This window comes from Oncorhynchus kisutch, unplaced genomic scaffold, assembly GCF_002021735.2.
Source record: "Oncorhynchus kisutch isolate 150728-3 unplaced genomic scaffold, Okis_V2 Okis01b-Okis20b_hom, whole genome shotgun sequence".
Taxonomy (NCBI): Eukaryota; Metazoa; Chordata; class Actinopteri; order Salmoniformes; family Salmonidae; genus Oncorhynchus; species Oncorhynchus kisutch.
This window is the reverse complement of record NW_022261978.1, coordinates 11,928,962-12,001,050: the sequence shown is the minus strand read 5'-3', so window position 1 is coordinate 12,001,050 and position 72,089 is coordinate 11,928,962. Positions and strand designations below refer to the sequence as shown.

Below are 72,089 nucleotides of genomic sequence, written 5' to 3'. Positions count from 1 at the left end.
TTTTATAAAAATGCGTTATGTCGGCAGAAATGCCTTCTGGGACATGTGAACTTTAATGTGCCTTAATAACAAACTTGTATTCCATCTGTAAATACAAATACAATGGTTAAATTACGAGCTCTAGTTGGTTTAGCCACGAAAAAAAATACAAAACACCTGTCTCCGGATTACATCTTCAAACTAAGTGTAACCATGGCATTCATGACGGCGGGAGAAGCGTCCATCCATGTGTTCAGGTAAGAGTCTAGCTAAATCACAGGAGGTTGGTGGCACTTTAATTAGGGAGGATTGGCTTGTGCTAAAAGCTGTGGCAGAATTAGTGGAATGGTATGAAATACATGGTTTCCATGGTTTCCATGTGTTTGGTGCCATTCCATCTGCTCCGTCCCAGATATTATTATGAGCCGTGCTCCCCTCAGCAGCCTCCACTGAGCTACATGTTCAGATATAATATGTTTCTAATTTTGTCAGGAAGTCGTTTTCATTGCAAGTTAAAGCACATTTTTAGCTAGCTAACGTTAGGTGCATGATCTTTGTAGTTATATTATTCGTATCTCAGAAAGCCATTTGTATTGCTAGGTATAGCCTAATGTCAACTAGGTAACTAACATTGAACTTGGTTGATAAGCTTTAGCTACCTGCAGATTCAAGCATGGTGTATGGTATTGAGTTGGGATTATGGTTCATTGTTTAGCTAGCTAGCTACATGCCTAAACAAAAAGACTCCACAATGCAAGTAACCATTTCACTGTACCATTTACACCTTCTGTATCCTGTGCATGTGACACATAAACATAGATTTAATTTGATATAGTGTGTGTTTACCAGAGATGGTAACGTGAAGAACAAGATCATTTGCACCAAAATTAGATTAGGATATAGGCCTAGGACTAGATAAAGGGTATTTTTACTTCTACTTTCTGCTACTACTTTGAACACTTTCAGTCTTGAAATCTTTGGTAGTTTACTACACTACCGTATTCACTCTGTTTAGCACATGGCCTCACATGTGAATCCTTATAGAGAGATGGGTGGGGCTAAGGCTTATAAGAGGGTGTGAACGATGCTGATTGGGTGTAGACAAAGAAGAGCTCTCCAGTAGACGTAACAAAACATTCAAGGGCCATTTTCTCAAAAGTTGGGTTAGAAGTAAATCAACTTTCAAAGCAGAATTACGTTCCAATTGTTCCTCAACTGCAGTGGATGATATACCATTTTGTAGCTCTGAGTCTTTACTTTTATCCGATGTAATAAATAAATAATAATAATAATTCAAATTTTGCTACACAAGACCAAATCCAGGTGGTGGGTCACTTATATGGATGTTAGAAACTGCAGATGCCCATTTCCCCTTTAAAGCACTATTCATCTGTCCCCCGTTGTGATTAACTTCTGGTTTCATGAACACATTTCTAGGAGCTTTAATAAACTCATTTGAAAATAAAGGTCTCTATTCAATCAGATCCACTTTAGCCGACATCTGCATACCGGTGGTTTTGACGGTGCTCATTGGCTGAGCAGAATCGCATTAACAGAAATCACATGCAGCCTCATTAACAAGTTCGAACACTGGAATGTGAGATGTAATCTACACCTCGATTAGGATGACACAAATCCTAATTATTATTATTTATTTTTTCAATTTGAGCTGAATTATTTCTCAGACTGGTCTCATAGATTAGATGCAACATAGTAAACTTAAAACCTAAGGACACTCAAATTAGTATATGTTATGTTCGTATGGTTACATAAGACAGATGGTTACCTAAGGCAAGAACAAAAGGATGCGTAACGTCTAGCAATCCAAAGGTTGTCCGTTCGAATCTCATCACGTACAACTTTAGCATTGTAGCTAATTAGTAATTTTGCAATCACTTAGCATGTTAGCTAACGATTCCTCTAACCTTAACCTAACCCCCAACTCCTAGAGCTAGCTAATGTTAGCTACAACAAATTGGAATTCGTCACATATCATACGTTTTGCAAATTCATAACATATTGTATGAAATGGATGCTGGACATCAACAAATTAATCCACACCATACGTAACATATCATACTAAATGGAGTGTCTTGGATTTACGTAAAGAATAATACGACACGTAACACACGTTATCATACTAAATGGAGTGTCTTAGATTTACGTAAAGAATAATACGAAACGTAACACAGGGTATCATACTAAATGGAGTGTCTTAGATTTACGTACAGAATAATACGAAACGCTCCGAGACCATGTTGTTATTTCTATATAACCTACACTGTCTCATTCTTAAGTTCTAAAGCAAGTGGGGCGAGTTGTGGCTTTTGTGACAACGGTCGTAAGAGTAGCTGCTCACCGATTTGAGGCTCCAACGCAGTTCCACCACCACATCCGCTATGTGGGGCTCCAACGCAGTTCCACCACCACCACCACATCCGCTATGTGGGGCTCCATCGCAGTTCCACCACCACATCCGCTATGTGGGGCTCCAACGCAGTTCCACCACCACATCCGCTATGTGGGGCTCCAACGCAGTTCCACCACCACATCCCCTATGTGGGGCTCCAACGCAGTTCCACCACCACCACATCCGCTATGTGGGGCTCCAACGCAGTTCCACCACCACATCCGCTATGTGGGGCTCCAACGCAGTTCCACCACCACCACATCCGCTATGTGGGGCTCCAACGCAGTTCCACCACCACATCCACTATGTGGGGCTCCAACGCAGTTCCACCACCACCACATCCACTATGTGGGGCTCCAACGCAGTTCCACCACCACATCCACTATGTGGGGCTCCAACGCAGTTCCACCACCACATCCACTATGTGGGGCTCCAACGCAGTTCCACCACCACCACATCCACTATGTGGGGCTCCAACGCAGTTCCACCACCACCACATCCACTATGTGGGGCTCCAACGCAGTTCCACCACCACCACATCCACTATGTGGGGCTCCAACGCAGTTCCACCACCACATCCACTATGTGGGTGTCTGCTATCACCAGTTAAGACTTGATCTGATTTGAATCAAAGTAATAAATTAGAAAAGCAGATGGTGCATCAACTCTCCTAAACAGGTGTTCTACTCTGCTAGCCAGCACCTCTCCTAAACAGGTGTTCTACTCTGCTAGCCAGCACCTCTCCTAAACAGGTGTTCTACTCTGCTAGCCAGCACCTCTCCTAAGCAGGTGTTCTACTCCGCTATCTGTTCTACTGTCATAAAAAAAATTATATCAAAATAACCAGACATGTTTTCTCTTACAGATAGTGTCTTCTACCCCGATGTAGACGCTGAATAGGAATACATATTATTAATAAATACTGTTATGAACAGGTAGTGTGTTCATCTTTTTGGGGTACTCTACTCTATTGTTGCTCTTTTTCACATCCAAAGTTTTTTTTTTTAATCGAGATGAGACCATACTATTCCTTTTGAGATGAGATCATACTATTCCTTTTGAGATGAGACCATACTATTCCTTTTGAGATGAGACCATACTATTCCTTTTGAGATGAGATCATACTATTCCTTTTGAGATGAGACCATACTATTCCTTTCTAGATGAGACCATACTATTCCTTTCTAGATGAGACCATACTATTCCTTTTGAGATGAGACCATACTATTCCTTTTGAGATGAGACCATACTATTCCTTTTGAGATGAGACCATACTATTCCTTTTGCGATGAGATCATACTATTCCTTTTGAGATGAGACCATACTATTCCTTTTGAGATGAGATCATACTATTCCTTTTGAGATGAGACCATACTATTCCTTTCTAGATGAGACCATACTATTCCTTTCAAGCCACACTGGAAGAACCATCTTCCAAGTGGGGGACCGACGATGCAGATGTCGACCATGGAGCACGTGCATCACATGCAAACATAACCGGATTATCTGTAGAGGAATGACACACACACACACACACACACACACACAGAGAGAGAGCCAAGAGTTTGAAAATAACAATTTAATCACGTAAAGCATACAAATTGATTCTGATGTGCTCTATACTCAAGAATTCATGTCTTGAGATTTGTTTTAAAACATACCAATTATTTTTTAGTAGACTTTATCCAATTAGATTTCATATGGCATAACAAAAAGCACACATTTTCTGTAACAAATATGAGATAATGGAAGCACTTGTTCTCTCAAGTATGTCAAGTATGTTCTCTCAAGTATGTGTGATGAACTAGAGCTCTTTCCACACTGGGAGTAGTGGTAAGGCTTCTCCCCTGTTCTCTTCTCCCATGTGTTTGTTACTTCATGGTCCTTCAGGTTCCCTAACTGGGTAAATATCTCTCCACACTGAGAGCATTGATATTGTTTCTCTTTAGTGTGGATTCTTTCATGCTCTGTCAGTTGCCTTACCAAGGTAAATCTCATTCCACAGTAGGATCAGTGGAAAGGCTACTCTACAGAGTTTGTTAGCTCAGGTTAATTTTATTCCACAGTGGGAGTAATTCCAAAAGGCTTCACGCTTGTGTGTACTTTCTCATGCTGTTTCAGTTTGCCTAATTTCTTAAAACTCTTTCCACACTGGGAGCAGTGGTAAGGCTTCTCCTCTGTGTGTGCTCGCTCATGTATTTTCAGACTCCCTAGCTGGTTAAAACTCTTTCCACACTGGGAGCATTGATAGGGCTTCTCTCCTGAGTGTATTCTCTCATGTGTTTTTAAGTTACATGACATGGTGAAATTCTTTCCGCACTGTGAGCAATGGTAAGGCTTCTCTCCCGTGTGTGTTCTTTCATGGTATTTCAGGTATGCGGGCTGGGAAAAACTATTTTGACACTGGGAGCATTGGTAGGGCTTCTCTCCAGTGTGTATTCTCTCATGTCGTTTCAGGCCGTTTAACCGGCTAAATCTCTTCCCACAGTCTGAGCAGTGGTAAGGCTTTTCTCCAGAGTGTAAACCTATATGTCTTTTCAGGGAATCTGATGAGGTAAAACTATTTCCACACTGGGAGCATTGGAATGGTTTTTCTCCTGTGTGTACACTCTTATGCAATTTAAGATGCGATGACCGGGAGAATCTCTTTCCACACTGGGAGCATTGGAACGGCTTCTCTCCTGAGTGTATTCTCTCATGTGATTTCAGGGAACCTGATGAGGAAAATCTCTTTCCACACTGGGAGCATTGGAAAGGCTTCTCTCCTGAGTGTATTCTCTCATGTGATTTCAGGGAACCTGATGAGGAAAATCTCTTTTCACATTGAAAGCAGTGATAAGGCTTCTCTCCTGTGTGCGTTCTCTTATGTTTTTTCAGGTGTCCTAACTGGATAAATCTCTTTCCGCACTGAGAGCAGTGATGTGGTCTTGCTGATTTGGACATCACTGGGTCTGGTTCCTCGGCGGGACACGTCCCACTTTCAGAGTAAGAGTCTGGTCTCTCTCCTGCCAAAGACAGAGTATTTTTCAGTTTAACAGAGAATTTCCAGAGTGGGCTCTCTGTTACCTTTGAAGTAATGACAATTGTACACGTAGAAATTGACATTATAGGCCATTAACCTCTCTAGGGGATGTGGGATGGTAGCGTCCCACCTGGCCAACATCCAGTGAAATTGCAGAGTGCCAAATTCAAAAACAGAAATACTCTTTATAAAAATTCATGAAACATACAAGTGTTATACATCGGTTTAAAGATGGACTTCTTGTTAATCCAACCACGGTGTCAGATTTCAAAAAGGCTTTACGGGGAAAGAATACCATGTGATTATCTGAGAACAGCGCCCAGCAGAGAAATCATTACAAACAGTTACCAGCCAAGTAGAGGAGTTACTGCACTCTGTTCTGTAATGTTCTGTACTGCACTCTACTGTTCCGTTCTGAACTGTTACACAAGTCAGAAAACCGATAAAATTAATCACTTACCTTTGATGATCTTCATATGGTTGCACTCACAAGACTCCCATTTACTCAATAAATGTTTGTTTCATTCGATAAAGTCCCTCTTTATATCCAAAAACCTCCAAAAAAGCATTTTGTTCAGTAATCCACAGGCTCAAAGGCAGTCACAACAGGAAGACGAAAATAGAATCAATCCTCAAGTTGTTTTTAGTCATAATAATCAATAATATTTGAACCGGACAAAAGCTTCGTCGATATAAAAGGAAAACAAGAAAGGCATGCTCTCTCTGGGACACTGAATGGTCCACTCATTTAGAGTGGTCTTACTCACACATTGTTCAGAATACAAGCCTGAAACCATTTCTAAAGACTGTTGACATTTAGTGGAAGCCATAGGAAGTTCTGTACTAAAATCTACTGTTCTGTTCTGTAGTGCACTCTACTGTTCTGTTCTGCACTCTACTGTTCTGTTCTGTACTGCACTCTACTGTTCTGTTCTGTACTGCACTCTACTGTTCTGTTCTGTACTGCACTCTACTGTTCTGTTCTGTACTGCACTCTACTGTTCTGTTCTGTAGTGCACTCTACTGTTCTGTTCTGTAGTGCACTCTACTGTTCTGTTCTGTACTGCACTCTACTGTTATGGTCTGTACTGCACTCTACTGTTATGTTCTGTACTGCACTCTACTGTTCTGTTCTGTAGTGCACTCTACTGTTCTGCACTCTACTGTTCTGTTCTGTACTGCACTCTACTGTTCTGTTCTGTACTGCACTCTACTGTTCTGTTCTGTACTGCACTCTACTGTTCTGTTCTGTACTGCACTCTACTGTTCTGTTCTGTACTGCACTCTACTGTTATGGTCTGTACTGCACTCTACTGTTCTGTTCTGTACTGCACTCTACTGTTCTGTTCTGTACTGCACTCTACTGTTCTGTTCTGTACTGCACTCTACTGTTCTGTTCTGTACTGCACTCTACTGTTATGTACTGTACTGCACTCTACTGTTATGTACTGCACTCTACAGTTATGTACTGCACTCTACAGTTATGTACTGCACTCTACAGTTATGTACTGCACTCTACAGTTATGTTATGTACTGCACTCTACAGTTATGTTATGTACTGCACTCTACTGTTATGTACTGCACTCTGCAGTTATGTGCTGCACTCTACAGTTATGTTCTGTACTGCACTCTACAGTTATGTACTGCACTCTACAGTTATGTACTGCACTCTACAGTTATGTTATGTACTGCACTCTACAGTTATGTTCTATACTGCACTCTACAGTTATGTACTGCACTCTACTGTTCTGTTCTATACTGCACTCTACTGTTCTGTACTGCACTCTACTGTTCTGTTCTGTAGTGCACTCTACTGTTCTGTACTGCACTCTACTGTTATGTTCTGTACTGCACTCTACAGTTCTGTTCTGTAGTGCACTCTACTGTTCTGTTCTGCACTCTACAGTTATGTACTGCACTCTACTGTTATGTTATGTACTGCACTCTACAATTATGTTCTATACTGCACTCTACTGTTCTGTTCTGTAGTGCACTCTACTGTTCTGTTCTGTAGTGCACTCTACTGTTATGGTCTGTACTGCACTCTACTGTTATGTTCTGTACTGCACTCTACTGTTCTGTTCTGTAGTGCACTCTACTGTTCTGTTCTGTACTGCACTCTACTGTTATGGTCTGTACTGCACTCTACTGTTATGGTCTGTACTGCACTCTACTGTTATGGTCTGTACTGCACTCTACTGTTATGGTCTGTACTGCACTCTACTGTTATGTTCTGTACTGCACTCTACTGTTATGTTCTGTACTGCACTCTACTGTTCTGTTCTGTACTGCACTCTACTGTTATGTACTGTACTGCACTCTACAGTTATGTACTGCACTCTACAGTTATGTACTGCACTCTACAGTTATGTACTGCACTCTACAGTTATGTTATGTACTGCACTCTACTGTTATGTACTGCACTCTACAGTTATGTGCTGCACTCTACAGTTATGTTCTGTACTGCACTCTACAGTTATGTACTGCACTCTACAGTTATGTACTGCACTCTACAGTTATGTTATGTACTGCACTCTACAGTTATGTTCTATACTGCACTCTACAGTTATGTACTGCACTCTACTGTTCTGTTCTGTACTGCACTCTACTGTTCTGTACTGCACTCTACTGTTATGTTCTGTACTGCACTCTACAGTTATGTACTGCACTCTACTGTTATGTTCTGTACTGCACTCTACAGTTATGTACTGCACTCTACTGTTATGTTATGTACTGCACTTTACTGTTATGTACTGCACTCTACTGTTATGTTCTGTACTGCACTCTTCAGTTATGTACTGCACTTTACAGTTATGTACTGCACTCTACTGTTATGTTCTGTACTGCACTGTTATGTTCTGTACTGCACTCTACTGTTCTGTTCTGTAGTGCACTCTACTGTTCTGTTCTGTACTGCACTCTACTGTTCTGTTCTGTACTGCACTCTACTGTTATGTACTGTACTCTACTGTTATGTACTGTACTGCACTCTACTGTACTGTACTGCACTCTACAGTTATGTACTGCACTCTACAGGTATGTTATGTACTGCACTCTACTGTTATGTACTGCACTCTACTGTTATGTACTGCACTCTACTGTTATGTACTGCACTCTACTGTTATGTGCTGCACTCTACAGTTATGTTCTGCACTCTACTGTTATGTTATGTACTGCACTCTACAGTTATGTTCTATACTGCACTCTACAGTTATGTTCTATACTGCACTCTACAGTTATGTACTGCACTCTACTGTTCTGTTCTATACTGCACTCTACTGTTCTGTACTGCACTCTACTGTTCTGTACTCTACTGTTCTGTTCTGTACTGCACTGTTCTGTTCTATACTGCACTCTACTGTTCTGTTCTGTACTGCACTCTACTGTTCTGTAGCGAAAGCATACCATGCAATTATCTGAGAACAGCACCCAGCAGACAAATCATTACAAACAGTTACCAGCCAAGTAGAGGAGTTACTGCACTCTGTTATGTAATGTTCTGTACTGCACTCTACTGTTCCGTACTGAACTGTTCCACAAGTCAGAAAACGATACAATGAATCACTTACCTTTGATGATCTTCATATGGTTGCACTCACAAGACTCCCATTTACTCAATAAATGTTTGTTTCATTCGATATAGTCCCTCTATATATCCAAAAACCTCCAAAAAAGCATTTTGTTCAGTAATCCACAGGCTCAAAGGCAGTCACAACAGGAAGACGAAAATAGAATCAATCCTCAAGTTGTTTTTAGTCATAATAATCAATAATATTTCAACCGGACAAAAGCTTCGTCGATATAAAAGGAAAACAAGAAAGGCATGCTCTCTCTGGGACACTGAATGGTCCACTCATTCAGAGTTATGTTATGTTCTGTACTGCACTCTACTGTTCTGTACTGCACTCTACAGTTATGTACTGCACTCTACAGTTATGTACTGCACTCTACAGTTATGTACTGCACTCTACAGTTATGTTCTGTACTGCACTCTACTGTTATGTACTGCACTCTACTGTTATGTTATGTTCTGTACTGCACTTTACTGTTATGTTATGTACTGCACTCTACTGTTATGTTCTGTACTGCACTCTACAGTTATGTACTGTACTGCACTCTACTGTTATGTTCTGTACTGCACTCTACAGTTATGTACTGTACTGCACTCTACAGTTATGTACTGCACTCTACTGTTATGTTATGTACTGCACTCTACTGTTATGTTATGTTCTGTACTGCACTTTACTGTTATGTTATGTACTGCACTCTACTGTTATGTTCTGTACTGCACTCTACTGTTCTGTTCTGTACTGCACTCTACTGTTATGTTCTGTACTGCACTCTACAGTTATGTTCTGTACTGCACTCTACTGTTCTGTACTGCACTCTACAGTTATGTACTGCACTCTACAGTTATGTACTGCACTCTACAGTTATGTACTGCACTCTACAGTTATGTTCTGTACTGCACTCTACTGTTATGTACTGCACTCTACTGTTATGTTATGTTCTGTACTGCACTTTACTGTTATGTTATGTACTGCACTCTACTGTTATGTTCTGTACTGCACTCTACAGTTATGTACTGTACTGCACTCTACTGTTATGTTCTGTACTGCACTCTACAGTTATGTACTGTACTGCACTCTACAGTTATGTACTGCACTCTACTGTTATGTTATGTACTGCACTCTACTGTTATGTTATGTTCTGTACTGCACTTTACTGTTATGTTATGTACTGCACTCTACTGTTATGTTCTGTACTGCACTCTACTGTTCTGTTCTGTACTGCACTCTACTGTTATGTTCTGTACTGCACTCTACAGTTATGTTCTGTACTGCACTCTACTGTTCTTTTCTGTACTGCACTCTACTGTTCTGTTCTGTACTGCACTCTACTGTTCTGTTCTGTACTGCACTCTACTGTTCTGTTCTGTACTGCACTCTACTGTTATGTTCTGTACTGCACTCTACTGTTCTGTTCTGTACTGCACTCTACTGTTATGTTCTGTACTGCACTCTACAGTTATGTTCTGTACTGCACTCTACTGTTCTGTTCTGTACTGCACTCTACTGTTCTGTTCTGTACTGCACTCTACTGTTCTGTTCTGTACTGCACTCTACTGTTCTGTTCCGTACTGCACTCTACTGTTCTGTTCCGTACTGCACTCTACAGTTATGTTCCGTACTGCACTCTACAGTTATGTTCCGTACTGCACTCTACTGTTCTGTTCCGTACTGCACTCTACTGTTATGTTCTGTACTGCACTCTACTGTTATGTTCTGTACTGCACTCTACTGTTATGTTCTGTACTGCACTCTACAGTTATGTTCTGTACTGCACTCTACAGTTATGTTCTGTACTGCACTCTACAGTTATGTTCTGTACTGCACTCTACAGTTATGTACTGCACTCTACAGTTATGTACTGCACTCTACAGTTATGTACTGCACTCTACAGTTATGTACTGCACTCTACAGTTATGTACTGCACTCTACAGTTATGTACTGTACTGCACTCTACAGTTATGTACTGTACTGCACTCTACAGTTATGTTCTGTACTGCACTCTACAGTTATGTTCTGTACTGCACTCTACAGTTATGTTCTGTACTGCACTCTACAGTTATGTTCTGTACTGCACTCTACAGTTATGTTCTGTACTGCACTCTACAGTTATGTTCTGTACTGCACTCTACAGTTATGTTCTGTACTGCACTCTACAGTTATGTTCTGTACTGCACTCTACAGTTATGTTCTGTACTGCACTCTACTGTTATGTTCTGTACTGCACTCTACTGTTCTGTTCTGTACTGCACTCTACTGTTATGTTCTGTACTGCACTCTACAGTTATGTTCTGTACTGCACTCTACTGTTCTGTTCTGTACTGCACTCTACTGTTCTGTTCTGTACTGCACTCTACTGTTCTGTTCTGTACTGCACTCTACTGTTCTGTTCCGTACTGCACTCTACTGTTCTGTTCCGTACTGCACTCTACAGTTATGTTCCGTACTGCACTCTACAGTTATGTTCCGTACTGCACTCTACTGTTCTGTTCCGTACTGCACTCTACTGTTATGTTCTGTACTGCACTCTACTGTTATGTTCTGTACTGCACTCTACTGTTATGTTCTGTACTGCACTCTACAGTTATGTTCTGTACTGCACTCTACAGTTATGTTCTGTACTGCACTCTACATTTATGTTCTGTACTGCACTCTACAGTTATGTACTGCACTCTACAGTTATGTACTGCACTCTACAGTTATGTACTGCACTCTACAGTTATGTACTGCACTCTACAGTTATGTACTGTACTGCACTCTACAGTTATGTTCTGTACTGCACTCTACAGTTATGTTCTGTACTGCACTCTACAGTTATGTACTGCACTCTACAGTTATGTTCTGTACTGCACTCTACAGTTATGTTCTGTACTGCACTCTACAGTTATGTTCTGTACTGCACTCTACAGTTATGTTCTGTACTGCACTCTACAGTTATGTTCTGTACTGCACTCTACAGTTATGTTCTGTACTGCACTCTACAGTTATGTTCTGTACTGCACTCTACAGTTATGTTCTGTACTGCACTCTATAGTTATGTTCTGTACTGCACTCTACAGTTATGTTCTGTACTGCACTCTACAGTTATGTTCTGTACTGCACTCTACAGTTATGTTCTGTACTGCACTCTACAGTTATGTTCTGTACTGCACTCTACTGTCATGTTATGTACTGAACTCTACAGTTATGTACTGTTCTCTACTCTACTGATCTGTTCTCTACTCTACTGATCTGTTCTCTACTCTACTGATCTGTTCTCTACTCTACTGATCTGTTCTCTACTCTACTGATCTGTTCTCTACTCTACTGATCTGTTCTCTACTGTTATGTACTGAACTCTACTCATCTGTTCTCTACTCTACTGATCTGTTCTCTTCTCTACTGTTATGTACAGAACTCTACTGATCTGTTCTCTACTGTTATGTACTGAACTCTACTGTTATATACTGAACTCTACTCTACTGATCTGTTCTCTACTGATCTGTACTGAACTGTGCTGTCCTTTGATGTCCAAACTTCAGATTTGGTCCGAACCAACCAAATGTGGTCTTGTTTGGGGGCAGAAGCTCATTAAAATAATAGCCAGTGTATAGAACAATACCCGAATATGCAAAGTAGGACAGTGCATATTTCTACCTTTGTGTACCTATTCAGGATACATCACCACGAAGAGAGAACCCACTTCACTTACTGTATTTCAAGAACCAAAACAGATGTTTTTCAAAGTCAGTGTGTGATGTCATAGATGACACCTCATTCTTTCTGCAGACATCGTTGATTCTTAGTTCGGAGTGAATATTTAACAGAGTTTTTTTGGAATGTACACAAACTGAGGGAGATGGAACCAACATTCTGTAACCAAATTTTGCATCTGCACAGTTCCAGACAGAAAATGTTTTTTGTTGTTGTTGTCAAATGTTAAAAGTAGTGATTGTGCATAGAGTGGAAAGGTTTGTTCAGCTTTGAAATCAATGTTTGTTGTTGTTGGTTGGCATACATTGAAAGTAAGACATCTGAGTGTCGGCGATTCCATACCTTTAACAATTCCTACTACAGAACAAATTACTCAAAGTGTAGAACTTCAGTAGAATGCCCATTTAATAAAGGTGTAGAACTTCAGTAGAATGCCCATTTAATAAAGGTGTAGAACTTCAGTAGAATGCCCATTTAATAAAGGTGTAGAACTTCAGTAGAATGCCCATTTAATAAAGGTGTAGAACTTCAGTAGAATGCCCATTTAATAAAGGTGTAGAACTTCAGTAGAATGCCCATTTAATAAAGGTGTAGAACTTCAGTAGAATGCCCATTTAATAAAGGGGAAATCTGCAGTTGCTACGTCCACCTTTTATGGGCTTATACATTAATTATATGTACCCATTGATTCTTGAAAATATATAAGTTATTAATGCCTCATGAGCAGAGTTCAACTGTCATACTCCCATCAGAACCCACTATATACAATCAAAACAAGGTTAAAACTATCATTTTGGATGGTCAGTCTTTGCATCCATACTTCTGTCTATGAATTTGAGAGTGGTTACATTTCATCAGCCCCATCCCTCAGATATTTACAGGAACAGGGGCGGGGATCTCGCTTTGATATTGTTTCAACTGCAGATTTCCCCTTAAAAACCACTCGTTTGGATCAACAACTGCGGCGCTTGTGCCCATGTTTTTAAGATAGTACACTACTCACTGGCGTTAATCAGATCTCCAGTCTGCTCTTCTTCCTCCTCCAATGTGACAGTAATCTCCCCCTCCTCTTCTTTCACTGTGACAGTCGTCGCCTCTTCCTCCTCTTCCTCGTAGTCTTCCTTCACAGTAACATCCTCCTCTTTCACTCTGAAAGCTTCTTCTTCTTCTTTCAATGTAACAGCTTCATCTTTTTTAACTGTGACAGCCTCCTCTCCCTCCTCCTCTTTCACGAGAGCTTCTTTCTCTGTCCAGCAGACCTGCTCTTCTTTAGCAAGGGACAAGCTCATGGTCGAATATGTTAGCTAGCTAGTTAGCATTAGCGAATAGCCCACTAACGTTACTAGGCTAAGTTAATAAGTAATCTTACCGACAACATAAATATGAAATTTTATGAAGTATAGTAAATAAGCAGATGGTGTGTTTAAAACACGGAGGTTAATATACACCCAAAAAATTGTCAATGAGCTCCAATGTTTCGGTGTTATGTTGGCTAGCTAGCTGTGAAGATGGCTGAATCAGTAGCAGAGTTGTAGCTGTTGTTGAAGAAGCGTCCCGCACCGTCCATTATATTATACGTCACGCAAGGGGCACCAGCTGAAAGACTCGTATTGCCATCTGCTGACTCATGTGGGTAAACGCAATTTAACAAAAATAATATTCTTGCAATTAATTAAACACTAGGCAGGTTTTCATTTACCCAGGATAATTCGAAAAGCAATGTCGCAGAAAGAAAATCATTGCGACCTGTGTAACAGAAACGGCAGGAGAAATCTTCAAAAGATACAATTTTAGTCTCAGTTAAGCAGGGCTGGAATGGTCTTCTGTATAACTTTCTTTATTGCAACAAAAGATGATGGAAAATGTGCAGTTGGGGCTGTAACACAGGGTTATAACCTGGATGTTTCATCTAGTATAACATCCAGAGTTACATCCAGCATCCGGCTCAGAGTTACACCCAGCATTCGGCTCAGAGTTACATCCAGCATCCGGCTCAGAGTTGCATCCGGCTCAGAGTTACACCCAGCATCCGGCTCAGAGTTACACCCCGCATCCGGCTCAGAGTTACACCCAGCATTCGGCTCAGAGTTACATCCAGCATCCGGCTCAGAGTTACACCCAGCATCCGGCTCAGAGTTACACCCAGCATCCGGCTCAGAGTTACATCCAGCATTCGGCTCAGAGTTACATCCAGCATTCGGCTCAGAGTTACACCCAGCATTCGGCTCAGAGTTACATCCAGCATTCGGCTCAGAGTTACATCCAGCATTCGGCTCAGAGTTACACCCAGCATTCGGCTCAGAGTAAAACTCAGCATTCGGTTCAGAGTTACACCCAGCATCCGGCTCAGAGTTACACCCAGCATCCGGCTCAGAGTTACAGTGCCTTCAGAAAGTATTCATACCCCTTGACTTATTCCACATTTTGTTGTGTTAAAACCTGAATTCAACATGGATTAAATAAATACAAATTCTCATTGATCTAAACACAATACCCCAGAATGACAAAGTGATGTAATATGTTTGCAAATGTATTGACAATGCAAAATAGATATATCTAATTTACATAAATATTTACATAAATATTCACACCACTGATTCAATACATGCTAGAATCCCCTTTGGAAGAGATTACTTTCTGGTAAGTCTTATATTTGCACATTGTTATTCCATAAAATTCTTTAAGATCTGTCAAGTTGCTTGTTGGCTTTGTGTTTTAGCTGATACACTTTGGGTGGTGTATCCATACACCTAGTCACTACAAAGATACAGACGTCCTTCCTAATTCAGTTGCCAGAGGCAGGAAACTGCTCAGGGATTTCACCATGAAGCCAATGGTGACTTTAAAACAGTTACAGAGTTTAAATGGCTGTGATAGGAGAAAACTGGATCAACAACATTGAAGTAACTCTCCACAAGACTAACCTAAATGACAGAGTGAAAAGAAGGAAGCTTGTACAGAATACAAATATTCTGCAAAAAGTTTGGTAAAAGGCACTAAAGTAAATCTGCAAAAAATGTGGCAAAGAAATTAACTTAATGTCATGTGATTAAACTAATCACGGAATAGAAATTAACTAGGGAGTCAGGGGCACCACAGGAAAATGTTGTTTAAAGAGTTACAATTTCCCGAATTGAAATCTCTTCAGATATTTTCATATCTTATCGATTAGTCACTTATTTATGTATTATTACCTCAGTCATATTCAAAATTTCACAAAACCCTTGGATATCTGCACGAACCCTAACATAAATTATGAATCAGCGATATTCAAATTGGTGTAATTATTTATTTACTAACTAACTAAATAAATCACACAGAATTACATAAAAGACACACAGGACAGGTTATACATTGGTTACTCACATGATGCACTGAAAAGTCCCTAGTGGACTAAACCGGTATGACGGCTTGGTAGACAAAGGAAAGAGGTGGGGACCGATAAAGAGTGGGGGGAAAACAAAGTGGACCCATGTACATACGGTTGATAACCACGCTCATGGAAATGCCAAACCTTTTGCACATGAACAGCTGCTCATTCAAAAATTAAATAGCAATTTAAATATTTACGAGTGTATAGCTCTGTTGTCACTCTCTGTGATCGCCGGTCCGTCTGCTGAATCAGTCGACAGAAAGTCTCTGGTTTGTCCACCAGAGATCAAAGTCTTTTGTAGTTTGTAGTAGCTTGTTATAATAGATACTTCAGGCGTACCAATGGTTGTTCGATAGTGAAATGTTCTCCAGAATGGATCTTTCAGAGTACCATTCGTCGTTCGATCTGTCGCGTTTACCAGACTAAGGTACTCAAACAGCTGCAGACTGAATACGTAGTGTTCAGTTTTGTAGAAATGTTCTACTTAACCATTTGTAATGTATGGACTGCGTCCCTACGTCCTCTGGTCTGTATTTAAATTGCCAACCATGTCACTATCAGGCACTGCCTGATCATAAGTTATGAAAAACAATTCTCATTTAGAACACTAAAATCAAATTGTTATCTTTTCAAAAGTATTCTTATGCTTAATCATTTATTTTATACAACATTCAGATACAAACCCCATAGTTGAGAAGTGTATACAAACAAACAAACATACATTAATGTGGGTCTCCTGTCTTTCATGAGGTCACCAAATGAAACAAATTCGACATGGTTATTCCTTGATTTCCCACCGACCACCGGTTTCATCATTCAACCTTTTGATGTTAAAGTTTGGCCAAGTCTCTCTCTGTGTCCCACAGTCACATATTCCAATTCCAATTCTACAGACCCAGAAACAGAGTACTTAAGACCGTCATAGAACTGTGGAGAGAGAGAGAGCGAGGTTGGGGGCTTAACTACCTAGCCAGCTAGCTAGTTTAATTACCTAGCCAACTACCTAGCTAAACTGCCTGTGTTTATATGAAATCTCTCTTTCCACACTGGGAGCAGATGTAAGGCAACTCCCCAGTGTGGGGTCCATGGTCTTTCAGGTTCCCTAACTAGGTAAATATTTTTCCACACTGGGAGCAGTGGAATAGCTTCTCTCTTTCAAGGCTTCTCTGCAGAGTGTGTTAGCGCATGCTTTTTCAGGTATCTTGACTGGGTGAAACTCTCCACACTGGAGAGTTGAATGTGATCAAACACTTTTTCCTGAAAGCATCCTGGGGCACTTGTTAAGGTCAACGACATCATGAATTCGACCAAGTACCAGGATCATTTAGCCAAACACCCGGTTGCCGCTGCCAGTAAGCTGAAACTTAGCCACAAGTATACTGAAGAAAAATATAAACGCATCACGCAAAAATATCAGAGATCTCACTTAGTTACAGTTCATATAAGGAAATCAGTCCATTTAAATAAAGAAATGAAGCCCTAGTCTATGGATTTCACATGACTGGGAAACAGATGAGTCTCACAATGGGCCTCCGGATCTCATCACGGTATCTCTGTTCTGTGGGTGCAGAAATGGGTGGGCCTGGGAGGGCATAGGCCCCACCCACTGGGGAGCCAGGCTCAGCCAATCAGAATGAGTTTTTCCCCTCAAAAGGGCTTTATTCCAGACAAAAATACTCCTCAGCACCCGCCACCCTCAGACAATCCCACAGGTGAAGAAGCCGGATGTGGAGTACCTGGGCTGGCGTGGTTCCACGTGGTCTGTGAGGCCGGTTGGACGTACTGCCGAATGCTGTAAAACAACGTTGGAGGCGGCTTTTGGTAGAGAAATTAACATTAAATTCTGTCAACAAATCTGTTCGGCATTCCTGCAGTCAGTGTGCCATTTTCACGCTATCTGTGGTTTGTGACAAAACGGCAGATTTTAAAGTGGCCTTTTATTGTCCCCAGCACAAGGTGCACGTGTGTAATGATCATGCTGTTAAATAATCAGCTTCTTGAAATGCCACATCTGTCAGGTGGATGGATTAATAACTTGGCAAAGGAGAAATGCTCACTAACAGGGATATAACCAAATTTGTGCACAACAATTTGAGAGAAATAAGCTTTTTGTGCTTTTTAGCTACAAGGCTATTACAAGGCTTTTTAGCTACAAGGCTATTACAAGGCTTTTTAGCTACAAGGCTATTACAAGGCTTTTTTAGCTACAAGGCTATTACAAGGCTTTTTAGCTACACGGTTATTACAAGGCTTTTTAGCTACAAGGTTATTACAAGGCTTTTTAGCTACAAGGCTATTACAAGGCTTTTTAGCTACAAGGTTATTACAAGGTTTTTTAGCTACAAGGCTATTACAAGGTGGACACTTATCCGACCAAGCTCTTTCAACTTAAATGTTTTTTATTGATTTTCAACAACAACAAAAAATAATAATAGTAAAAAAATTCACTTGGAAGTTGTGGGGTAGGATGATGTGTAGATCAATGGAGAAAAAACTAATATTTGAATGCATTTTAATTCCAAATCAAAACAAATAAAATTGTATTTGTCACATGCGCCGAATACAATAGACCTTACAGTGAAATGCTTACTTACGAGCCCCTAACCGACAGTGCAGTTTCTAAAAAATACAAGTAATTAAAGAGTAACAAGTAATTAAAGAGTAACAAGTAATTAAATTCCAAGCAATAAGGCAACAAAAGGTGAATCATTTGAAAGGCGTTGCAGACTCTCCAAAGGTAATATAAGACAATGGACTCTGTGTTTTCTGTTGGACTCACAGGGCTACATTCATTCTATATGCTATTTTCTCCATTGTTTATATTTTTGTTGGTGGCTCACTCTGATATTTGTGTCTTACAGAGAGTGACCATAAGGGAATACTATGTTCACATCTTACAGAGTGTGACTTTAAGGGAATACTATGTTCACATCTTACAGAGTGTGACTTTAAGGGAATACTATGTTCACATCAAACAGAGTGTGACTTTAAGGGAATACTGTGTTCACATGTAACAGTGTGACTTTAAGGGAATACTGTGTTCACATCTAACAGAGTGTGACTTTAAGGGAATACTGTGTTCACATCTAACAGAGTGTGACTTTAAGGGAATACTGTGTTCACATCTAACAGAGTGTGTGTGACTTTAAGGGAATACTGTGTTCACATCTAACAGTGTGACTTTAAGGGAATACTGTGTTCACATCTAACAGAGTGTGACTTTAAGGGAATACTGTGTTCAGAGATGTTGGCTTTAAAAGGGGCAATCTGCCGTTGCTACATCCATTGTTGGACTGATACATTAATGATAGGTACCCCTTGATTCTTCAATAATATAACTGACTTGTTGTAAAGGTGGCATCCTATGGACTGATACATTAATATGTATCTATTGATTAGAAGCAATGCTCCAACATCTAGTGGAAAGCCTTCCCTGAAGAGTGGAGGCTGTTTTAGCAGCAATGTTCCAACATCTAGTGGAAAGCCTTCCCAGAAGACTGGAGGCTGTTATAGCAGCAATGTTCCTACATCTAGTGGAAAGCCTTCCCTGAAGAGTGGAGGCTGTTATAGCAGCAATGTTCCAACATCTAGTGGAAAGCCTTCCCTGAAGAGTGGAGGCTGTTATAGCAGCAATGTTCCAACATCTAGTGGAAAGCCTTCCCTGAAGAGTGGAGGCTGTTATAGCAGCAATGTTCCAACATCTAGTGGAAAGCCTTCCCTGAAGAGTGGATGGAGGCTGTTATAGCAGCAAAGCGGGTGCAACACCATCTGCCCCTTTAAAGCCACACCCTGTTTGACATTTGTATCTGAGTGAGCCACCATAGCAAATATCAACAATGGAGAAAATACCACAGAGCACACGATTATGTGTAGTGCTGGAGGAATGACGCAGACAGATACAAACACACACAGAAAGAAAACACAGCCAGAGTTTGAAAATTTGAATTTAATCACAGAGCATCTACATTCAAACAGACAAACTCTACTTTTAAACTGACATACGCAGCCAGCCAGAGGTTTAAAAAAGTTTAAATCAGGTCTACATTCAAACTCTACGTTCCAACTGACAGACACCATATTCAGTTCATCAGGGCGGCAGGGTAGCCTAGTGGTTAGAGCGTTGGACTAGTAACCGGAAGGTTGCGAGTTCAAACCCCCGAGCTGACAAGGTACAAATCTGTCGTTCTGCCCCTGGACAAGGCAGTTAACCCACTGTTCCTAGGCCGTCATTGAAAATAAGAATGTGTTCTTAACTGACTTGCCTGGTTAAATAAAGGTTAAATAAAATTTAAATTTAAATTTAAAAAACATACAAATGTAATTTGGAATGCGTTTTATACAATTTGATGTAGCATAAACAAAAGCACAATTTCTCAGTCAAAAATATGAGACAAGTGTGGGAGCAGTATGTGTGTTCTCTCATGAACTTTAAGTCCATTTGATGTGTTGTATTCCTTTCCACACTGTGAGCAGTGGTAAGGCTTCTCCCCCGTGTGTGTCACCTCGTGGTCTTTCAGGTGCTCTAACTGGGTAAATATCTTCCCACACTGGGAGCATTCATAACGTTTCTCTCCGCTGTGGATTTTTTCATGCTTTTTCAGTTGCTGAAACAAGGTAAATTTAATTCCACAGTGGGAGCAGTGAAACGTCTTCTCCCGCGTATGTCTTTTCTCGTGCCTTTTCAGGTACTGTAAATTCCTAAAACTCTTGTCACAATGTGAACAGCGGAAAATCTTTTCTACGGAATGTGTTTGCTCATGGTTTTTCAGGGACCCTGATGTGGAAAAACTCTTTCCACACAGGGAGCAGGGGTAAGGCTTCTCTCCTGTGTGTGTCCTCTCATGTGATTTCAGGTCCCATAACCGGGGGAAACTCTTTTCACACTGGGAGCATTGGTGGGGCTTCTCTCCTGTATGTTTTCTTACGTGATCTTTCAGGGTCCCTAAAGAGGTAAATCTATTTCCACATTGAGTGCAGTGGTAAGGCTTCTCTCCTGTGTGTATTCTTACGTGTGATTTCAGGCTTCCTAACCTAGAAAAACTCTTTCCACACTGGGAGCAGTGGTGTCGTCTTGCTGGTTTAGACGTCTCTGGGTCTGGTTCCCCTGAAGGACTCTTCCCGCTGTCAGTGTGAGAGTCTAGTCTCTCTCCTGCCAAAGACAGACAGTATTTAGTAAACAGGAGGACCTGGGCCCATATTCACAGTGCGTCTCATTGTAGGAATGCTGATCTTTCCATACGATCTAATTCATTATTATATAAAAGTCAATACGCTTTTCAGCACGCTTTGTGGATACGAGCCCTGAATAAAACCTCCACATTATCTAACTGTCTTCTCTGAGGTTTAATCTTCTCTGAGGACTAGATCCCTCAATAACCTGAGGTCATTTAAAAAAAACAGTTAATCCAGAATAATCAAATGAGCAATATGATTTTGAATGGTCTTAATTCTGTCCTCTGAAAAGGCAAGATTTCAACTAAATGTCATGAAATCAGACATGAGATGGTTGTAATTAAAGGATATATGATGCAGTACCATAGAGATTTCAATCAGGTCAGTCTGTCTTACCTTATAGCTAAAATACGAAGGACCTAATAACACCATAGAGATTTCACTCAGATCAGTCTGTCTTACCTTATAGCTAAAATACGAAGGACCTAATAACACCATAGAGATTTCACTCAGATCAGTCTGTCTTACCTTATAGCTAAAATACGAAGGACCTAATAACACCATAGAGATTTCACTCAGATCAGTCTGTCTTACCTTATAGCTAAAATACGAAGGACCTAACACCATTGAGATTTTAAAAAACAAATTACGCAGAATTTCAATCCAGTTTGTAAGATTTCAAATAACGATCAAAATCAAACCTTTTTGTCTTTTGATCAATGACCAAGATATGTCTGTCTCATGGTAGGGTGGGGTATGACTGGCAGAAAGGGTCAACTTGGATCTGATTCTAGACGTGTCACTCTCATCATCCTATGACCTTCATTGAAGAGGTATTGACGAGCGAACTCCAAATATCAAACCAATACCTCATGCTAATAGGGTCTCCAGCAGGTCATTTGCCAGCAGCATACCACCCTGCATACCACTGCTGGCTTGCTTCTGAAGCTAAGCAGGGTTGGTCCTGGTCAGTTCCTGAATGTGAGACCAGATGCTGCTTGAAGTGGTGTTGAAGGGACAGTTGGAGGCACTCTTTCCTCTGGTCTAAACAATAGCCCAATGCCCCAGGGCAGTGATTGGGGACACTGCCCTGTGTAGGGTGCCGTCTTTCGGATGGGACGTTAAACGGGTGTCCTGACTCTCTGAGGTCATTAAAGATCCCATGGCACTTATCGTAAGAGTAGGGGTGTTAACACCGGTGTCCTGGCTAAATTCCCAATCTGGCCCTCAAACCATCACGGTCACCTAATAATCCCCAGTTTACAATTGGCTCATTCATCCCTCTCCTCTCCCCTGTAACTATTCCCCAGGTTGTTGCTGAAAAAAATGAGAACGTGTTCTCAGTCAACTTACCGGGTAAAATAATGGATAAATAAATAGCTCGCCAAACAATTCCAAAAAGTAAATGCAATTTTTCACGTGTTCCACCGCGAACAGTCATAAACAAAGCTCACAAGTACAAAAGCATTACACGGATTTGGTCCTGCCGTACATACCTACACGTACGCTACGGTCACAAGACGCAGGCCTCCTTATTGTCCCTACAATTTCTAAGCAAACAGCTGGAGGCTGTTTTCCGGTTACCCGGATAAAGCACTAAATAAACTTCGGTTAGTGCTAAATACGGCTGCTAGAATCCTGACTAGAACCAAAAAAAGTGATCATATTACTCCAGTGCTAGCCTCCCTACACTGGCTTCCTGTCAAGGCAAGGGCTGATTTCAAGGTGTTACTGCTAACCTACAAAGCATTACATGGGCTTGCTCCTACCTCTCTCTCTGATTTGGTCCTGCCGTACATACCTACACGTACGCTACGGTCACAAGACGCAGGCCTCCTTATTGTCCCTACAATTTCTAAGAAAACAGCTGGAGGCAGGGCCTTCTCCTATAGAGCTCAATTTTTATGGAATGGTCTGCCTACCCATGTGAGAGACACAGATTTGGTCTCAACTTTTAAGTCTTTATTGAAGACTCATCGCTTCAGTAGGTCATATGATTGAGTGTAGTCTGGACCAGGAGTGTGAAGGTGAACGGAAAGGCACTGGCGCAACGAACCGCCCTTGCTGTCTCTGCCTGGCCGGTTCCCCTCTCTCCACTGGGATTCTCTGCCTCTAACCCTATTACCGGGGCCGAGTTACTGGTGCTCTTCCATGCCGTTCCTAGGAGGGGTGCGTCGCTTGAGTGGGTTGAGTCACTGACGTGATCTTCCTGTTCGGGTTGGCGCCCCCCGTTCTTGGGTTGTGCCGTGACAGAGATATTTGTGGGCTATACTCGGCCTTATCTCGGATGGATGGATGGATGAAGGATGAAGTTGGTGGTTGAAGATATCCCTCTAGTGGTGTGGGGGCTGTACTTTGGCAAAATGGGTGGGATTATATCCTGCCTGTTTGGCCCTGTCTGGGGGTATCGTTGGATGGGGCCACAGTATCTCCTGACCCCTCCTGTTTCAGCCTCCAGTATTTATGCTACAGTAGTTTATGTGTCAGGGGCTAGGGTCAGTCTGTTGTATCTGGAGTATTTCTCCTGTCTTATCCGGTGTCCTGTGTGAATTTAAGTATGCTCTCTCTAATTCTCTCTCGGAGGAGGAGGACCTGAGCCCTAGGACCATGCCTCGGGACTACCTGACCTGATGACTCCTTGTTGTCCCCAGTCCACCTGGTCATGCTGCTGCTCCAGTTTCAACTGTTCTGCCTGCGGCTATGGAACCCTGACCTGTTCACTGGATGTGCTACCTGTCCCAGACCTGCTGTTTTCAACTCCCTAGAGACAGCAGGAGCGGTAGAGATCTTCTGAATGATCAGCTATGAAAAGCCAACTGGCATTTACTCCTGAGGTGCTGACCTGTTGCAACCTCGACAACCACTGTGATTATTATTATTTGACCCTGCTGGTCACCTATGAACATTTGAACATCTTGGCCATGTTCTGTTATCTCCACCCAGCACAGCCAGAAGAGGACTGGCCACCCCTCATAGCCTGGTTCCTTTCTAGGTTTCTTCCTAGGTTCTGGCCTTTCTAGGGAGTTTTTCCTAGCCACCGCGCTTCTACATCTGCATTGCTTGCTGTTTGGGGTTTTAGGCTGGGTTTATGTACAGCACTTTGTGACATCAGCTGATGTAAGAAGGGCTTTATAAATAAATTTGATTGATTGAAGTAGCAGACACCGCTCCCAGCTGCTATCTAAACAACACAACATTATCCCCACCTCTGGTTAGACACTATTGTCCTTAGAAGCCAAGCCATTCAAAATATCTGCCAATTAATTTCCAGCAATATTGCCCCTGTCTGTCTCTGTGGTGCACGTGTTTGTCTATCACTCTGCCTGAAGCCAGTTGATGTCATAACTGTCTTGTGGGTTGATGGAAATACGTTCCCCAAAATCTTCTCAGTTAAACGTTAACTGCAAATAGTAGTACCTGGCAGAAGTATATCATGAGGAAGTGTATCATTTGTATCCATTATTTGTTATTTGCATAACTTTGTCACGAAATGAGTAGCAGCAGTCCAGAACCATGTCAGTTTTCTTCCAGACCTATTTTTTTTTTATTCTAACGTGATTTAACCATTGACATATTCTCAGAACATCCAGTTTCGTTGTTTCTCTATACAACAATTGTAATTTTGAATGAAAAAAAAAAATCTAAAACCAGAAAAGTAAAACAGAGAAAACATAATTTGGGAAAGTACAAACAAAATCACAGATTAGAGTTATTTATTAACGATTATTTTACCAGGTATATATTGACAGAAAACATAGTGCACTACAATCTCTTGTACACTAAGGACCTGGGGGAAGAGTTGGCAGCATAGTGTACAAGAGAAAGTAGGGTACTAAAAACACGGGAAGAGCTGCAGCTTCCTCAGTGATTTTACCCACACGCTGCTCCAAGACAGGAGAGGGGAAGTTTCCTCAGTGGTTTTACCCACACACCCCTCCTGGTCAGGAGAAGGGCAGCTTCCCCAGTAGTTTTACCTGCGTGAGATGAAGAATGTGCCTAATTGGAAGCTAGAAAAAAATTAAGACTGTACTCACTGGTGTTCATCAGAACTCCAGTCTCGTCTTCTTCCTCCTCCTCCAATGTGACAGTAATCTCCCCCTCTTCCTTCATTTCAAAAAGTTGCTCCTCTTCTTTCAATGTGACAGTCACCTCCTCCTCCTCCTCTTTCACTACAAACACGGCACCCTCCTCTTTCTGTTCATTCCCCTCCTCTTTCACTCTGAAAGCTTCTTCCTCTTCTTTCCCTCTAACATCCTCTTCATCTTTCAATGTTGAAGCGTCCTCTTCCTTCACTGTAACGTCCTGTTCTTCTTTCACTGTGATAGCTTCCTCCACGTCCTCTTCTTTTACAGTAAATTCTTCTTCTTTTACATTAAATTCTTCTTCTTTCACGTAAATGTTCAGCCCTGGAGTTTCTTTCTCCGTCCAGTAGACCTCATTTTCTTTAGCAGAGGAAGAGTAGTCTAGTGAGCTCATGTTCGGGGACGTGAGCTAGCTAGCTAGCTATTTAGCATTAGCGACTAGCCTACTGCTGGGCTAACTTAACAAGCCAGATAGCTGATAACGTAAATATGAACTTAAACGGAGTAACTAGTACATACATATACAGTGTGTTTAAAACACTGTGATTAATATACACTAAATTAGTCAAAAGAGCTTCAATGTTTCATGTTTGCTAACGAGTTACCGAGATGGTTGTTGAAGAAACCTCCCGTCCCTTCCACTAGATTTTACGTCACTCGAGAAACATCACCTGAAAAAATCACATCGCCATCTGCTGACTGGAGTTGGAAACGCAGTTTAACAAACAAAAATAATTCTGCAAACAACGCCAAAACAAATTATTGTAAAAACAACCAGACGTGTTTTCTCTTTAGCTCTTACAGATAATAATTTTCTCTAGGCGGACGTAGAAGCTGAATGTATGGTGGCTAGTGGTGCGCGGGTCAGCTGATTGTTCACCCGCAATTGATAATTGCTCATCCGCAACCGCCCGACTCCATGTGAAAAAGTGAAAATCTGAGGCACGTACACAACCCTTAACCCGCTAATAAAATTGATAGGGGGTTCATTATTTTTGTTTGTTTTCCTGATTGATATTGTAATGAAACAGGCAGGGAGCGGGTCTCGAACCCTCGACCTTCTAGCCCGAAGTCCGGCGCGCTATCGACTGTGCCGCAAAAGCTTGCTCGAACAGCTGTGTCGATTTCCGCGATTATAAACACAGGGTCATTACAATATGTTCCGGCTTACAATTCTCAACATTTTGGTAAGCTATTTGTTAGGCTCGTCAACTTGTCTATAATTAGATACATCAAACCAAATACAATCACACGCACATATTTAACAGATGTTATTGAAGGGTGTAGCGAAATGCTTGTGTTCCTAGCTCCAACAGTATAGTTGTATCTAAACAATTCACACATCTAAAAGTAAAATAATAGAATTAAGAAATATATAAATATTAGGAAAAGCAATGTCAGAGTGGCATTGACTAAATACAGTAGAATAGAATACAGTATATACATATGAGATTAGTATTGTTTTCTTTCACCTTTATTTAACCAGGTAGGCTAGTTGAGAACACCTTTATTTAACCAGGTAGGCTAGTTGAGAACACCTTTATTTAACCAGGTAGGCTAGTTGAGAACACCTTTATTTAACCAGGTAGGCTAGTTGAGAACAAGTTCTCCTTTACAACTGAGACCTGGAGTAAAGCAGCATGCAAACATTATTAGAAATGACTCGTGTTCCATTATTAGAAGTGGCTCGTGTTCCATTATTAGAAGTGGCTCGTGTTCCAATATTAGAAGTGGCTCGTGTTCCATTATTAGAAGTGGCTCGTGTTCCAATATTAGAAGTGACTCGTGTTCCATTATTAGAAGTGACTCGTGTTCCATTATTAGAAGTGACTCGTGTTCCAATATTAGAAGTGGCTCGTGTTCCATTATTAGAAGTGACTCGTGTTCCATTATTAGAAGTGACTCGTGTTCCATTATTAGAAGTGACTCGTGTTCCATTATTAGAAGTGGCTCGTGTTCCATTATTAGAAGTGGCTCGTGTTCCAATATTAGAAGTGACTCGTGTTCCATTATTAGAAGTGGCTCGTGTTCCATTATTAGAAGTGGCTCGTGTTCCATTATTAGAAGTGGCTCGTGTTTCATTATTAGAAGTGGCTCGTGTTCCATTATTAGAAGTGGCTCGTGTTCCATTATTAGAAGTGGCTCGTGTTCCATTATTAGAAGTGGCTCGTGTTCCATTATTAGAAATTACTTGTGATCCATTATTAGAAGTGGCCAGTGATTCCATGTCTATGTATACAGGGAAACAGCCTCTAAAGGTAGCCAGGTGGTAGCTGGCTAGTGATGGCTGTTTAACAGTCTGATGACCTTGAGATAAACAGCTTCTATCTCAAGGTCATCAGACTGTTAAACAGCTTCTAACAGTCTGATGACCATGAGATAGAAGCTGTTTAACAGTCTGATGACCTTGAGATAGAAGCTGTTTAACAGTCTGATGACCTTGAGATAGCTCCTACATGGTGTAACAATAACCAGCTGGGTCTATACTGCTCCTACATGGTGTAACAATAACCAGCTGGGTCTGTACTGCTCCTACATGGTGTACCAATAACCAGCTGGGTCTATACTGCTCCTACATGGTGTATCAATAACCAGCTGGGTTTATACTGCTCCTACATGGTATAACAATAACCATCTGGGTCTATACTGCTCCTACATGATGTAACAATAACCAGCTGGGTCTATACTGCTCCTACATGATGGATCAATAACCAGCTGGGTCTATACTGCTCCTACATGGTGTAACAATAACCAGCTGGGTCTATACTACTCCTACATGATGTAACAATAACCAGCTGGGTCTATACTGCTCCTACATGGTGTACCAATAACCATCTGGGTCTATGCTGCTCCTACATGATGTAACAATAACCAGCTGGGTCTATACTGCTCCTACATGGTGTAACAATAACCAGCTGGGTCTATACTGCTCCTACATGGTGTAACAATAACCAGCTGGGTCTATACTGCTCCTACATGGTGTAACAATAACCAGCTGGGTCTATACTGCTCCTACATGGTGTAACAATAACCAGCTGGGTCTATACTGCTCCTACATGATGTAACAATAACCAGCTGGGCCTATACTGCTCCTACATGGTGTACCAATAACCATCTGGGTCTATGCTGCTCCTACATGATGTAACAATAACCAGCTGGGTCTATACTGCTCCTACATGGTGTAACAATAACCAGCTGGGTCTATACTGCTCCTACATGGTGTAACAATAACCAGCTGGGTCTATACTGCTCCTACATGGTGTAACAATAACCAGCTGGGTCTATACTGCTCCTACATGGTGTACCAATAACCAGCTGGGTCTATACTGCTCCTACATGGTCTAACAATAACCAGCTGGGTCTATACTGCTCCTACATGGTGTAACAATAACCAGCTGGGTCTATACTGCTCCTACATGGTGTAACAATAACCAGCTGGGTCTATACTGCTCCTACATGGTCTAACAATAACCAGCTGGGTCTATACTGCTCCTACATGGTCTAACAATAACCAGCTGGGTCTATACTGCTCCTACATGGTCTAACAATAACCAGCTGGGTCTATACTGCTCCTACATGGTCTAACAATAACCAGCTGGGTCTGTACTGCTCCTACATGGTCTAACAATAACCAGCTGGGTCTGTACTGCTCCTACATGATGTAACAATAACCAGCTGGGTCTATACTGCTCCTACATGATGTAACAATAACCAGCTGGGTCTATACTGCTCCTCCAAAAACAATAAATAGATGTAGATGTATAATGAATGTCCACTAATGGCTAACACAGTTAAACAAATATTAATTTAGACTTTTATTCAGATATAGATGTTGCAAAGTCATTACATTTTCAGCTTGATGTCTGCTACACAAATTAACTCAATGAAATGCAACTAAATTCGAGAGTTTTCAAGGTTAAAATCAAGCAACGCATTTTATTCATCTGGAAAATATCCAAATCCAATATCCAAATCTTACAATAAACATCTAAGTGTTTATACATGAACACAATCAATCAAAACTCATAATTAAAAACATGTCTTGAGAAGAAAAGACAACAAATGTAGGCATATTTTTGAGTAAGCTTTCATACATACAAACCAAAAAACACAAATTCTTAGTAAAAAAATTATCAAATATACAGTTGAAGTCAGAGGTTTACATACACCTTAGCCAAATACATTAAACTCAGTTTTTCCACAATTCCTGACATTTAATCCTATGTCAGAATAATAGTAGAGAGGATGATTTATTTCAGCTTTTATTTCATTCATATTTCATTCATCACATTCCAAGTGGGTCAGAAGTTTACATACACTCAATTAGTATTTGGTAGCATTGCCTTTAAATTGGATAACTTGGGTCAAATGTTTCGGGTAGCCTTCCACAAGCTTCCCACAAGTTCGGGAAATTTTGGCCCATTCCTCCTGACAGAGCTGGTGTAACTGAGTCAGGTTTGTACAGGCCTCCTTGCTCACACATGCTTGTTCAGTTCAGCCCACAAATTTTCTGTAGAATTGAGGTCAGGGCTTTGTGATAGCCACTCCAATACCTTGACTTTGTTGTCCTTAAGCCATTTTGTCACAACTTTGGAAGTATGCTTGGGGTCATTGTCCATTCGGAATACCCATTTGCGACCAAGCTTTAACTTCCTGACTGATGTCTTGAGATGTTGCTTCAATATATCCACATCATTTTCCTCTCTCATGTAGCCATCTATTTTGTGTTGTGCACCAGTCTCTCCTACAGCAAAGCACCCACACAACATGATGCTGCCACCCCCGTGCTTCACGGTTGGGATGGTGTTCTTCAGCTTGCAAGCCTCCCCCTTTTTCCTCCAAACATTACGTTGGTCATTATGGCCAAACATTTCTATTTTTGTTTCATCAGACCAGAGGACGTTTCTCCAAAAATTACGATCTTTGTACCCATGTGCAGTTGCAAACTGTAGTCTGGCTGTTTTTATGGCAGTTTTGGAGCCGTGGCTTCTTCCTTGCTGAGCGGCCTTTCAGGTTATGTCGATATAGGACTCGTTTTACTGTGGATATAGATACTTTTGTACCTGTTTCCTCCAGCATCTTCATAAGGTCCTTTGCTGTTGTTCTGGGATTGATTTGCACTTTTCACACCAAAGTACGTTCAGCTCTAGGAGATGGAACACGTCTCCTTCTTGAGCGGTATGACGGCTGCGTGGTCCCATGGTGTTTATACTTGCGTAATATTGTTTGTGCAGATGAATGTGGTACCTTCAGGCGTTTGGAAATTGCTCCCAAGGATGAACCAGACTTGTGGAGGTCTACAATGTTTTTTTTTGAGGTCTTGGCTGATTTCTTTTGATTTTCCCATGATGTCAAGCAAAGAGGCACTGAGTTTGAAGGTAGGCCTTGAAATACATCCACAGGTATACCTCCAATTGACTCAAATGATGTCAACTAGCCTATCAGAAGCTTCTAAAGCCATGACAACATTTTCTGGAATTTTCCAAGCTGTTTAAAGGCACAGTCAACTTAGTGTAAACTTCTGACCCACTGGAATTATGATACAGTGAATTATAAGTGAAATAATCTGTCTATAAACAATTGTTGAAAAAATTGTGTCATGCACAAAGCAGATGTCCTAACTGACTTGCCAAAACTATAGTTTGTTAACAAGAAATTTGTGGAGTGGTTGAAAAACGAGTTTTAATGACTCCATCCTAAGTGTATGTAAACTTTGACCACAACTGTATACAGTATCAGTCAGAAATGTTGACACACCTGCTCATTCAAGGGTTTTTCTTTATTTTTTACTATTTTCTACATTGTAGAATAATAGTAAAGACATAAAAAACTATGAAATAACACATATGGAATCACGTAGTAACGAAAAAAGTGTTAAACAAATCAAAATATATGATATATTGGAGATTCTTCAAAGTAGCCACCCTTTGCCTTGATGACAGATTTGCACACTCTTGGCATTCTCTCAACCAGCTTTTCCCCTCATCGATCTACACACACCCAAAAAATATTACATTTACAATAAGTATTCAGACCCTTTACTCAGTACTTTGTTGAAGTACCTTTGGCAGCAATTACAGCCTCTAGTCTTCTTGGGTGTGACGCTACAAGTTTGGCACACCGGTACTTGGGGAGTTTCTCCTATTCTTCACTGCAGACCCTTTCAAGCTCTGCCAGTAAAAATAAAGAAAATCCTTGAATGACTAGGTGTGTCCAAACGTTTGACTGGTACTGTATGTCAACACACAACCTCTCTATTCTCTCATGTGATTGCAGGTCCTCTTACTGGGAAAATGTCTTTCCACAATGAGAACATTGGCTGGTACTGTATGTCAACACACAGCCTCTCTATTCTCTCATGTGATTGCAGGTCCTCTTACTGGGAAAATGTCTTTCCACAATGAGAACATTGGCTGGTACTGTATGTCAACACACAGCCTCTCTATTCTCTCATGTGATTGCAGGTCCTCTTACTGGGAAAATGTCTTTCCACAATGAGAACATTGGAGAGGCTTCTATCCTGTGTGTGTTCCTTCATGCCTTTTCAGGTTCACTAACTGGGTAAAACTCTTTCCACATTGGGAACATTGGAAAGGCTTCTCTCCTGTGTGTGTCATCTCATGCTTTTTCAGTGTCCCTAAATAGGTAAAACTCTTTCCACACAGGGAGCAGTGGAAAGGCTTCTCTCCTGTGTGTATTCTCTTATGCATTTTCAAGTTCCCTAAGCAGGCAAAACTTTTTCCACACTGGGAACATGGGAAAGGCTTATCTCCTGTGTGTGTCCGCTCATGTGATTTCAGGTCCCCTTGCTGGGTAAAGCTCTTTCCGCAGTCTAAGCAGTGGTAGGGCTTCTCCCCTGTGTGTGTTCTCAAATGCCTATTCAGGTTCCCTAACCGGGTAAAACTATTTCCACACTGAGAACATTGGAAATGCCTCTCTGATAAGTGTGTTTTCTCATGTGATTTCAGGTCACGTGATGAGAAAAATATATTTCCACACTGGGAGCATTGATATGGCTTCTCTCCAATGTGTGTTCTTTCATGCCTTTTCAGGTTCACTAACTGGGTAAAATGCTTACCACACAAGGAGCAGTGGAAAGGCTTCTCTCCTGTGTGTGTTCCTTCATGCCTTTTCAGGTTCACTAACTGGGTAAAACTCTTTCCACATTTGGAGCATTGGAAAGGCTTCTCCCCTGTGTGTGTCAACTCATGCTTCTTCAGTGTCACTAAATAGGTAAACCTTTTTCCACACCGGGAGCAGTGGAAAGGCTTCTCTCCTGTGTGTATTCTCTCATGCACTTTCAAGTTCCCTAACCAGGTAAAACTCTTTCCACACAGGGAGCAGTGGAAAGGCTTCTCCCCTGTGTGTGTTCTCAAATGCATATTCAGATTCCCTGACCGGGTAAAACTCTTTCCACATTGAGAGCATTGGAATGGCCTCTCTCCTAAGTGTGTTCTCTCATGTGATTTAAGGACCCCTGATGAGTAAAAGAAAAATTCGCACTGGGAGCATTGATATGGCATCTCTCCAGTGTGATTTCTTGCATGCACTTTAAGATGGCCTGAGTGTCTAAAACTCTTTCCACACTGGGAGCAGTAGAAAGGGTTCTTTCCTGTGTGTGTTTTCTTATGTTCTTTCAGGTGCCCTAACCTGATAAATCTCTTTCCACACTGGGAGCAGTCATGTGGTCTTACTGGTTTGGATGTCTTTGGGGCTGCTTCTTCTGAAGGGCTCTTTCCGCTGTGAGAGTCTGGTCTCTCTTCTGTCAAAGACAAACATAGTATTTGGTTAAAATGAGACCTGAATGAACCCTCCACATGATAAAACTGTCTTCCTATGAGGTTTAATCTAGACTAGATCCCTCAATAAAAGAGCAGAGCACGTCATCACAGAGTGGCTGTAGTGCTTTGTTGGCAAATAAAAACACTATTACATCTAAGGTGGGTTTCACCAACATGGGTCAACTCTTAAACTGGGTTAAATCAAGGTTTAATATGTAATCTTCTTGCACCAAACTTAAAACCTAGATTTGAAGTAATCCTAGATATATGTAATCCTGCTAGACTAACTTTAATTTGGAATTTTAATCCAAGATCAAATGTAATCTTGTTGCTCCATTGTTTAAAAAAAAAGTTTAATTTAAACTGTTACTGATTGAAGAAGTTTAAATGCATCAAATGTCCATGAAGGTGCTATATTTTAGGTGCGATACACAATGTTAGCTCCTGTGGCTTATCCGTGAATGTACAATTCAACTAGCCAGCTAACTCCATTAACATTTTTTTTTAAATCATTAGCCCGAAGTGAAAGCTCACTTTGCTAGCTATCTAGTAAGCTAGCAATGACCCGTTGGTTTGTTTCCAAAGAAAAAGAATTAGAACATGTTGCTATGGTGAATCCATCGACACGTGTCACTAACCATAGTTTAGTTGATTTAACTTTACATGAACGAATCCAGGTTTAAAATTAAGTGGTGCAACACATCTCTGATTAATTATAAATCTAGATGTACAAACTTTAGATTAGGTTGCTCTGGATAATAGCATCTGTTAAAATGTTTTAAAAAATGTATATGAGGAGACTTTGTACAGTCGGCTAAAAACAGTGGCGGGTAGACAAACCTATGGTACTTTTTTCTCCAACCCACGTAGGCCTACCTAGCGAAATGATCTCACATTAGCCCCCTTTCAGCATTGTCTTTAAAACACTCCTGAGTCCATTTCCACAGCCCAGCGGAAAAGTAATTAGCATTTAAAAAATCCCCATAAAAATGTGTTTAAACTAGATACTGTATCTTCATGGTGTTTAATCACGATGGCTCCTGACAAAACATGATTTAAATTGATTTATTGACCACATCAAATTGGCTATAATAACAGATCACGTAACAGAATAACAGATCACGTCAATATGTAATAACAGTTTACGTCAATGTGGCTAGTTAACAAGCTAGTAACAGATTATGTCATTATGGCTAGTTAACTAGCTAACTTTCAGGGGATAAACTAGATGGCTATATTTGCTTGCCATCTATAGTGGTGATGACAGTTGGTCTGACTGACAACTTTACCAGAAGGAGGACTTGCCGACGTCAAACTCTTTCCAAACGCCTAATCTCTGATGAAGCAAGCTAAACGACACATTGTTTGCTTAGCTAATGGTTCTGGCTGCCCTCGTGTATCTGAAAATACTTGATCCATCGATGTTTACTGATCATGAAAAGCATGCAGTTGCTTGTTGTATAACTCTGATAGAGATACATGTGGAATAATCATAAATGTGTAGTTATGACTATGAGCTTAAAAGAAGATGATGATATTAAAGCCAAATAGTTACAACATTTATTTAACAATTACCTGAAAACGGCGCGTAGTTGTCAAGGGTTTTAGTGGAGCTGAGGTCTCCTTACCCCCCAGCAGCCAAATGGAACGATCAGCACCGTATTGTGACGTTTTATTGATAACGACCTATTACATTACCAGAGAGGCTGTTTCATAAACCCTCAAAGCTCCAGATTTCTATTGAATCCGTCCGTCTTACCTTATAGGCCTGACTCAAATATTAGGGGCCTAATAACACCATAGAGATTTCAATCAGATCAGTCCGTTTTACCTTATAGGCCTGACTCAAATATTAGGGACCTAATAACACCATAGAGATTTCAATCAGATCAGTCCGTTTTACCTTATAGGCCTGACTCAAATATGAGGGACCTAATAACACCATAGAGATTTCAATCAGATCAGTCCGTTTTACCTTATAGGCCTGACTCAAATATGAGGGACTTAATAACACCATAGAGATTTTAAAAACAAATAATATAGAGCTTCAAAATCATGTTTGTTTAAAAAAAACAATAATAATGTTGTTATGGGATGTTGAGTTGAGACTGAACAAAGAACTACAAAAATAGATATTCAGAGATGTTTTGGTTTAAATGGGAAAAAAATATATCCAAAATAGGAGCATTAGATCCATTGTTAACGTTTTGTGAATGGCCCCTAGCCCTGGATCATGATTCAGTTCCATTACATTACACATAAGAGTCATTTGATCATGATTCAGTTCCATTACATTACACATAAGAGTCATTTGATCATGATTCAGTTCCATTACATTACACATAAGAGTCATTTGATCATGATTCAGTTCCATTACATTACACATAAGAGTCATTTGATTATGACTCAGTTCCATTACATTACACATAAGAGTCATTTGATCATGATTCAGTTCCATTACATTACACATAAGAGTCATTTGATCATGATTCAGTTCCATTACATTACACATAAGAGTCATTTGATCATGATTCAGTTCCATTACATTACACATAAGAGTCATTTGATCATGACTCAGGTCCATTACGTTACACATATGAGTCATTTGATCATGATTCAGTTCCATTACATTACACATAATAGTCATTTGATCATGACTCAGTTACATTACATTAACAGAGCATGTCCTTGGACTGTTAGGAGTAACAGACTGCTTTAGTTGGGCTAGGTTGCCCCCAGTCTTTCTAGCTTTAACAAATCCTACAGAATATAATTATTAAAGTGTATAACTTCAGTAGAATACCCCTCTAAAACCACACAACTGCAGAATTTATTCCTTTGTTTTTAAGACAATACTCACTGGTGTTAATCAGATCTCCTGTCTCCTCCTCTTCATCCTTCCCCTCCACCCTGAAAGCTTCTGTTACATCATCTTCTTTTTTCAATGTGATATCTTTCTCCTCCTCTTCATTCAATGTGATATATTTCTCCTCCTCTTCTTTCAATGTGATATATTTCTCCTCCTCTTCTTTCAATGTGATATATTTCTCTTCTTCTTCTTTCAATGTGATATATTTCTCCTCCTCTTCATTCAATGTGATATCTTTCTCCTCTTCTTCTTTCATTCCAAAAGCTTCTTTCTCCTCTTCTTTCAACGTGATATCTTTCTTCTCTTCATTCAATGTGATATCTTTCTCCTCTTCTTTCAATGTGATAACCTTATCCTCTTCTTCATTCAATGTGATATCTTTCTCTTCTTTTAATGTGATAGCTTTCTCTTCTTCTTTCAATGTGATATCTTTCTCCTCTTCTTCTGTCATACCAAAAGCTTCTTTATCTTCTTCTTTGACTTTGACAGTCATCTCCTCCTCTTCCTCTTTCACGACAATGTTCAGTCACAGAGCTTCTTTCTCCGACCAGCAGACCTCTTCTTTAGCAGGGGGGAAGTAGCTTATTGAGCTCATGGTCTGGGATGTTAGCCAACTAATAAGCATTACTGAAAGGGAACGGGGGATACCTAGTCAGTTGTACAACTGAATAACTTCAACTGAAATGTGTCTTCCGCATTTAACCGACATCCACGTCTTCTGCGCCCGGGGAACAGTGAGTTAACTGTCTTGCTCAGGTGCAGAACTGCGATTAGCCTATAGTACTAGTGCTTTCTTAACCAGAGCTGACTAACAACGTCAATATGAAATGAATCAACGTTATACGCAGACAGTGTGTTTAAAACGCTGAGGTAAATACCTATATAATGGTCCAAAGAGCTCCAATGTTTTGGTTTTATGTTTGCTAGTAAGCTACGGAGGTGGTTGAATCAGTAGCCATGTTTTAAAAGTAAGCACCCGGCCCACTAGATTATACGTCACGCAAGAAGCATCACTTTCTTTTTTTTAACCTTTATTTAACAAGGCAAGTCAGTTAAGAACAAATTCTTATTTTCAATGACGGCCTAGGAACAGTGGGTTAACTGCCTGTTCAGGGGCAGAACGATAGATTTGTACCTTCTCAGCTCGGGGGTTTGAACTTTGAACTTGCAACCTTCCGGTTACTAGTCCAACGCTCTAACCACTAGGCTACCCTGCCGCCCCATCGCCATCTACTGACTGGACTGAGTAACGCAGTTTAGGAAAATATTCACAACATTGTTTATTCTGGCAAATAATGTCATAAGAAGTCGTTTCAAAATAAGCAGGTGACATGTGTTCTCTTACTTCTTACAGATATGCTTCCCTCTATGCATATTAGACCTGCAAGGGATTCAACAAAGCAAAGAACAGTTAGATATTCAGCTAACTTGCCTAATTATTATGGAGGGGGGGGGGGGGGTGTTTAAATATATTATTGAGCCTTATATATATATTATTGAGCCTTGTGAAGCTATCAATTACACTTTGTATGTTGTATCAATACACCCAGTCACCACAAAGATACAGGCGTCCTTCCTGACTCAACTGCCAGAGAGAAAGGAAACCGCTCATGGATTTCACCATGAGTCCAATGGTGACTTTAAAACAATTAGAGTTTAATGGCTGTGATGGGAGAAAACAGAGGTTGAATCAACAACATTGGAGTTACTCCCCAATACTAACCGAAATGACAGAGTGAAAAGAAGGAAGCCTGTACAGAATAAATAATATTCCAAAACATGCATCCTGTTTGCAATAAGGCACTAAAGTAATACTGCAAAACAATATGGAAAATAAATTAACATTTTATATTTGGGGCAAATCCAACACAACACATCACTCAGTAACAGTCTTCTTATTTTCAAGCATGGTGCTGGCCGCATCATGTTATGGGTATGCGTGTCATCGGCAAGGACTAGGGAGTTTTTTAGGATAAAAATAATAGTAACAGAGCTAAGCACAGGCAAAATCCTAGAGGAAAACATTGTTCAGTCTGCTTTCCAACAGACACTGGGAGACAAATCCACATTTCAGCAGGATAATAACAGCCAAATATACACTGGAGTTACTTACCAAGACACACTGGAGTTACTTACCAAGACACACTGGAGTTACTTACCAAGACACACTGGAGTTACTTACCAAGACACACTGGGGTTACTTACCAAGACACACTGGAGTTACTTACCAAGACACACTGGAGTTACTTACCAAGACACACTGGGGTTACTTACCAAGATACACTGGAGTTACTTACCAAGATACACTGAAGTTACTTACCCAAGACACACTGGAGTTACTTACCAAGATACACTGGAGTTACTTACCAAGATACACTGGAGTTACTTACCAAGACACACTGGAGTTACTTACCAAGACACACTGGGGTTACTTACCAAGATACACTGGAGTTACTTACCAAGACACACTGGGGTTACTTACCAAGATACACTGGAGTTACTTACCAAGATACACTGGAGTTACTTACCAAGACACACTGGAGTTACTTACCAAGATACACTGGAGTTACTTACCAAGACACACTGGAGTTACTTACCAAGATACACTGGAGTTACATACCAAGATACACTGGAGTTACTTACCAAGACACACTGGAGTTACTTACCAAATATACACTGGAGTTACTTACCAAATATTTATTTTTATTTTTATTTTACCTTTATTTAACCAGGTAGGCAAGTTGAGAACAAGTTCTCATTTACAATTGCGACCTGGCCAAGATAAAGCAAAGCAGTTCGACAGATAAAACGACACAGAGTTACACATGGAGTAAAAACAAACATACAGTCAATAATGCAGTATAAACAAGTCTATATACAATGTGAGCAAATGAGGTGAGAAGGGAGGTAAAGGCAAAAAAGGCCATGATGGCAAAGTAAATACAATATAGCAAGTAAAATACTGGAATGGTAGTTTTGCAATGGAAGAATGTGCAAAGTAGAAATAAAAATAATGGGGTGCAAAGGAGCAAAATAAATAAATAAATTAAAATTAAATACAGTAGGGAAAGAGGTAGTTGTTTGGGCTAAATTATAGGTGGGCTATGTACAGGTGCAGTAATCTGTGAGCTGCTCTGACAGTTGGTGCTTAAAGCTAGTGAGGGAGATAAGTGTTTCCAGTTTCAGAGATTTTTGTAGTTCGTTCCAGTCATTGGCAGCAGAGAACTGGAAGGAGAGGCGGCCAAAGAAAGAATTGGTTTTGGGGGTGACTAGAGAGATATACCTGCTGGAGCGTGTGCTACAGGTGGGAGATGCTATGGTGACCAGCGAGCTGAGATAAGGGGAGGCTTTACCTAGCAGGGTCTTGTAGATGACATGGAGCCAGTGGGTTTGGCGACGAGTATGAAGCGAGGGCCAGCCAACGAGAAATAGTCAATATACACTGGAGTTACTTACCAATATACACTGGAGTTACTTACCAAGACACACTGGAGTTACTTACCAAATATACACTGGAGTTACTTACCAATATACACTGGAGTTACTTATCAAGATACACTGGAGTTACTTACCAAGATACACTGGAGTTACTTACCAAATATACACTGGAGTTACTTACCAAGACACACTGGAGTTACTTACCAAGACACACTGGAGTTACTTACCAAGATACACTGGAGTTACTTACCAAGACACACTGGAGTTACTTACCAAATATACACTGGAGTTACTTACCAAGACACACTGGAGTTACTTACCAAGACACACTGGAGTTACTTACCAAGACAACATTGAATGTTCCTGAGTGGCCTAGTTACAGTTTTGACTTAAATCGGCCTGAAAATCGATGGCAAGACTTGACAGAGCTTGAAGAATTAAAAAAAATTATAATGTGCAAATATTGTACAATCCAGGTTTGCAAAGCTCTTAAGAGACTTACCCAGAAAACTCACAGCTGTAATCGCTGCCAAAGGTGATTCTATCATTTATTGATTGAGGGGGTTGAATACTTATCTAATCAAGACATTTATTGATTGAGGCGGTTGAATACTCATCTAATCAAGACATTTATTTGTTTCTCTTCCACTTTGACATTACAGAGTATTTAGTTGAAATACTAAAAAGACAATTAAATACATGATTATCCCACTTTGTAACACAACAAAATGTGGAAAAAGTCCAGGGGTGTGAATACTTTCTGAACACACTGTATGTGAGATGCAAAATCTCTTTCCACACTCTTCCCTGGTGATATTTCAGGTTCCCTGACTAGGTAAATATATTTTGGGAGAAAGATATATTGTTCTGCTGTGTGGATTCTTTCAAGGCTTCTCTCCTGTGTGTGTCAACTCATGTGTTTTCAGGCTCCATAACTCCATAATAAAATGATTTCTCTGGGAACATTGGAAAGTCTTCTCTCCTGTGTTTATTCTATTATGTGATTTCAGGCCCCCAATGGTTAAACTCTTTTCACACTGGGAGTAGTGGTTTCGTCTAGCTGGTTTGGATGTCTCTGGCTGGGGTTTCACTGAGTCTGGTCTTTCTCCTGCCAAAGACAAACAGGGTTTGTTTAGGCAGAAAGACCTGAATGGAAACTACATGATCCCTCCCGTAAACGTTTGCATTAGATGTGTTTTCTGAGTGAGGGGGATGCTGTAAATCAAGAGGCCTGCTGTAAATCAAGAGGCCTGCTGTAAATCAAGAGGCCTGCTGTAAATCAAGAGGCCTGCTGTAAATCAAGAGGCTTGCTGTAAATCAAGAGGCCTGCTGTAAATCAAGAGGCCTGCTGTAAATCAAGAGGCCTGCTGTAAATCAAGAGGCCTGCTGTAAATCAAGAGGCTTGCTGTAAATCAAGAGGCTTGCTGTAAATCAAGAGGCCTGCTGTAAATCAAGAGGCCTGCTGTAAATCAAGAGGTGTGCTGTAAATCAAGAGGCATGCTGTAAAATCAAGAGGCCTGCTGTAAATCAAGAGGCCTGCTGTAAATCAAGAGGCCTGCTGTAAATCAAGAGGCGTGCTGTAAATCAAGAGGCATGCTGTAAAATCAAGAGGCCTGCTGTAAATCAAGAGGCCTGCTGTAAATCAAGAGGCCTGCTGTAAATCAAGAGGCTTGCTGTAAATCAAGAGGCCTGCTGTAAATCAAGAGGCCTGCTGTAAATCAAGAGGCCTGCTGTAAATCAAGACTCTTGCTGTAAATCAAGAGGCTTGCTGTAAATCAAGAGGCCTGCTGTAAATCAAGAGGCTTGCTGTAAATCAAGAGGCCTGCTGTAAATCAAGAGGCCTGCTGTAAATCAAGAGGCCTGCTGTAAATCAAGAGGCCTGCTGTAAATCAAGAGGCATGCTGTAAATCAAGAGGCATGCTGTAAATCAAGAGGCTTGCTGTAAATCAAGAGGCATGCTGTAAATCAAAGCCCTCACACTGTAAGACCCTATTTTATATATTAGCTGGTCATGTTGGCAATAGAATAAGTTGTCAATAGTGGCCCACCTGATTATGATTTCATAATGGAATTTTTGTTGGGATTCCCGTAAACAACAGATACTGTGTGTTTGTGGGGACGTAGGGCTGTGTTCCAAACAGAAAACTACAACCTTTCAGGTCCTCAACAGCACAACTAGGAGAGCTCCAAAAAGCTCCATTTCATAGTTGAAGGCTCTTTCCTTGAGTCATAAAAGTGCAATGGAATGACTTAGGAACTGTGCACAGTTTAGAGAAGTGTGTGGCCACTTGGAGACAACAGGTAGACCTCTCACTCAAAAGCTTGCAGTCTATTTGTTATTTTTTTAACATTGCACCTGCCCCAAAATGTTCATGAATATTCTTATGCTACTGAATGGTATCCACAGTATTTCAGAGGTTGTTATTGACAAATGCTACAAAAACTACAGTAAATCTAAAAGGCACACAAAATCCCCAGTGTGGAGTCGTCACTACTGTAATGTTTGGATTCAGTCTTGTGTCAGGGGAAGCGTAGAGTCCCTACCTTTGGTCTGATAATTTCCCAATGCTCTCCAAATTGTTATCTTTTAATTGCTACCATGGTCATGTGCTTTTTATATTTCTTCTGTTAGAAACATTGACATCTTCGCCCAATCCACACGGGACAATTTGCACCCGTCTAAAGGGTTGACCCAACTTTGTGTTTTTCCCCAGAACAATCACATGATGTTATTTCATCTTGTTTATTTGTTTGAATCAATTTGATGTAAAAAGTATGATGTCACAAATGCCTATCTTCTCCCTTGGATTGAACTGTAGCCTCGTTGCATTACCTAGAGTACTAACCTGTGGTCCAGGGTGGTACTGCAGGTGATCAACTCATGTTTTTTTCTTAAGATTTTTTTTACCAGTTGGGAGTGTACATAACATTAAGGACACCTTCCGAACTACATATTCTCTATCTCTTATACCTTCTCTACCCACCCTCCTCTACCCCTCTATCTCCATCTCCTCTACCCCCCTATCTATCTCCATCTCCTCTACCCCTCCATCTCCTCTACCCCTCCTCTACCCCCTATCTATCTCCATCTCCTCTACCCCTCCATCTATCTCCATCTCCTCTACCCCTCCATCTCCTCTATCTCCATCTCCCTCTCCTCTACCCCATCTATCTATCTCCATCTCCTCTACCCCCCTATCTATCTCCATCTCCTCTACCCCCTATCTATCTCCATCTCCTCTACCCCTCCATCTATCTCCATCTCCTCTATCTCCATCTCCCTCTCCTCTACCCCATCTATCTATCTATCTATCTCCCCTTTCTATCTCCACCTCCTATATCCCCTTGATCTATCTCCATCTCCTATATTTCCTCCATCTATCTCCAATATCTCCTCCATCTATCTCCATCTCCTCTATTCCACCATCTCCTCTATCTCGTGTCGTAGTATACCCCTCTGTAGGGCTCCAGGAATGACACACACAGATACACACAGAGTGTGAGTTTGAAATGGGCAATTTAATCACAGAGCATCTACATTCTTTCTGACATACTCCATATTCAGGTCATGTGTTGAAATAAAAAACACATTTATTTTTGAGTCTGATTTTTATAATTTGACTTCATATCTCTTTCCACACTGGGAGCATTGATAAGGTTTCTCTCAGGTGTGGAATTACATGCTCTTTCAGTTGCTTTAACCATGTAAGTTTAAATCCACAGTGGGAGCAGTGGTAAAGCTTCTCTTCAGAGTGTATTCTTCAGACTCCCTAACCAGATAAAACCCTTGCAACACTGGGAGCGGTGATGAGGCTCATCCTGTGTGTGTCCTTTCATGTCTTTTCAGGTCCCCTAACCGGGTATAACTCTTTACACACTGAGAGCATTGGAAAAGCTTCTCTCCTGAGTGTGTCCTCTTGTGTGATTTTAGGCACCATGATGAGGAAAATCTCATTTCACACTGGGAGCAGTGGTAAGGCTTCTCCCCTGTATGTATTCTCTCGTGTCTTTTCATGCTCCCAAACTCTGTAAAACTCTTTTCACACTGGGAACATTGGAAAGGTTTTTCACCTTTGTGTGTCCTCTCATGCCTTTTTAGGTTCACTAGCTGGGTAAATATCTTTTCACAGTATGAGCAGTGGTAGGGCTTCTCCCCTGTGTGTGTTCTCAAATGCCTTTTCAGGTTCCCTAACTGGATAAAACTCTTTCCACACTGGGAACATCGGTAGGGCCTCTCTGCAGTGTGTGTTCTTTTATGCTTTAGCAGGTCCCCTGATGAGAAAAAAGTATTTTCACAGTGGGAACAGTGGTAAGGTTTCTCTCTTGTGTGTGATCTCTCGTGTATTTTCAGGCTCCCTAATTGGGTAAAACTTTTATCACACTGGGAACATTGGAAAGGCTTTTCTCCTGTGTGTATTCTTTCATGTTCTTTTAGGTAACATAACCACTTAAAACTCTTTACACAGTGGGAACACTGGTGTGGTCTCACTGGTTTGGGCATCTCTAGGTCTTGTTCCCCTGAAGTACTCTTCCTGCTGTCAGAGTGAGAGTGTGATCTCTCTCCTGCCAAAGACAAACAGTGTATTTAGGTAAATACTAAACAGGGACCTGAATAACACATGCACATGATAAAACTGTCTTCCTCTGAGGTTTAATCCAGAAAAGATCCCTCAATAACCTGAGGTCAGCATCTTAGGTTGTTTAATCCAAATCCAAATTATAATTGGTTGTCTTGATTCATCATTTGAAAAGAAACTGAAAGTCAAGATTTCAACCAAATGTCACGAAATCAGACATTAGTTGTAATAATAAAGGACATAAAATGTGGAGAATCAGAACCATTAGAGTGACTTGCCCCCCTATACCTTATAGCTGAAATATTAAGGACTACGTGCCTCCCTATACCTTATAGCTGAAATATTAAGGACTACGTGCCTCCCTATACCTTATAGCTGAGATATTAAGGACTACGTGTCTCCCTATACCTTATAGCTGAAATATTAAGGACCTATTAAAGGACTACGTGTCTCCCTATACCTTATAGCTGAAATATTAAGGACTACGTGTCTCCCTATACCTTATAGCTGAAATATTAAGGACTATGTGTCTCCCTATACCTTATAGCTGAAATATTAAGGACTATGTGCCTCCCTATACCTTATAGCTGAAATATTAAGGACTACGTGCCTCCCTATACCTTATAGCTGAAATATTAAGGACTACGTGTCTCCCTATACCTTATAGCTGAAATATTAAGGACTACGTGTCTCCCTATACCTTATAGCTGAAATATTAAGGACTACGTGTCTCCCTATACCTTATAGCTGAAATATTAAGGACTACGTGTCTCCCTATACCTTATAGCTGAAATATTAAGGACCTATTAAAGGACTATGTGTCTCCCTATACCTTATAGCTGAAATATTAAGGACTACGTGTCTCCCTATACCTTATAGCTGAAATATTAAGGACTACGTGTCTCCCTATAACTTATAGCTGAAATATTAAGGACTATGTGCCTCCCTATACCTTATAGCTGAAATATTAAGGACTATGTGCCCCCCTATACCTTATAGCTGAAATATTAAGGACTATGTGCCCCCCTATACCTTATAGCTGAAATATTAAGGACTATGTGCCCCCCTATACCTTATAGCTGAAATATTAAGGACTATGTGCCCCCCTATACCTTATAGCTGAAATATTAAGGACTATGTGCCCCCCTATACCTTATAGCTGAAATATTAAGGACTATGTGTCTCCCTATACCTTTTAGCTGAAATATTAAGGACTACGTGTCTCCCTATACCTTATAGCTGAAATATTAAGGACCTATTAAAGGACTATGTGTCTCCCTATACCTTATAGCTGAAATATTAAGGACTATGTGCCCCCCTATACCTTATAGCTGAAATATTAAGGACTACGTGTCTCCCTATACCTTATAGCTGAAATATTAAGGACTACGTGTCTCCCTATACCTTATAGCTGAAATATTAAGGACTACGTGTCTCCCTATACCTTATAGCTGAAATATTAAGGACCTATTAAAGGACTACGTGTCTCCCTATACCTTATAGCTGAAATATTAAGGACTACGTGTCTCCCTATACCTTATAGCTGAAATATTAAGGACTACGTGTCTCCCTATACCTTATAGCTGAAATATTAAGGACTACGTGTCTCCCTATACCTTATAGCTGAAATATTAAGGACTATGTGCCTCCCTATACCTTATAGCTGAAATATTAAGGACTATGTGCCCCCTATACCTTATAGCTGAAATATTAAGGACTATGTGCCCCCCTATACCTTATAGCTGAAATATTAAGGACTACGTGTCTCCCTATACCTTATAGCTGAAATATTAAGGACTACATGTCTCCCTATACCTTATAGCTGAAATATTAAGGACTACGTGTCTCCCTATACCTTATAGCTGAAATATTAAGGACTATGTACCCCCCTATACCTTATAGCTGAAATATTAATAAGGACCTAATGAAGGACTACGTGTCTCCCTATACCTTATAGCTGAAATATTAAGGACCTAATGAAGGACTACGTGTCTCCCTATACCTTATAGCTGAAATATTAAGGACCTAATGAAGGACTACGTGTCTCCCTATACCTTATAGCTGAAATATTAAGGACCTAATGAAGGACTACGTGTCTCCCTATACCTTATAGCTGAAATATTAAGGACCTATTAAAGGACTATGTGTCTCCCTATACCTTATAGCTGAAATATTAAGGACCTAATTAAAGGACTACGTGTCTCTCTTATAGCTGAAATATTAAGGACCTAATTAAGGACTACGTGTCTACCTATACCTTATAGCTGAAATATTAAGGACCTAATGAAGGACTACGTGTCTCCCTATACCTTATAGCTGAAATATTAAGGACCTATCACAGGACTATGTGTCTCCCTTGTAGCTGAAATATTAAGGACCTAATTAAGGACTACGTGTCTCCCTATACTTTATAGCTGAAATATTAAGGACCTAATTAAAGGACTACGTGTCTCTCTTATAGCTGAAATATTAAGGACCTAATTAAGGACTACGTGTCTCCCTATACCTTATAGCTGAAATATTAAGGACCTAATGAAGGACTACGTGTCTCCCTTATAGCTGAAATATTAAGGACCTAATGAAGGACTACGTGTCTCCCTTATAGCTGAAATATTAAGGACCTAATGAAGGACTACGTGTCTCCCTTATAGCTGAAATATTAAGGACCTAATGAAGGACTACGTGTCTCCCTATACCTTAAAGCTGAAATATTAAGGACCTATTAAAGGACTACGTGTCTCCCTATACCTTAAAGCTGAAATATTAAGGACCTAATTAAGGACTACGTGTCTCCCTATACCTTATAGCTGAAATATTAAGGACCTATTAAAGGACTACGTGTCTCCCTATACCTTATAGCTGAAATATTAAGGACTACGTGTCTCCCTATACCTTATAGCTGAAATATTAAGGACTACGTGTCTCCCTATACCTTATAGCTGAAATATTAAGGACTACGTGTCTCCCTATACCTTATAGCTGAAATATTAAGGACTATGTGCCTCCCTATACCTTATAGCTGAAATATTAAGGACTATGTGCCCCCTATACCTTATAGCTGAAATATTAAGGACTATGTGCCCCCCTATACCTTATAGCTGAAATATTAAGGACTACGTGTCTCCCTATACCTTATAGCTGAAATATTAAGGACTACGTGTCTCCCTATACCTTATAGCTGAAATATTAAGGACTACGTGTCTCCCTATACGTTATAGCTGAAATATTAAGGACTATGTGTCTCCCTATACCTTATAGCTGAAATATTAAGGACCTAATGAAGGACTACGTGTCTCCCTATACCTTATAGCTGAAATATTAAGGACTATGTACCCCCTTATACCTGAAATATTAATAAGGACCTAATGAAGGACTACGTGTCTCCCTATACCTTATAGCTGAAATATTAATAAGGACCTAATGAAGGACTACGTGTCTCCCTATACCTTATAGCTGAAATATTAATAAGGACCTAATGAAGGACTACGTGTCTCCCTATACCTTATAGCTGAAATATTAATAAGGACCTAATGAAGGACTACGTGTCTCCCTATACCTTATAGCTGAAATATTAAGGACCTAATGAAGGACTACGTGTCTCCCTATACCTTATAGCTGAAATATTAAGGACCTAATGAAGGACTACGTGTCTCCCTATACCTTATAGCTGAAATATTAAGGACCTATTAAAGGACTATGTGTCTCCCTATACCTTATAGCTGAAATATTAAGGACCTAATTAAAGGACTACGTGTCTCTCTTATAGCTGAAATATTAAGGACCTAATTAAGGACTACGTGTCTCCCTATACCTTATAGCTGAAATATTAAGGACCTAATGAAGGACTACGTGTCTCCCTATACCTTATAGCTGAAATATTAAGGACCTATCACAGGACTATGTGTCTCCCTTGTAGCTGAAATATTAAGGACCTAATTAAGGACTACGTGTCTCCCTATACTTTATAGCTGAAATATTAAGGACCTATTGAAGGACTACGTGTCTCCCTATACCTTGTAGCTGAAATATTAAGGACCTAATTAAGGACTATGTGTCTCCCTTGTAGCTGAAATATTAAGGACCTAATGAAGGACTACGTGTCTCCCTTATAGCTGAAATATTAAGGACCTAATGAAGGACTACGTGTCTCCCTTATAGCTGAAATATTAAGGACCTAATGAAGGACTACGTGTCTCCCTATACCTTAAAGCTGAAATATTAAGGACCTATTAAAGGACTACGTGTCTCCCTATACCTTAAAGCTGAAATATTAAGGACCTAATTAAGGACTACGTGTCTCCCTTATAGCGGAAATATTAAGGACCTAATGAAGGACTGCGTGTCTCCCTTATAGCTGAAATATTAAGGACCTAATGAAGGACTACGTGTCTCCCTATACCTTATAGCTGAAAAATTAAGGACCTAATGAAGGACTATGTGTCTCCCTATACCTTATAGCTGAAATATTAAGGACCTATTAAAGGACTATGTGTCTCCCTATACCTTATAGCTGAAATATTAAGGACCTAATTAAAGGACTACGTGTCTCTCTTATAGCTGAAATATTAAGGACCTAATTAAGGACTACGTGTCTCCCTATACCTTATAGCTGAAATATTAAGGACCTAATTAAGGACTACGTGTCTCCCTATACCTTATAGCAGAAATATTAAGGACCTAATGAAGGACTACGTGTCTCCCTATACCTTATAGCTGAAATATTAAGGACCTATCACAGGACTATGTGTCTCCCTTGTAGCTGAAATATTAAGGACCTAATTAAGGACTACGTGTCTCCCTATACTTTATAGCTGAAATATTAAGGACCTATTTAAGGACTACGTGTCTCCCTATACCTTGTAGCTGAAATATTAAGGACCTAATTAAGGACTATGTGTCTCCCTTATAGCTGAAATATTAAGGACCTAATGAAGGACTACGTGTCTCCCTTATAGCTGAAATATTAAGGACCTAATGAAGGACTACGTGTCTCCCTTATAGCTGAAATATTAAGGACCTAATGAAGGACTACGTGTCTCCCTTATAGCTGAAATATTAAGGACCTAATGAAGGACTACGTGTCTCCCTATACCTTAAAGCTGAAATATTAAGGACCTAATTAAGGACTACGTGTCTCCCTTATAGGGGAAATATTAAGGACCTAATGAAGGACTACGTGTCTCCCTTATAGCTGAAATATTAAGGACCTATTAAAGGACTATGTGTCTCCCTATACCTTAAAGCTGAAATATTAAGGACCTAATTAAGGACTACGTGTCTCCCTATACCCTGTAGCTGAAATATTAAGGACCTAATGAAGGACTACGTGTCTCCCTATACCTTGTAGCTGAAATATTAAGGACCTAATTAAGGACTATGTGTCTCCCTATACCTTATAGCTGAAATATTAAGCACCTATCACAGGACTACGTGTCTCCCTATACCTTAAAGCTGAAATATTAAGGACCTAATGAAGGACTACGTGTCTCCCTATACCTTATAGCTGAAATATTAAGGACCTATCACAGGACTACGTGTCTCCCTATATCTTAAAGCTGAAATATTAAGGACCTATTAAAGGACTACGTGTCTCCCTATACCTTATACCTGAAATATTAAGGACCTAATTAAGGACTATGTGTCTCCCTTATAGCTGAAATATTAAGGACCTATCACAGAACTACGTGTCTCCCTATACCTTATAGCTGAAATATTAAGGACCTATTAAAAGGACTATGTGTCTCCCTATACCTTATAGTATAACTAATGGGGATCCATAATAAACCCCAGGAAGGGTAGCTTCTGCCTTGGCAGGAACTAATGGGGATCCATAATATATCCCAGGAAGAGTAGCTTCTGCCTTGGCAGGAACTAATGGGGATCCATAATATATCCCAGGAAGAGTAGCTTCTGCCTTGGCAGCAGATAATGGGGATCCATAATAAACCCCAGGAAGAGTAGCTTCTGCCTTGGCAGCAGATAATGGGGATCCATAATATATCCCAGGAAGAGTAGCTTCTGCCTTGGCAGGAACTAATGGGGATCCATAATATATCCCAGGAAGAGTAGCTTCTGCCTTGGCAGGAACTAATGGGGATCCATAATATATCCCAGGAAGGGTAGCTTCTGCCTTGGCAGCAGATAATGGGGATCCACAATTAAATAAAAATACATAACAGCACTTATAGTAGACCGGGGCGTCTCTGGCAGGGCAGACATTTTTCGAACTGACTTGTTGGAAAGGTGCCATCCTATGACGGTGCCATGTTGAATGTCACTGAGCTATTCAGTAAGGCCATTCTACTCCCAACGTTTGTCTATGGAGATTGCATGGCAGTGTGCTCGATTTTATACACCTGTCAGCAACAGGTGTGGCTGAAATAGCTGAATCCACTAATTTGAAGGGGTGTCCACATACTTTTGTATATGATAGTATATTATTAAACAACTTTACAAACATGGGTATTTTGGAGACGCACTTCCTCTCTGCTTACCTCGTGTCAAAATAAAAGTCCCCCACAAGTTATTTATTTTTTTGTGCGCACCTGCAGGACAAAATAAGCTATACTTACTGGTGTTAATCAGATTTTTTTCAGTCTCCTCCTCCTCTTTCACTCCCAAAACGTCTTTCTCCTCCTCTTTTATTGAGATAGCCTCCTCTTCCACGCTAGAAGGTTCTTCCTCTTCTTTCACTATAACAACCTCCTCCTCTTCCTTTTTAATTCTGAAATCTTCTACCCACTCCTCTTCCACTGTGACAGCCTCTATCCCCTCTTCCACTCCAAATGTAACATGATCTTCCTCCTTTATCGTTCTGGAAGCTTCTTCCTCTCCTTTTACTGTAATATCCTCCTCTTTCACGACAATGTTCAGTCCCAGAGCTTCTCTCTCCGCCCAGCAGACATCATCTTCTTTAGCAGGGGAGGAGTAGTTTAATGAGCTCATGGTCGGGGATGTTAGCTAGTTTGCATTAGCGACTAGCTTAGTGCTAGGCTGAGTAACAATTTCAACAAATTGAACAAGCAAATTACTTTTAAGTTAACTGGTATATACGTTAACAGGATTGTGTTTAAAAAGAACTTCAATGTTTCGGTTTTATGTTGGCTAGCAAGCTGCCGAAGGGGTTGAATCGGTAGCTTTGTTGTTGTTGTTGATGTGTCCCGTCCACTAGATTATACGTCACCCAAGAAGCGCCACCTGAAAGACTCACATCGCCTGCTGCTGACTAGTGGGTAACGGAGTTTAGAAACAAACGAAAACAATGTCATAAAAATGTACAGACAATATTTCTAGACTTAGACCTGAATATGAGTATGTACATTATAAACGAGAATAGTCATTGTTAAAAAAACCTAGCTAAGCCAATGTTGACAATATAATCTCAATTGGCTTCCATGAGAGTGCAGCACTAATTACATAGGTCCATTATCTTCAACACTTACTGTTGTGAAGGGTTATGGCACCCCTACATACATGACTCTAATTGCCTCCAATTACCAAAGGCCACACCCCTTCCCTCCACACCTGCTCCCACTCCCTTAATCACCTCTCCTCTACATTTTTCACTCGTGTTTCCCCATATAAGCATAATGATTCTTCCTGAGCACTAGTAATCTGTCATGTTTGGTGTTGCCATAGTAATCTGTCACGCTTGGTGTTGCCATAGTAATCCGTCATGCTTTGTGACGTCATAGTAATGGTTAATGCTTAGTGTTGCCATAGTACTGTGTCATACCCCATAATGAGGACCTAAAAAACAGTTTTTTAGGCATATTTTAAAACAACATAAATACCTTATTTACATAAGTATTTAGAATCTTTGCTATGAGACTCACAACTGAGCTCAGGTTGCATCCTGTTTCCATTGATCATCCTTGAGATGTTTCTACAACTTGATTGGATTCCACCTGTGGTAAATTGAATTGATTGGACATGATTTGGAAAGATACACCCGTGTCTATATACGAGGTCTCACAGTTGACAGTTCAGCAAAACAAAAACAAAAAACAAGCCATGAGGTCGAGGGGATTGTGTCGAAGCACAGATGTGGGGAAGGGTAACAAAAAAAAATGTCTGCAGCATTGAAGGTCCTTAAGAACAAAGTGGCCTCCATCATTCTTAAATGGAAGAAGTTTGGAACCACCAAGACTTCCTAGAGCTGAGAACATCGTCAGATCTGTATACTTGGACTTTGATTGAGCTTTTCTAGTGTTAGTAGCCATTTTATAAGTTCAACATTTGCAAAACAACCAGTTTTCAAAGTTTCTGATTTTTGCAATCGTGCAGTAGATGTAAAAAAGCTGTCCTTGAAACAGTCTTGATATGTTTGTCAAAAGAGAGATCAGGGTGTGTATCTTTGTCAAATAAGCACCAATCGGGGTCAAACAAAGCTAGCTAGATAGCCAATATTCTTATAATTTTTGTCCAAAAGGAAAAGGCATCCTGTCGCACAAGGTTAATCATTGGCTATCTAGCTGGCTCGAAGATACAGTCGATCAAAACAGAGATGCTTGTTCTAGGTCCCAAGAAACAAAGAGATCTTCTGTTGAATCTGACAATTAATCTTGATGGTTGTACAGTCGTCTCAAATAAAACTGTGAAGGACCTCGGCGTTACTCTGGACCCTGATCTCTCTTTTGACAAACATATCAAGACTGTTTCAAGGACAGCTTTTTTCCATCTACGTAACATTGCAAAAATCAGACACTTTCTGTCCAAAAATTTTGCAGAAAAATGTATCCATTCATCCAGGTTAGACTACTGCAATGCACTACTTTCCGGCTACCCGGATAAAGCACTAAAACTGCTGCTCCAGTTTCAACTGTTCTGTCTGCGGCTATGGAACCCTGACCTGTTCACGGGACGTGCTACCTGTCCCAGACCTGCTGTTTTCAACTCTCTAGAGACAGCAGGAGCGGTAGAGATACTCTCAATGATTGGCTATGGAACCCTGACCTGTTCACGGGACGTGCTACCTGTCCCAGACCTGCTGTTTTCAACTCTCTAGAGACAGCAGGAGTGGTAGAGATACTCTCAATGATCGGCTATGAAAAGCAAACGGACATTTACTCCTGAGGTGCTGACTTGTTGCATCCTAGACAACCACTGTGATTATTATTATTTGACCCTGCTGGTCATCTATGAACATTTGAACATCTTGGCCATGTTCTGTTATAATCTCCACCCGGCACAGCCAGAAGAGGACTGGCCACCCCTCATAGCCTGGTTCCTCTCTAGGTTTCTTCCTAGGTTTTTGCGTTTCTAGGGAGTTTTTCCTAGCCACCGTGCTTCTACACCTGCATTGTTTGTTGTTTGGGGTTTTAGGCTGCGTTTCTGTACAGCACTTTGATATATCAGCTGATGTAAGAACGGTCATATAGATACATTTGATTTGATTTGATCAAATGAAGACCGGCGGCGTCATCGGCATGACATGAAGGCGTCGCTCTCTGACCAAATTTTGTATCCTATAGGATATCCTACACCCCTAATGATATACTGGAGTCTGGTTACGTTCTAGGATCTCTGATATGGTGTCCTATAGGATATCCTACACCCCTAATGATATACTGGAGTCTGGTTACATTCTAGGATCTCTGAGGAATACATACAAACGTGACTTGACTGGTTGAAACAACGTTTAGGGTTAGATTTTCAGATTCCGTTCTTTGCAAATTGAATGAGTGGAAATAAAAAAATCGATCGTGCATGATATATGGACCTTTTTAGGATATGAAAAATGATTTTATCTAACAAAACAACACTTCATGTTATCCCTGCGACCCTTTGGATGTTAAATCAGAGCAAGATTTCAGAATGTAAGTACACATTTCACCTTCAGAGGTGAATCTATCAAACCTATCGCAGGTGAAAAAAAGTGTTTTGTTGTTAGGAGCTCTCCTCAACAATAGCATGGCATTTTTTTTGCAGTAATAGCTACTGTAAATTGGACAGTGCAGGTATATTAACAAGAATTTAAGCTTTCAGCCGAAATAAGACACTTATATGTACCGACATTTGTTGTTTCTCTAAAATCTGCGATTGTGACACAAGGCGCTGCATGATTTACAACTGTCCCGTTATTATTTACAATGACGGCCTACCAAAAGGCCTCCTGCAGGGATGGGGGCTGGGATTAAAAATACATTAAATAAAAGTATAGGACAAAACACACATCACGACAAGAGAGACAACACAAAACTACATAGAGACCTAAGAACAACATAGCAAGGCAGCAGCACATGACAACACAGCATGGTAGCAACACCACATGACAGCAACATGGTAGCAGCACAAAACAATGGTACAAACATTATTGGGCACAGACAACAGCACATAGGCAAGAAGGTAGAGACAACAATACATCACGCAAAGCAGCCACAACTGTCAGGAAGTGTCCATGATTGAGTCCTTGAATGAAGAGATGGAGATAAAACTGTCCAGTTTGAGGGTTTCTTGCAGCTTGTTCCCATCGCTCGCTGCAGCGAACTGAAAAGAGGAGCGACCCAGGGATGTGTGTACTTTGGGGCCCTTTAACAGAATGTGACTGGCAGAATGGGTGTTGTATGTGGAGGATGAGGGCTTCAGTAGGTATGTCAGATAGGGGTGAGTGAGGCCTAAGAGGGTTTTTATAAATAAGCATCAACCAGTGGGTCTTGCGACTGGAATACAGAGATGACCAATTTACAGAGGAGTATAGAGTGCAGTGATGTGTCCTATAAGGAGCATGGTGGCAAATCTGATGGCCGAATGGTAAAAAACATCTAGCCGCTTGAGAGTGCCCTTACCTGTCGATCTATAAATTATGTCTCTGTAATCTAGCATGGGTAGGCTGGTCATCTGAATCAGGGTTAGTTTGGCAGCTGGGGTGAAAGAGGAGCGATTACAAGAGACAAAACCAAGTCTAGATTTAACCTTAGCCTGCAGCTTTGATATGTGCTGAGAGAAGGAAAGTGTACTGTCTAGCCATACTCCCAAGTACTTGTATGAGGTGACTACCTCAAGCTCTAAACCCTCAGAGTTTGTAATCACACCGGTGGGGAGGGGAATTCTTCCTACCAAACCACATTACCTTTGTTTTGGAGGTGTTCAGAACAAGGTTAAGGGCAGTGAAAGCTTGTTGGACATTAAGACAGCTTTGTTGTAGAGTCTTTAACACAAAATCCAGGGAGGGGCCAGCTGAGTATAAGACTATCATCTGCATAAAAATGGGTGAGAGAGCATTCTACTGCCTGAGATTTGTTGTTGATGTAAATTGAGAAGAGTGTGGGGCCTAGGATTGAGCCTTGGGGTACTCCCTTGGTGACAGACAGTGACAGAGACAGCAGATCTTCTGACTTTATACACTGCACTCTTTGAGAGCAGTAGTTAGCAAACCAGGCCAAAGACCCCTCAGAGACACCAATACTCCTTAGCCGGCCCACAAGAAATGGAATGGTCTACCGTATCAAAAGCTTTGGCCAATAGAAATAGCAGCACAACATTGCTTAGAATCGAGGGCAATGGTCACATCATTTAGAACCTTTAAAGTTGCAGTAACATATTCATAACCTGAGCGGAAAACAGATTGCATGTAGATGTATATAATGAACAGACTAGGTCTATACTGCTCCTACATGGTGTAACAATACATCATGTATATAATGAACAGACTAGGTCTATACTGCTCCTACATGGTGTCACAATACATCATGTATATAATGAACAGACTAGGTCTATACTGCTCCTACATGGTGTAACAATACATCATGTATATAATGAACAGACTAGGTCTATACTGCTCCTACATGGTGTAACAATACATCATGTATATAATGAACAGACTAGGTCTATACTGCTCCTGCATGGTGTCACAATACATCATGTAGATGTATATAATGAACAGACTAGGTCTATACTGCTCCTACATGGTGTAACAATACATCATGTAGATGTATATAATGGACAGACTAGGTCTATACTGCTCCTACATGGTGTAACAATACATCATGTAGATGTATATAATGAACAGACTAGGTCTATACTGCTCCTACATGGTGTAACAATACATCATGTAGATGTATATAATGAACAGACTAGGTCTATACTGCTCCTACATGGTGTAACAATACATCATGTAGATGTATATAATGAACAGACTAGGTCTATACTGCTCCTACATGGTGTAACAATACATCATGTAGATGTATATAATGAACAGACTAGGTCTATACTGCTCCTACATGGTGTAACAATACATCATGTATATAATGAACAGACTAGGTCTATACTGCTCCTACATGGTGTCACAATACATCATGTAGATGTATATAATGAACAGACTAGGTCTATACTGCTCCTACATGGTGTAACAATACATCATGTAGATGTATATAATGAACAGACTAGGGCTATACTGCTCCTACATAGTGTAACAATACATCATGTAGATGTATATAATGAACAGACTAGGTCTATACTGCTCCTACATAGTATAACAATACATCATGTAGATGTATATAATGGACAGACTAGGTCTATACTGCTCCTACATGGTGTAACAATACATCATGTAGATGTATATAATGAACAGACTAGGTCTATACTGCTCCTACATGGTGTAACAATACATCATGTAGATGTATATAATGAACAGACTAGGTCTATACTGCTCCTACATGGTGTAACAATACATCATGTAGATGTATATAATGATCTATTGGTGTTCCACAGTAAAAAAAAATTCAAACACAATATTTTGCATTAATCAAATCCTTTTTACAATCAACACCTGAGTTTTCTCTGACATGGTGGAATAATACTAATGGGAATATTCACGGGGTAGTGAATGTTTTTCATGTCAACAACTTAATGTCATCAGAACTACGTCATCACATTTTCATACACCTTTTAGCTTGATGAATCGTACACAAATGAATGAAATTAAAGAACTACATTCAAGAGATTAAGGTCAAAACAAAGAAATGCAACTTCCAATAAATCTACTTCATTATTTACATTTTGAAATATCCCAAAATCATCAAATGAACATCTAAGGATTGATACTATCCAATCAATCAAAGTTCCTAATCAAACCAAAAATGTTAATATCAGATTTTTTATATATGATCATGGTCTCAATAAAAAAAGAAAAAGTAGACCTATTCTTTTTTTTCGAAAGCTTTCATACATACAATTTGGTTTTGTGTGGCATAAACAAAAACACATTCTCAATCAAAAACATAAGTCAGAACACAGCCTCTCTATTCTCTCTCATGTGATTTCAGGTCCTCTGACTGGGAAAATGTCTTTCCACATTGAGAGCAGTGGTATGTCTTCTCCTCCTGTGTATGTATTCTTTCGTGCTTATTCAGATGCCTTAACCGGGTACAACTATTTTCACACTGGGAGCAGTGGTAGGCCTTATCCCCTCCTGTGTGTGTCCTCTCATGCTGGTTCAGGTTTCCTAACTGGGTAAAACTCTTTCCACACAAGGAGCACTGGTAGGGCTTTTCACGTGTGTGTATCCACTCATGCTTTTTCAGGCTCCCCCACCGGGTAAAACTCTTTTCACAATAGGAACAGTGGTAAGGCTTCTCTCCTGTGTGTGCCCTCTCATGTGTTCTCAGGTTCCCTAACTGGGTAAAACTCTTTCCACAGTGGTAAGGCTTCTCTCCTGTGTGTGCCCTCTCATGCGTCCTCAGGTTCCCTAACCGGGTAAAACTCTTTTCACACTGGGAGCAGTGGTAGGCCTTATCCCCTCATGTGTGTGCCCTCTCATGCGTTCTCAGGTGCCATAAACTGATAAATATTTTTCTACACTGGGAGCAGTGGTAGGTCTTCTCTGCTGAGTGTGTTTTCTCGTGTTTTTTCAGGCTCCCTGAATGGGTAAAACTCTGTCCACATTGGGAACAGTGATGAGGCTTCACTCCAGAGTGTATTCGCTCATGTATTTTCAGGTAACATAAACGGGTAAAACTCTTGCCACACTGGAAGCAGTGGTGAGGATTTTCTCCTGTGTGTGTTCTCTTATGTCGTTTCAGGCTGTCTATCTGGCAAAACCTCTTCCCAAAGTCTGAGCGGTGGTTAGGCTTTTCTCCTGTGTGTGTTCTCCCATGCTCTTTTAGTGTCCATAACCTCTTAAAACTCTTTCCACAATGGGAGGTAGGGTGTCGTCCCGCTGGTTTGGGTGTCTCTGGTTCCCCTTAAGGACTCTTCCCGCTGTCAGAGTGAGAGTCTGACCTCTCTCCTGCGAAATACAAACAGAGTATTTGGTTAAACAGCCCTAACTGAAACCACCACATGATTAAACTATGAGCTTTAATCCAGACTAGATCCCTCATAAAATGGTACATTTGGATCTTGAATGCTGAATGGTTGATAGCTGTTAGTTAATCATGATGATCCACAGGAAATGCCTGTTGACAGTTCCATTCTACACATCCACTGTCCCATCAGCCCAGCCAGGCAATTTATAAACTAAACTACACTCTGAAAAAATATTTTGACATTATTACCCCTTAGCTTCTAGTCTCCAACTCAATCATCAAGTTTACTGAGTTGGAGACTTCATGTCTCCAACTCAATCATCAAGTTTACTGACAACACAACAGTGGTAGACCTGATTACCAGCAACAATGAGACAGCTTAAAGGGAGGTGGTGAGGGCCCTGGCGGAGTGGTGCCAGGAATATAACCTCTCCCTCAACGTCAATAAAACCAAGGAGCTGATCGTGGACTTCAGGCGTCAGCAGAGAGAACATGCCCCTATCATATCGACGGGCCACAGTCAAAAGTTAAGTTCCTCTGCTTGCACATCACCGACAACCTAAAATGGTTCATTCACAAAGACAGTGTGGTGAAGAAGGCACAAAAGCACCTCTTCAACCTCAGGAGGCTAAAGACCCTATAAAACCCTGACAAACTTCTACAGATGCACCATCGAGAGCATCCTGCTGGGCTGTATCACCGCCTGGTACGGCAATTGCACCGTTTGCAATCGCAGTGCTCTCCAGAGGGTGGTGCGGTCAGCCCAACACATTACCAGGGGGCACACTGCCCTCCAGGACATCTACAGCACCTGGTGTCACAGGAAGGCCAACAAGATAATCAAGGATCCCGAGCCACAGCATGTTCACCCTTCTACCATCTAGAAGGCCGGCGGCAGTACAGCTGCATCAAAGCTGGGACAGACACACTGAAAAACAGCTTCTATCTCCATGCCATCAGAGAGTTAAATATTCACCACTAGCAGGCCTCCTACCAGTACCCTGCCCTGAACTTAGTCACTGTTACTAGCTGCCTACCACCCGATACTCTACCCTGCACCATAGAGACTGCTGCCCTATGTACATAGTCATTGAACACTGGTCACTTTAATAATATTTACATAGTGTTTTACCCACTTCATATGTATATACTGTATTCTAGTTATGGCTCATCCTATATAACTAACGCTGTACCCACAGTTTCTTATTCAGATACTTTCCATAAACACCATTATATATATATTTATATTCTGGACTCTGGCAATTGCTCGTTCTGATACTTCTTAATTTCTTTCTTCAAATGTTTTGGATTTGTGTGTATTGTTTGGTATTAAGTTTTGCTAGGTATTACTGCACTGTTGGAGCTGGAAACATAAGCATTTCGCACCTGGGATAACATCTGCTAATATGTATATGTGATCAAATAAAATGTGTGTAGAATGTGCCCTTTTAAAGCCACACAGTTCAACAACAGTAGCGTTTGTGCCCATGTTTTTAAGACAGTACTCACTGGTGTTCATTAAATCTCCAGTCTCCTCTAATGTGACAATCTCCCCCTCCTTCAATTCCAAAACTTCTTCGTCAGTCATCCTCCCCCTCCTCCTTTCACTACAAAAACTGCATCCGTCTCCTCCTCTTCTTTCACATTAACATCCTCCTCTTTCACTCTGAAAGCTTCTTCTTCTTCTTCTTTCACTGAAATGTCTACTGAAACAGCCTCCTCTCCACTTTCACGAGAGCTTCTTCCTCCGCCCAGCATGCCTTCTCTTCTTTAGCAGGGTGCAAGTAACTCAGTGAACTCGTGGTCGAGGATGTCACTTAGCTAGCTAGTTAGAATTAGCGACTAGCCTAGTGCTACTGCCAATTTAACAAGCCAGCTAGCTAACTAACAGCAACAGCGTACATATGACAGTAAATGGGGTAACTAGTAGATACGACAGAAGTGGGTTTAAAGTTAAAACACAGTGGCTAACCGTCACTGAAAGTGTCTAAACGGCTCAAATGTTTCGGCTATGTTGGCTAGCAAGAGCAGCGTCTGCTTCTTCTTTGGTATTATGGCGGTCTGCAAACAACTGTTATAGGTGCTATGCCGCCACCTACTGTATGGCTGTGTATCAGCCTACTCTGTAGTATGAATTCTTTACACTGAAATAAAAAAGACCTAGCAACTAATCCTACACCCATTAAAAACTCATCACTATTCCACTACTTTGGCCCTATCTGATCCTACACCAGGACAGCAGCCTGGGAGGACGGGACACTTTCGCTCAAAACACCTTGTATCTTTTCTGCAGTAAAAATCTCATACACCCAAGTACTTCTCTGCAGTCGCCACCACAGCATCTGTCCTCTGTGATTCCTGCGGTACAATTCTATGCCGCGTACAAAACAAATGGGAATTCGGAAATCTCCGACTTCCGATTCAGTGCGTTCAACACAACTGGGAAATAAGGGGGGGAAACTAGCTCCGACTGGGAAAAGTCGATTTGAAAGGTCGTTCAACTCGGAATTCCAACTTGGGAACTCGGGCCTCTTTCTAGAGCTCCGACTTTCCGACCTGACGATCCGACTTTCCGACCTGAAAATACGTCATGATTTGACCACGTATTTTTCCGAGTTCCCAAATGTTTTGAAAGCGGCACTAGCTCTCAGTCTCGTCAGCAACACAAAAACTTCCCGGAGTTCTGGAATGTCTACATTTTTCTAAATAGCGTGTCAATAACTTGTATTCATTAATTATACATGAAAAATACTTTTCTAAACATGAACAATTATTCATATTTAAGTTACATTTGTATTAAATTTGGGTTTCAAAACATGTTCCAAGGTCAAATAAATGTCCCCAACAATTACCTTTAAAAGTATTGTAGGGAATAAAAGTATTGTAGGGAATAGTCAGAAGGGCCTGGTTCGATTCCAGGCTGTATCACAACCGACCGCGATTGGGAGTCCGTAAGGGCGGCGCACGATTGCCCCAAGGGTGGTCCAGGTTTGGCTGGTGTAGGCCGTCATTGTAAATAAGCTTATACGTCACACTAGCAGCATCACCTGAAAGATGCACATCGCCATCTGCTGACTGTAGTGGGTAACGAAATTGAGGGAAAGTAAAAGAAATTCAGAAAAAACTTATATTTTTCATTTATTTTATTAAAGAAAAACATTATATTGAGACGTAAAAAGGAAACCAAGCGTTGATTAGTTCAGAATGTTTATGAGTGAGCATTTAAAAACATACCTAACATCTACTACAGATCAGTGGAGGCTGCTGAGGGGAGGACGGCTCATAATGATGGCCGGAATGGAGTGAATGGAATGGTATCAAACATTCCATTCATGTGTTTGATAACTTTCCATTCATGTGTTTGATAACATTCCATTCATGTGTTTGATAACATTCCATTCATGTGTTTGATAACATTCCATTCATGTGTTTGATAACATTCCATTCATGTGTTTGATACAATACATCATGTCGATATATATAATAAACATCCACTATTGGACACATTACTAATATTGAGTTACACCCCCTTTTGCCCTCAGAACAGCCTCAATTTGTCAGGGCATGGACACACATTCCACAGGGATAATGGCTCATGTTGACTGCAATGCTTCCCACACTTGTGTCAAGTTGGCTGGTAGTGAATCTCCACCCCGAATAGCTCGTTACGTCTCATCCCACAGACGTTCAATTGGATTGAGATGGCTTGTGATCGATCTGTTGAAGACCCCTGACTCAGTGTAGACAATTTGATTTCACGTTGCATAAACAAACACACACATTTTCAGTCAAAAAACATGTGTCGGTAAAACAGCTGGCTATACTTGAACATAAGCATTTAAAGTTATACTGAACAAAAATGCAACAAGTAAAGTGTTGGTCCAATGTTTCATGAGCAGAAATAAAAGATCCCAGAAATGTTCCATTTGCACAAAAAGCTTATTTCTCTCAAATGTTGTGCACAATTTTATTTACATCCCTATTAGTGAGCATTACTCCTTGCCAAGATAATCCATCCACTTGACAACAGGTGTGGCATTTCAAGAAGCTGAATAAACAGCATGAACCCGAGTAGCGCAGGTTTCTTAGGCACTGCATCTCAGTGCAAGAGGCATCAATCTATTGCATAGGCTATATTACACGGACGCGTACACCTAAATGTAGGCTGACGTTCTCTATACATTTTATAACAACATTTGGTTGTCATTTGTATTGTGGCGTACTGCAGGTCAGCCACCAGGGGGAGACTCGTCGAGGGCCTGGTGACAGACGGAGTAAACATCACGAGGCGCTGGCTCCATCTGCTGGACGTGCCAGGTCTCGACTGTAAAAAGAAGGCTTGAATGCACAGCGAAGTTGATACCGTGAGGAAAAAAAAGACTAAACGAACACAGCAAAGAGCTGCTGTTTCTATGACTCTCCGGCAAGGACTAATTTGGGCTGATTGCTCACCAGATGTACAAGTCCCATAATGCTGCCAGAAGGGCAGCACACAGGGGAGAGAGTGGGGGAAGAAAGGACTCCTGTATAGTTTGGGACGGTTGCAGGAGTGAGTTCAGTTTTTGATCCCCACAGGATACAGCAAGACCCCGGAGCCCAGAAGTCGGTATCTCGGAGAGGGTCTCATGGGGGAGAACTATTCTTTTGAACTATTATTTTAATAAACACCTTTGAAACTGAGCTAATCCTACTCTGTCCGTGTCTGATCTGTGTAACTGTTTTGACCCAACCCCCCTGGTCTGCCACAGTATATTCTTATGTAGGCTACACTTAGACACAGGCCTACAATATTTGATAGTTTATGCATTATTAGAATAATCCACTTCGTCCCACGCGTTTTGGGTCGAGCATCAAGGACCGACATTGAACAGTTGTTTCCTCAATAACCCACGGTTAAAAAGCTTGATGCGAGGTGGACTCGAGCCCACGGTGGTTATAAAGTTTGATGCGAGGTGGACTCGAGCCCACGGTTAAAAAGCTTGATGCGAGGTGGACTCGAACCCACGGTGGTTAAAAAGCTTGATGCGAGGTGGACTCGAGCCCACGGTTAAAAAGCTTGATGCGAGGTGGACTCGAGCCCACGGTGGTTATAAAGCTTGATGCGAGGTGGACTCGAGCCCACGGTGGTTATAAAGCTTGATGCGAGGTGGACTCGAGCCCACGGTTAAAAAGCTTGATGCGAGGTGGACTCGAACCCACGGTTAAAAAGCTTGATGCGAGGTGGACTCGAACCCACAGATAAAAAGCTTGATGCGAGGTGGACTCGAACCCACAGATAAAAAGCTTGATGCGAGGTGGACTCGAACCCACAGATAAAAAGCTTGATGCGAGGTGGACTCGAACCCACAGATAAAAAGCTTGATGCGAGGTGGACTCGAACCCACGGTTAAAAAGCTTGATGCAAGGTGGACTCGAACCCACGGTTAAAAAGCTTGATGTGAGGTGGACTCAAACCCACAGATAAAAAGCTTGATGCGAGGTGGACTCGAACCCACGGTTAAAAAGCTTGATGCAAGGTGGACTCGAACCCACGGTTAAAAAGCTTGATGTGAGGTGGACTCGAACCCACAGATAAAAAGCTTGATGCGAGGTGGACTCGAACCCCACGGTTAAAAAGCTTTAGCAGTGTGTGCCACCTAGAAGTGATGATGATAGCGATAGTCAGGGGTGTAAAGTACTTAAGTAAAAATACTTTAAAGTACTACTTAAGCCGTTTTTTTGGGGGGGGGGTGTCTGTCTGTTATTTTACTGTTAATATTTTTGACAACTTTCCTAAAGAAAATAATGCATTTCCCTGACACCCTAAAGTACTCGGAACATTTTGAATGCTGGAGAATTGTCAAATTCACGCACTAATGAAGAGAACATCCATGGTCATCCCAACTGCCTCTGATCTGTCTCTCTAAACACAAATGCGTCATTTGTAAATATGAGTGTTGGAGTGTGCCCCTGGCTATCCATAAATTTAAAAAACAAGAAAATGGTGTCTTCTGGTTTGCTTAAATATAAGGAATTTGAAATTATTTATACATAAGTACATTTAAAACCAAACATTTTACACAAGTAGTATTTTACTGAGTGACTTTCACTTGAGTCATTTTCTATTATGCTGATGGATTCCGGGTACTAACTCCTAAACTTGGGACTCCTAAACTACACCAGAAGTGAATGGTTATCTGTAGGAGGAAAGTATATAGTGGATGCAATTAAGCTTGGAATGTGCTGAGTGCAGGGAAAGCGATCTCCCGTGGCAAGCATTGATAAGGGGAGAGAGCCATGGATGAGTGATGACGGGGGGTTAAATATCAGTGCATTGATAAGGGGAGAGAGCCATGGAATAGTGATGACAGGGGTCGAGGTCAGGTCACGTTAAGGGAGAAAGACAAGTTTATGGCCTGTATCACTAAGTTTCCTGCCTAGCAGTAAAGATACAATGTAGGTTCAGATGAACAAGAGGAGACTCAGCCTGGGAGGAAGGGTTAAATATCAAGCATTGATAAGGGGAGAGAGCCATGGATGAGTGATGACGGGGGGGTTAAATATCAGTGCATTGATAAGGGGAGAGAGCCATGGATTAGTGATGACGGGGGGTTAAATATCAGTGCATTGATAAGGGGAGAGAGCCATGGATCAGTGATGACGGGGGGGTTAAATATCAGTGCATTGATAAGGCGAGAGAGCCATGGATGAGTGATGACAGGGGGGTTAAATATCAGTGCATTGATAAGGGGAGAGAGCCATGGATGAGTGATGACGGGGGGGGGGTTAAATATCAGTGCATTGATAAGGGGAGAGAGCCATGGATGAGTGATGACGGGGGGGTTAAATATCAGTGCATTGATAAGGGGAGAGAGCCATGGAATAGTGATGACAGGGGTCGAGGTCAGGTCACGTTAAGGGAGAAAGACAAGTTTATGGCCCGTATCACTAAGTTTCCTGCCTAGCAGTAAAGATACAATGTAGGTTCAGATGAACAAGAGGAGACTCAGCCTGGGAGGAAGGGTTAAATATCAGTGCATTGATAAGGGGAGAGAGCCATGGATGAGTGATGACGGGGGGGTTAAATATCAGTGCATTGATAAGGGGAGAGGGCCATGGATGAGTGATGACGGGGGGTTAAATATCAGTGCATTGATAAGGGGAGAGAGCCATGGAATAGTGATGACGGGGGGGTTAAATATCAGTGCATTGATAAGGGGAGAGAGCCATGGAATAGTGATGACAGGGGTCGAGGTCAGGTCACGTTAAGGGAGAAAGACAAGTTTATGGCCCGTATCACTAAGTTTCCTGCCTAGCAGTAAAGATACAATGTAGGTTCAGATGAACAAGAGGAGACTCAGCCTGGGAGGAAGGGTTAAATATCAGTGCATTGATAAGGGGAGAGAGCCATGGATGAGTGATGACGGGGGGGTTAAATATCAGTGCATTGATAAGGGGAGAGGGCCATGGATGAGTGATGACGGGGGGTTAAATATCAGTGCATTGATAAGGGGAGAGAGCCATGGATTAGTGATGACGGGGGGGTTAAATATCAGTGCTTGTGTGAACAACGTCTTTGTCCAATGCCGTTGTATTGATCCTCTGGGAAGAATGAACTTGGTTTTAAAGCTTTCAGAGTCTCCTTTGAGTTTTAACTCTGAATATTAGAACATAAGAAAGGTCATCGTTGCTTTTACCCAAGTTTGACAGTTGGGTTGATGCACCACTGACGATAGACTACATGACTGCTACACTAGATGATAAATCCATAAGGCTCTTTGTTTTTTAACAACGCTAAAACGTTTTTTTTTGTAAGGACCCGATTTATCTTTTTTCCCCCCATAAAAACACATGGCCAGGGTTGACCTATTTTTTAAAAGAAATACCATTGGTTGGTGTATAGAATATCTAAGATATTTGATTGGCTGAGGCAGACGTTGTGCCAGGATGTAATCACTGCCACCTGGGGAGGTTAGCATAAGGCTAATGTTATCTGATGGGAGCAGCTACAAATTAGCGGTCAGTCACATGTAAGTGAATCAACACTTTTCATTGGCTGATATGCATCTTGTGCATGAAAACCATTTAACTTCATATGCTTGCTTATGTTCGCAAATATGGCCCCAGACTCTATATTCGATCATGCGATTTCATGTTCTCTTTCCACAATGAGAGCAGTGGTATGGCTTTTATCATGTGTCCTCTGGTGTGATTTCAGGCTCCCTAACAAGGTAAAAGTAATTCCACATTGAGAGCAGTTGAAAGGTTTCTCTCCTGTGTGTATTCTTTCATGTGTTTTAAGGCTTACTAACCCCCTAAAACTCTGTCCACAATGAGAACAGTGGTAAGGCTTCGCTCCCGTGTGTATTTCTTTATGCTTACTCAGGTACCTTAACCGGGTAAAACTCTTTCCACACTGGGAGCATTGGAAAGGCTTCTCTCCTGTGTGTATCCTCTCATGCTCTTTGAGATTCCATGACTGAATAAATCTCTTTTCACACTGCAAGCATTGGAAAGGCTTTTCACCAGTGTGAATTCTCTCATGTTCTTTCAGCTTCTCTAACCGTGTAAAAGCATTCCCACACTGGGAGCATTGGAAAGGTTTCTCTCCTGTATGTGTCCTCTCATGTGTTTTCAGGGTCACTAACCACCTAAAACTCTGTCCACAATGACAACAGTGGTAAGGCTTCTCTCCTGTGTGTATTCCTTTATGCCTATTCAGGCACCTTAACCGGGTAAAACTATTTCCACACTGGGAGCATTGGAAAGGCTTCTCTCCTGTGTGTATTCTCTTATGCTCTTTCAAATGTGATGACTGGATAAATTGCTTTCCACACTGAGAGCATTGGAAAGGCCTCTCTACAGAGTGTGTTCTCTTATGCTTTTTCAGGTCCCCTGACGAGAAAAATGTATTTCCACATTGGGAGCAGTGGTGTGGTTTCACTGGTTTGGGCATCTCTGGGTCTGGTTCCGCTGAAGTACTCCCGCTGTCAGAGTAAGAGTCTGGTCTCTTTCCTGCCAAAGACAGTGTATTTGGTTAAACAGAGAGACCAAAATGAAACCTCCATATGATTCAACTATCTTCTTATGAGGTTAAATCCAGACTAGATACCTCATTATTTACATTTGACTAATTTAGCACAACGCTCTTATCCAAAGAGACTTACAGGAGCAATTAGGGTTAAGTGATTTTTCCCCTAGTTGGCTTTGGGATTCGAACCAGGGACTTATCATAAACTCCTAGTTCCCAGTGGGAAATTTCACTTGACTGACCCTCTAAATCGGAATTACAGGTGGGAAATTCTGAGAAAATGTTACTCGAGTTGTGACGTTTTACCACTGACTGCCCAATAGTTCCACGTCAGACTTCCCACTTCCTAGTGTCCCACTTCCCAGGAGCACATGAATGCCCAATAGTTCCACGTCAGACTTCCCACTTCCTAGTTTCCCACTTCCCAGGAGCACATGAATGCCCAATAGTTCCACGTCAGACTTCCCACTTCCTAGTTTCCCACCTCCCAGGAGCACATGAATGCCCAATAGTTCCACGCCCCTAGTTTACCACTTCCTAGGAGCACATGAATGCCCAATAGTTCCATGTCAGACTTCCTAGTTTCCCACTTCACAGGAGCACATGAATGCCCAATAGTTCCACGTCAGACTTCCCACTTCCTAGTTTCCCACTTCCCAGGAGCACATGAATGCCCAATAGTTCCACCATGTCAGAGAAAATTCAGGTGCTGAATGTCAAAAGGATTGAATGAATTTTGTACAAATATAAATCAAATGTGGAACGCCACGAGTGGACGTTCATTATATTAGGTATTTTATTAGGATCACCATTAGCTGTTGCAAAAGCAGCATCTACTTCCTGGGGTCCACACAAAACATAATACAGAATGACAAAACACAGAACATCAATAGACAAGAACAGCTCAAGGACAGAACTACATACATATTGTAAAAGGCACACGTAGCCTACATATCAATGCATACACACAAACGACCTAAGTCAAATAGGGGAGAGGGGTTGTGCCATGAGGTGTTGCTTTATCTGATTTTTTAAACCAGGTTTGCTGTTTATTTGAGCAATATGAGATGGAAGGAAGTTCCATGCAATAAGGGCTCTTTACGTTTTCTTGAATTTGATCTGGATTTGGGGACTATGAAAAAAGACCCCTGGTGGGATAAGTGTGTGTGTCAGAGCTGTGTGTAAGTTGACTATGCAAACAATTTGGGATTTTCAACACATTCATGTAAAAGAGGAAGTGATGCAGTCAGTCTCTCCTCAACTCTTAGCCAAGAGAGACTGGCATGCATAGTATTTATATCAGCCCTCTGATTACAATTAAGAGCAAAAACGTGCCGCTCTGTTCTGGGCCAGCTGCAGCTTAACTAGGTCTTTCCTTGCAGCACTGGACCACACGACTGGACAATAATCAAGATTAGACAAATCTAGAGCCTGCAGAACTTGCTTTTTGGAATGTGGTGTCAAAAAAGCAGAGCATCTCTTTATTATGGCTAGACCTCTCCCCATCTGTACAACCATTGAATCTATTTGTTTTGACCATGACAGTTTACAATCTAAGGTAATGCCAAGTAATTTAGTCTCCTCAACTTGTTCAACAGCCACACCATTCATTACCAGATTCAGCTGAGGTCTAGCACTTCTGGAATGATGTGTACCAAATACAATGCTCATAGTTTTAGAGATGTTCAGGACCAGTTTATTACTGGCCACCCATTTCAAAACAGACTGCAACTCTTTGTTAAGAGTTTCAGTGACTTCATTAGCTGTGGTTGCTGGTGCTTATATAGTTGAATCATCAGCATACATGGACACACATGCTTTGTTTAATGCCAGTGGCAGGTCATTGGTAAAATTAGAAAAGAGTAGAGGGCCTAGAGAGCTGCCCTGTGGTACACCACACTTTACATGTTAGACATTAGAGACGCTTCCATTAAAGAAAACCCTTTGAGTTGAATTAGATAGATAGCTCTGAATCCACAATATTGCAGAGGTTGACAAGCCATAGCACATACGTTTTTTCAACACCAGGTTATGGTCAACAATATCAACGACTGCACTGAAATCTAACAATAGAGCTCCCACAATCTAATTATTATCAATTTCTTTCAACCAATCATCAGTCATTTGTGTCAGTGCAGTACATGTTGAGAGCCCTTCTCTATAAGCATGCTGAAAGTCTGTTGTTCATTTGTTTACAGAGAAATATCATTGTAATTGGTCAAACACCATATTTTTCCAACAGTTTGCTAAGAGCTGGCAGCAAGCTTATAGGTCTGCTGTTAGAACCAGTAAAGGCCGCTTTACCACTCTTGGGTAACATAATTACTTTGGTTCCCTTCCAGGCCTGAGGATGACAAAGAATTTCCTCTAGGCTCAGATTAAAAATATGACAGATAGGAGTGGCTATAGAGTCAGCTTCCGTCCTCAGTAGCTTTCCATCTTAGTCGTCAATGCCAGGAGATTTATCATTATTGATCGATAACAATCCTTTTTCCACCTCTCCCACACTAACTTTACAAAATTCAAACTTGGACTGCTTTTCTTTCATTATTTGTTTTTTTATGCATGAATATAATTGCTCCCTGTTTGTCGTGGGAATTTCCTGCCTAAGTTTGCCCACTTAGCCAATGAAATAATAATTAAAATAATTGGCAACATCAAATGGTTTTGTGATGAATATGCCATCTGATTCGATAAAAGACGGAGTTGAATGTCTTTCTGCCCATAATTTCATTTAAAGTATTCCAAAGTTTTTTTTCCATCATTCTTTATTTAATTGATCTTGGCTTCAAAATAAAGTTTATATTGCTTGTTGAGTTTAGTCACATAATTTCTCAATTTGCAGTGAGTCAGCCAGTCAGATGTGCAGCCAGACTTATTAGCCACTCCTTTTGCCCCAACTCTTTCAACCATACAGTTTTTAAATTCCTCATCAATCCATATTCATCTACATGATGTATTGTTACACCATGTAGGAGTATAGACCTAGTCTGTTCATTATATAAATCATGTATTGTTACACCATGTAGGAGCAGTATAGACCTAGTCTGTTCATTATATACATGATGTATTGTTACACCATGTAGGAGCAGTATAGACCTAGTCTGTTCATTATATACATCATGTATTGTTACACCATGTAGGAGCAGTATTGCCCTAGTCTGTTCATTATATACATCTACATGATGTATTGTTACACCATGTAGGAGCAGTATAGCCCTAGTCTGTTCATTATATACATCTACATGATGTATTGTTACACCATGTAGGAGCAGTATAGACCTAGTCTGTTCATTATATACATGATGTATTGTTACACCATGTAGGAGCAGTATAGACCTAGTCTGTTCATTATATACATCTACATGATGTATTGTTACACCATGTAGGAGCAGTATAGACCTAGTCTGTTCATTTTGATATATTTTTGACTGTTGATATCTTTCCATTCTATTCATCCACTGTCCCACAGCCCAGCCAGGCAATTCATAAACTAATCTCCACTGTCCCACAGCCCAGGCAGGCAATTCATAAACTAATCTCCACTGTCCCACAGCCCAGCCAGGCAATTCATAAACTAATCTCCACTGTCCCACAGCCCAGCCAGGCAATTCATAAACTAATCTCCACTGTCCCACAGCCCAGGCAGGCAATTCATAAACTAATCTCCACTGTCCCACAGCCCAGCCAGGCAATTCATAAACTAATCTCCACTGTCCTACAGCCCAGGCAGGCAATTCATAAACTAATCTCCACTGTCCCACAGCCCAGGCAGGCAATTCATAAACTAATCTCCACTGTCCTACAGCCCAGGCAGGCAATTCATAAACTAATCTCCACTGTCCCACAGCCCAGGCAGGCAATTCATAAACTAATCTCCACTGTCCCACAGCCCAGCCAGGCAATTCATAAACTAATCTCCACTGTCCTACAGCCCAGGCAGGCAATTCATAAACTAATCTCCACTGTCCTACAGCCCAGGCAGGCAATTCATAAACTAATCTCCACTGTCCTACAGCACAGGCAGGCAATTCATAAACTAATCTCCACTGTCCCACAGCCCAGGCAGGCAATTCATAAACTAATCTCCACTGTCCCACAGCCCAGGCAGGCAATTCATAAACTAATCTCCACTGTCCCACAGCCCAGGCAGGCAATTCATAAACTAATCTCCACTGTCCCACAGCCCAGCCAGGCAATTCATAAACTAATCTCCACTGTCCCACAGCCCAGCCAGGCAATTCATAAACTAATCTCCACTGTCCTACAGCCCAGGCAGGCAATTCATAAACTAATCTCCACTGTCCTACAGCCCAGGCAGGCAATTCATAAACTAATCTCCACTGTCCCACAGCCCAGGCAGGCAATTCATAAACTAATCTCCACTGTCCCACAGCCCAGGCAGGCAATTCATAAACTAATCTCCACTGTCCCACAGCCCAGGCAGGCAATTCATAAACTAATCTCCACTGTCCCACAGCCCAGGCAGGCAATTCATAAACTAATCTCCACTGTCCCACAGCCCAGGCAGGCAATTCATAAACTAATCTCCACTGTCCCACAGCCCAGGCAGGCAATTCATAAACTAATCTCCACTGTCCTACAGCCCAGCCAGGCAATTCATAAACTAATCTCCACTGTCCCACAGCCCAGGCAGGCAATTCATAAACTAATCTCCACTGGAAAAAAATTATCTAGACATTTTCACCCCATGCTTTTAGTCTAACATTAGGTTTGCAACATTTGTATAAACTATCTGCCTCTCCAACAATATTGTAATTTTGAAATGCGATCTACACCCTGCCTTAGAGAATAAACATCACCGGATGAGAGCAACCTTTTCTGAGCCACTCGAAACCAAGCATCAT

At 41.0% G+C, this 72,089-nt stretch overlaps 5 protein-coding genes and 1 long non-coding RNA gene across 6 annotated transcripts; all 6 read right to left on the bottom strand.

Moving 5' to 3' along the window:
* Positions 1 to 3,957: 3,957 nt before the first annotated feature.
* Positions 3,958 to 14,250, bottom strand: LOC109877095 (zinc finger and SCAN domain-containing protein 2-like). Its single transcript, XM_031811650.1, has 2 exons — positions 13,677 to 14,250; positions 3,958 to 5,394 (listed from the first exon to the last, which is right to left on the bottom strand). Exons 1-2 carry the CDS (start codon positions 13,960 to 13,962, stop codon positions 4,445 to 4,447), a joined length of 1,236 nt encoding a protein of 411 aa, XP_031667510.1. The 5' UTR covers positions 13,963 to 14,250; the 3' UTR covers positions 3,958 to 4,444.
* Positions 14,251 to 19,785: 5,535 nt separating this feature from the next.
* Positions 19,786 to 26,185, bottom strand: LOC109877333 (zinc finger protein 501-like). The gene is made up of 2 exons (XM_020469615.2): positions 25,253 to 26,185; positions 19,786 to 21,195 (listed from the first exon to the last, which is right to left on the bottom strand). Exons 1-2 carry the CDS (start codon positions 25,692 to 25,694, stop codon positions 20,420 to 20,422), a joined length of 1,218 nt encoding a protein of 405 aa, XP_020325204.2. The 5' UTR covers positions 25,695 to 26,185; the 3' UTR covers positions 19,786 to 20,419.
* A 5,207-nt stretch (positions 26,186 to 31,392) lies between these two features.
* On the bottom strand, positions 31,393 to 33,056 carry LOC116359021 (zinc finger protein 180-like). The gene has a single exon (XM_031811660.1). It carries the CDS (start codon positions 32,821 to 32,823, stop codon positions 31,816 to 31,818), a length of 1,008 nt encoding a protein of 335 aa, XP_031667520.1. The 5' UTR covers positions 32,824 to 33,056; the 3' UTR covers positions 31,393 to 31,815.
* Positions 33,057 to 42,888: 9,832 nt separating this feature from the next.
* On the bottom strand, positions 42,889 to 51,393 carry LOC116359019 (zinc finger protein 239-like). Its single transcript, XM_031811656.1, has 2 exons — positions 50,538 to 51,393; positions 42,889 to 43,951 (listed from the first exon to the last, which is right to left on the bottom strand). The coding sequence occupies exons 1-2, from the start codon at positions 50,908 to 50,910 to the stop codon at positions 43,203 to 43,205; spliced, it is 1,122 nt and encodes a 373-aa protein (XP_031667516.1). The 5' UTR covers positions 50,911 to 51,393; the 3' UTR covers positions 42,889 to 43,202.
* A 5,854-nt stretch (positions 51,394 to 57,247) lies between these two features.
* LOC116359025 (uncharacterized) lies at positions 57,248 to 60,587 on the bottom strand. Its single transcript, XR_004206592.1, has 2 exons — positions 59,721 to 60,587; positions 57,248 to 58,192 (listed from the first exon to the last, which is right to left on the bottom strand). It is a non-coding gene; the product is annotated as an uncharacterized LOC116359025 (long non-coding RNA).
* A 4,417-nt stretch (positions 60,588 to 65,004) lies between these two features.
* LOC109877125 (gastrula zinc finger protein XlCGF7.1-like) lies at positions 65,005 to 67,199 on the bottom strand. The gene has a single exon (XM_020469447.2). It carries the CDS (start codon positions 67,144 to 67,146, stop codon positions 66,331 to 66,333), a length of 816 nt encoding a protein of 271 aa, XP_020325036.1. The 5' UTR covers positions 67,147 to 67,199; the 3' UTR covers positions 65,005 to 66,330.
* Positions 67,200 to 72,089: the final 4,890 nt, after the last annotated feature.

Coding starts and splice junctions, on each gene's coding strand:
- LOC109877095 (XM_031811650.1), bottom strand. CDS start 13,962: ATGAGCTTGTCCCTTGCTAAAGAAGAGCAGGTCTGCTGGACAGAGAAA. Junction 5,395..13,676: donor TGGAGATCTGATTAACGCCA/GTGAGTAGTGTA, acceptor TGTCTTTGGCAG/GAGAGAGACCAGACTCTTAC.
- LOC109877333 (XM_020469615.2), bottom strand. CDS start 25,694: ATGAGCTCACTAGACTACTCTTCCTCTGCTAAAGAAAATGAGGTCTAC. Junction 21,196..25,252: donor TGGAGTTCTGATGAACACCA/GTGAGTACAGTC, acceptor TGTCTTTGGCAG/GAGAGAGACTAGACTCTCAC.
- LOC116359021 (XM_031811660.1), bottom strand. CDS start 32,823: ATGCCATATCAATGCTCCCAGTGCGAATTTTTCTTTTACTCATCAGGG.
- LOC116359019 (XM_031811656.1), bottom strand. CDS start 50,910: ATGAGCTCATTAAACTACTCCTCCCCTGCTAAAGAAGATGATGTCTGC. Junction 43,952..50,537: donor AAAAAATCTGATTAACACCA/GTAAGTATAGCT, acceptor TGTCTTTGGCAG/GAGAGAGATCACACTCTCAC.
- LOC109877125 (XM_020469447.2), bottom strand. CDS start 67,146: ATGCCCAAACCAGTGAAACCACACCACTGCTCCCAATGTGGAAATACA.